This window comes from Haliotis rubra, unplaced genomic scaffold (assembly GCF_003918875.1).
Source record: "Haliotis rubra isolate DU_JTF1 unplaced genomic scaffold, ASM391887v1 Scf1618, whole genome shotgun sequence".
Taxonomy (NCBI): domain Eukaryota; kingdom Metazoa; phylum Mollusca; class Gastropoda; order Lepetellida; family Haliotidae; genus Haliotis; species Haliotis rubra.
Window position 1 is genome coordinate 903 of NW_025765579.1, and position 72089 is coordinate 72991.

The 72089-nt window shown below is 38.5% G+C and overlaps 4 protein-coding genes and 1 long non-coding RNA gene across 5 annotated transcripts; 3 read left to right on the top strand and 2 right to left on the bottom strand.

The window, feature by feature from the left end:
- Nucleotides 1-1715: 1715 nt before the first annotated feature.
- On the top strand, nucleotides 1716-3984 carry LOC124271611. Its single transcript, XM_046706765.1, has 4 exons — nucleotides 1716-1790; nucleotides 2328-2491; nucleotides 2754-2995; nucleotides 3365-3984. The coding sequence occupies exons 3-4, from the start codon at nucleotides 2773-2775 to the stop codon at nucleotides 3982-3984; spliced, it is 843 nt and encodes a 280-aa protein (XP_046562721.1). The 5' UTR covers nucleotides 1716-1790; nucleotides 2328-2491; nucleotides 2754-2772.
- Nucleotides 3985-18661: 14677 nt separating this feature from the next.
- Nucleotides 18662-26982, top strand: LOC124271614 (cysteine-rich venom protein Mr30-like). The gene is made up of 10 exons (XM_046706766.1): nucleotides 18662-18722; nucleotides 20638-20672; nucleotides 21436-21600; nucleotides 21694-21784; nucleotides 22360-22508; nucleotides 23480-23563; nucleotides 23752-23774; nucleotides 24243-24331; nucleotides 24672-24770; nucleotides 26963-26982. The coding sequence occupies exons 1-10, from the start codon at nucleotides 18662-18664 to the stop codon at nucleotides 26980-26982; spliced, it is 816 nt and encodes a 271-aa protein (XP_046562722.1).
- Nucleotides 26983-27288: 306 nt separating this feature from the next.
- LOC124271613 lies at nucleotides 27289-28140 on the top strand. Its single transcript, XR_006897093.1, has 2 exons — nucleotides 27289-27390; nucleotides 27970-28140. It is a non-coding gene; the product is annotated as an uncharacterized LOC124271613 (long non-coding RNA).
- A 5597-nt stretch (nucleotides 28141-33737) lies between these two features.
- Nucleotides 33738-35117, bottom strand: LOC124271615. Its single transcript, XM_046706767.1, has 2 exons — nucleotides 34239-35117; nucleotides 33738-34082 (listed from the first exon to the last, which is right to left on the bottom strand). The coding sequence occupies exons 1-2, from the start codon at nucleotides 34257-34259 to the stop codon at nucleotides 33738-33740; spliced, it is 366 nt and encodes a 121-aa protein (XP_046562723.1). The 5' UTR covers nucleotides 34260-35117.
- On the bottom strand, nucleotides 34273-35302 carry LOC124271616 (zinc finger BED domain-containing protein 4-like). Its single transcript, XM_046706768.1, has 2 exons — nucleotides 34499-35302; nucleotides 34273-34335 (listed from the first exon to the last, which is right to left on the bottom strand). The coding sequence occupies exons 1-2, from the start codon at nucleotides 35300-35302 to the stop codon at nucleotides 34273-34275; spliced, it is 867 nt and encodes a 288-aa protein (XP_046562724.1).
- Between the last annotated feature and the right edge of the window lie 36787 nt (nucleotides 35303-72089).

Sequence of the window (72089 nt, forward strand, 5' to 3'; positions counted from 1 at the left end):
GAATAATATTTCACAACACCGAATATTTTTGCTTGGGATAAGAATTTTGTTTGTTTATGATTATGTAGCTATTTCTTTTCATACGTATGCATGCAATGAAAGATGCAAAAGATAGCTTTTTATATATATGGAAATTATATATTAGACTCTGGATGTAAGATTTGTCCGAATTAATAACACATGAGATGGTTTTTCAACAATTTTCCTATAAATGTAGTTAGAGTTTGATATCCTGTCATCACAATATTATTTAATCGAATATGAATTGATTATATTATCAGAAACAATGCTGAAAATTATAAAAATGTTTCCAACAAACCGGCGCACCTGAAAGCCACATTAATATGCATCATTCTTTTGTCTATAAAACGACACAAAATTATGCAATGAACAAAGACATTCAGCTTTAAATATGTGTGCATATAAATTTTTACCATATATAAATCATTTTTCATTAATATTATCAGTTTACATATAAGGTTGAATTAAATCTCCGTTCATTAACCTGTTCATATGAAATTGCAATATTAGTCCAAATAAATTGAATATTATACATCATAGGAACTACAGTAGTTGCAGTTATGGCTACGTTTTGATCTTCTAACACTTGTGTAAAGGTTTAGAATATGGTGTATTGCACTAAATATCGAATTTCTTATGTAAATATGATTCAAACAATCAAAACTTTCAAAGAATAAAACACCGTAAACCCTATATGCACGCATGATATGATATTGAACAAGGCTAAATGTAGATACTGAAGTCAGTTTCATGAAAAAGTATCTGAACTATACCCAAAATATACACCATAATATACTGACCCAGGTGTAATCGGAAAAGATTCTAGGCGATTGTGTTTACTCTTTTTCAACCGACCTTCACCCTCAAAGAAATTACAACAATGTTGACGTATGACATCACTACCATGACCGATTTCTCACATTAAAATGGCGGCTTTGCTGACAAAAGGTACACAGGATTTTGCGAGGACCCTTCCATTGATTCAGGGATCGTTTGTACATAAATACGACATGTAAGTAATCAGAATGATTCTGACGATCTGTTGTTATTGTTATATGTTTTTATCGTTTTCACTATAAGTAAGAGAAAAGCCAGAAATGCAGATAATTACTGTTGTCGTTCCTCGTGATTTTGCGTCAGTCATGGCGTCACGCTGCACGGAAACTTTGACAATTTCTTATGAATTATCAAATCATTGCATTGTATCCATTTATAATTTCCTTGCTTTAAGTTACGATACTCTTTCCGCGCATATTCCAAAGGTATTGAGCCACTGCAAGCAATGAATAGACGGATGAATGTTGAAAAATTTCAGAAAATGCTACGCAGTGTAAAAATCGGAATTTGTCTTTGTTTTACATTTTCAGACATAGCGCAGTCTTTCAATCATAGCGTTCGTTTTCACACCCAATATGTTTCGTCCTCATTTTATCTAGACAGTTGGTACCCAGGTGAGCAAAGACCAGTTGCAATTCGATTCTAAAAATGTATGGGGAATTCAGTGATGCATTTTTCGAAGCTGAATATGAAATACACGTGATGTAATAGGCGTCTCAATAGGCTGTATTCACGCCCGCCATGTTTTCAACTCAGAACGAGGCTTGGTGCACAAACAATGGCGGCCCTGCATTGCTGTGTACCGATGTGCACTAATGATTCTCGTTATGACACTGAGGGACAGCTGTCATTTTCACAGAATCCCTGCTGAAAAGAACTTAAGAAAAGAATGGCTTGTTAAGATAAGAAGAGATGTCGGACCATATTTCAAGGTAAATATCAATTCTTTCAACATGTGCGATTGTTTCCGAGCAGCTAAAATACTCTTTTACTCACTTTGCAATACTTTTATCCCAAAGTAATATTTTTATGAATATGAGATACCCAATTCGGAATATCGGCTCTATTGGAAATGCGTTGAAAGGGCGACCAGCCTTGCAGTTTTAGAGAATTAAACACAATTAAGGACAAATTATAGGGTTACAAGTCGAACATGATTGTAGCATATGTGTGTACACAGTAATATTTAATAAAAATAATCAAGTTAGTGTTTACAACAACCACTAAGGAATGGTTTTGTAGCTGCTCAATGACCCAGAAAGTAATCCCAGCCAATATTGGAGAAGAATTCTCCTCCACCTCAAGCTCTTTGTGTTACATGATAATAACAGTTTATGCCATCTTCAGTACATCAAAGATTGGGTTTAACATTAGTGACGGTAGTGATCACACACATAATTTTATCATTACAAGTAATCTGATTATAAGACAATGCATATAATAGATCTATACACCTATCATATTTTCAGCTTTCTGACAAAACAAGGGTCTGCTCATCTCATTTCAAGGCAGGTGATATTCGTCGTACTTTAATAGGAAAGAGAACGCTACTACCAGGATCAGTTCCTAGCCTCTTTCCATGGACACAGAGATCCCCATCAAAACGGATAGGTCCACAAAGAAGATCATTGAAGTTAGTATTGGCTTGTGATTGCTTTTCTTTGGGATTATTGTGCAATGTAATCACTATTTTGAGACAGCAATTTTATGATACATATACATGCTTTTTCTTGAGACTTTGGTAGAAAATTCACATTATGTAATTCTAATAATGAAACAACTGACCCTAAGAGTAAAGTATACAAATAATTGATAAACAATTTCTTTTTCTCAAAATATGCACAGAATTTTCCAGTGACAGATGGTGACTTTATATTGTTTAAAATTTGTTTCAGGAAGATTGATCCTGAGCCAATGGAAATTCAGGTTGCTGGAGAAATGCCATGTTCACATGATGAAGTACCCTTAGCTTCCATGGATCATGACTACACCATAACCCCTCAGCCAATTGATGAACAACTTGCAGCTGCACATGCAGAATTGAAAGTACTTAAGCAGCAACTACTTGAGACAAGTCAAAAGCTGTTTTTCTTGGAGCGTTTCAGCAATGATCCTCAGAATATTAATTTCTACACAGGTATCACACACTTTCATTGTATCACCTATAATTCTTGCACAGACTCTTACCTAAAGCCATTTCTGGTGTCCCCCGCCGTGATGTTGCTGGAATATTGCTAAAAGCTGTGTAAAACCAAACTCAGTCAGGTCTTATCTGTAGCCACCATTTTTCATATATTTTGTATTTAATAATGTGAACACATTTTTAATAATTTATTGTATATTGCATAATTGCATTTTACATGTAAAAACCCTGGGACAACCAACGGTTAACTGATCACGGAGTAGGCTGAACAGTGTTGGATTAACAAGCTATTGAAGTATATTTCAATCTTCAAAAAAATTCAAAAAATATAATAATTAATATATATTATCTTTCCTCACACAGGTTTTAAAGACTATGCAACTCTCAAGAGTGTCTTCGTAGCCCTACAGCCCACAGCTACTACCATGATTAGGTGGACGCAGATGCAGAGACATTCATCAAACATGGATAAATTGAAAACAAGTGCATTCCATAACGAATCACTGCCCTTGATAGATCAGTTTTTTATGTTTTTATGTAGAGTGCATCAAGGACTACTTGAACGTGATCTGGCAGTTAGGTTCAATGTGTCTCAATCATCAGTCAGTAGGATATTAATCACTTGGGCCAACTACCTGTATGTGATGCTAGGAAGTATCAAGATTTGGCCAACTCGTTCAATAATTGACAGTAACATGCCAAGAGATTTCAAACTTTGGTATCCCAAGACACGGGTCATCATAGATTGTACAGAGGTGAAGGTGCAGACTCCTAGTTCCAGAGTATTGAACTCAGAGGTTTATTCCTCGTACAAGAGCCACACAACGTTTAAGGGTCTGATAGGTATTACACCCTGTGGAGTTTTATCGTTTGTTAGTACTTTATATACCGGTGCAATTTCTGATAAGGAAATCACAAGTAGATGTGGCATTGTGGATCTTCTGGAGCCAGGTGATGAGGTAATGGCTGATAAAGGATTTTGATACAGGATTTATTGAGAAAAAACAAGCAAGTTTAGTGATCCCCCATTTCTTTGACCATAAAGGACAGTTCAGTGGAGAAGAGGTGTCAGAAACCCAAGAAATTGCACGTTTAAGAATCCATGTGGAAAGAGCAATCAGGCGTATAAAAGAATATCATATATTTGATGGAGTTGTTCCTCTCACCCTAGCATCATCAATCAATCAGATATGGACAGTTTGTTCAATTCTTACAAATTTTCGAGGACCATTATTTTAAGTGAAATTGTAACTGTTGAGTATGGTAAATTTTCTAATTATGAACATGATGATACATGATGCATGGCAACGTACATGTTTTCGCCAGCTCCTAATGACTCTGTGGATATTAATAGTAAGGATGTAGTATCAAATCATTTGAATTGTGATAAAAATAAACGTCTGAGAACAATTTTGTGAAAGAACTGGTATGAGGGTAAATGTACAAAATACTAAAATCATGGTGCTTCGAAGAGGTGGTCCTTTAAATAACTTATGAGAATTGGTATTTTAAAGGCCAAAAAATTGATGTTGTTAACAACTATAGATACCTTGGGGTGGTTTTCACACCAACCTTGTCATGGTCAAAAGAACAAAGCTGTTCAGCAGCCCAGGCATACAAGGCTCTGATGTCCTTATTTAGCTATCAGAGAAAATATGGTTTTGTTTCTTGTACTGATGCCTTTACAATATCTCATAAAATGCTTGTTCCAATTTTTTGTTATGGAGCTGACTTTTGGGGTACACACTATTGTAAAACCATCGAAAGAGTACACACCAGTTTTTGTAAGAGGATATTAAGGCTACATAAGAATATGTGTGATGTTATGGCACTTGGTGAATGTGGTAGAGTACCACTCCAATGCAATTATATGTTAAAACCAACAAAGTATTGGTGTAGAATAATCCAATTAGATGACCTTATCAGTCTTATTTAATGCTGAAGAATCTAGATGATGTGGGTAGAAAGACCTGGGCGTCTCATGTGAGAAATTTCAGTTTGGCTTTGGAGTACTTTGGACATGACACTGGTAATATTGAAATGTTTACTGCTCTTTTTAAACAAAGATTATTTGATTCCTTGAGTCAAGTGTGGCACTCTATAACTTCACAGTCGAGTAAGTGCCAAACGTATTGTCAATTTAAAACAATGTTACATGTTGAATCTTGTATCTCAAGAGGCATCTAAGAACAGTTATTTGTAAATTCAGGTGCAACAATTTCAGGTTAGCAATCTAAACAGGAAGGCAGTGCATTAACACACTTTTCATAATATTGTAATATGGGCCTTGGCCTAAATACATGAATAAAATTGTCTGTCTGTCTTATTATGAACCTTGTTGGATTTCTGGGAAGTGTCTTCAGACACTAAGCAAGAATATGACCTCGATAACCCCTTGCTTGTTGAAAAGGCGACTAAACTGGGGATCTTTTGCTTTCACTTTCTTTTCATGTCTCTTCTCTCTGTGTACACCAAATGTTGATAGAGCTGAAAATTGCTGAAAGTCATGTAACAATTTCACTCCCAAACTCAGTCTAATCCTGAAACCTTTGTGCAGTGTACTTTTGTGCAGCTCGGAGACGGGAGCCTCAGTGACAATGTAGGTGAAACATTGCTGAAAGTCATCTCACATTACTCACCTGTATTTCTCAAGTATACTTATATGTATAAATATATTTTGCCCCCAAAATAAAACAGAATTAACTTACATAAATCAGACATACAATGACTTCCACTTTGTGTTGTGGGTTTTGGTGCTCCGACCCTCTAAAGACATGTAAATGATGAGAGACAACTGTTCATTGAATTGGTAGTTAAATTGTTTATTAAATAACTGTAACACACTCTAATAAATCTGCATACTTACAAATGAAGTTGTGTTTTTCATAAATAACATGTATTAACCCACCACATTATCCATGTAGTATTAAGGTAAGCATGTGAATTCTAGATGCATACTACTCTCAAAGCCCAGACTGTGTCATACCTGAAGACATTAAATAACTGTATCACACTCAAAAGATTTGCATACATACATATGAAGTTGTGTTTTCCATAAGTAAGATTATATGTTAACCCACCACATTATCCATGTAGTATTAAGTTAGGCATGTGAATTCTAGATGCATTCTACTCTCAAATCCCCAGACTGTGTCATACCTGAAGACAAAAACAGGGATTTACAGGACGATTGACAATTGACGCGACAAAATTTATTAGCTCGTCCACAGGGATGCAGAAAAAGCCCAAATACTTTTGGTAAAAATTCTAATCAAGTGGCAGTAAGTTATCCCTGAGTTTGCTACTAGCTGGGTTATGGTATTATTTGCAATTTAATTACTGTAACAATGTGATGATCATGATACATATTAGTATTAATACTGTTATTGTATGGTGTAAGTGTTTGGGAGCCCCATTTTGTTGGCCATGACCCCTGAAAATTAAGAGTATGAGTCCCAGGTACCATCAAATACCCAACTTCATGTACATCCCTGTGTAAAAAGTTGGTATTCCTTCTGCTTTTCAGCTAGATGGTCAGCACTAAGGGGATAAGAGTAGGGACTGCTTGACTCGGAGGCAGTATAATGTGTCGGAGTAGTTGTGAGAAGCTGAAATATCGCTGATGCGACTTTAAGTACCAAAACAGAGCAAAACAACTCAAAGCAAGACCTGAGTGGCCTATAAGATGAGATGTTGGTGTGACTTGTAATATTATAGTGGTTACATAACCACTAAATCCAAAATTGCGGAATGAAAAGTATTGCTAAAAGTGTAATCAATTCCAATTTTGACAGTATATTGCAATATGAAGTCATTTTCATTAAAATGTGCAAAAACATCAAAATATTTGTTATATTTTTCAACATCATTCCTTGTTTAGTGAGAAACCATTTCTCCAACATTGCTAAACTGAGAGTATCTCCACATCATCATACTATTTTATTCCTTGACTAGCGATTTCTAGACATCTAACATCATTAGCATGTCTACATATCTATTTAATATTAGACAGTTTAGTACAGACTGCAGGCAAAAAATACTCAAAATAAAATTTATCAAGCAAACACTTCATGTCTTGCCATTTTTCATCATCAAATACCACACGTTCCAAATGGAAATCCTCCTCACATTTCACAAAAATCACACCAGGTCATTCCAGTTAGACCCATTTGTCCTATCACCTGATAATAATATTTATGACTTTTTTCAGTTTGAAAGTGCCATCTCGAATGTCTTTTTCTAAGAAAGTCACAAGCCGAGAAGTTTTTTTGCTTGGACACTTGATTTCCAATAATCCATGATTAGGGTCTGAAGTGGGGTCATAAACCATGCGGTCTGGAGAAGTGCCAAGGTGAGGACAACTTGGATTTACAACAAATCCACTCAAGTACACATTGTTGCTGGTAATTTCAGAATACAATTTTGCTGCCTTAGGTTCCTCCTCTGTCCCAAACTTCATAGCTGCTGTCTGGATTGGTTTCAAATTTAGCATACGATCAGCCAGTTTCTCATAATCATTCTTTCTAACACACACATCTTTAAACACAGATGAAGTAATTCTGTGTTTCCTCACGTCATGCCATGTTCTGTTAAAACTTTGTTCTCGTGTAAGACTTTCAAGTTCTAAACAAAAGGATCTGTCCATGTAAAGACCATGAAAAACATTGTAGCCTGAATAAGTGAGACAGGTTGAATATAGGGAAACTTGTTGAGGCAATATGAAATCGGGAAATGTCATTTGGTCCAAGTGGTTGATGATATCTGAGGTCAACTTGACTGGTTTTGTTGGTATGAGAGCACAGATCCTTGAGGTACTGGACCAAATTCGAATCAGTCACGATGCATTCTTGGTATGAATGGATGACTTTCAATATCTGTGCACTACTGTTTACTGATGAAAGCTGATTAACCAAGTCATTACAAAATTCTTGGTGAGGTATGGGTGTCACAGGACAGTATACCTTTGGTATTACACCTTCTGTTACCTTTTTTCTTCCTCTTCCTTGTTTTTCATTTCACTACTTGTTTTAACTTTATTTACAGTTAGTGAATCCACAGCTTGTGGGGTTAGACCATCAGTCCTTAGTGGTATTTGCCAGGCCTGAGGCAATGAAGTTCTGCTTTGCACAGGTGGAACTGCTCTAAGTCCAAGCTTTTGAAAAATGGGAAATAGAAAATAGCAGACCTTAAGCAGTGAGAGCACTGTCCCCTTCCCGCCTTGTAATCACATATTGCTCCTGTGACCTGTATTTCTGATGCAGATTCAGGAAGTGTCAGAGAAATCTGAAAGTAAAAATATGGATGAATATAAATATTCAGAATTGAAAGGAAAGAAAATTGGTCACAACGAGTTACATCACATTTTTATCAGAAGAATCCAGTTTATTGCATTATTAATTATACATTTTAAAGTTTCATTAATAACTGATGAGCAAAATGTTTCTTAAGTGCTATATTGACATAGAAGAAAACAAAGGAAAATAAAATCCCACCCACCCCCTAGCCTGTTTTGTTTAAAGTGATGTGAAACAAGACATTATTTTGTTATGGCCTAGCCCTAATGGTATATAAACGATCACAATATCATCAAGTATTAAGCAGGATCTGCGGAACGGTAAATAATGGTCTATACATCAGGGCTCTAGATAAGGGCCGTATCGGCGTATGTACGGATAGAAAATATGCACGATACGGTAGGGAAACAATTTAGAAAACGTAGCAGATACGCACCACAGCAGGTCTTAAAATCATTTACAGACGTATTTTTCTGAAATTGTTTTATTGTTTACTGACCTGTTTACACAAGAGCAGCAATGTTGTGGTGCATATATAAAACAAAACACAAGATTACTGATACGCCATTATTTTCCATTCAGTACTCTAAATGTACTCCAGTACTCCTATACTGAAAAAATAAGGAGTACGTACCCTGATGTTGAAAAATTATCTGGAGCCCTGATACATGCATTAATGATAATAAAGAAATAACTGTTGACGTCTTGGCCATTTTTTGTGGACGCTCTGGTCAGTAGCCGTTTTGTAAATAACCCAACACAAACTATTAAACCGAAAAATTGACAATGCATGAATAACAACAAGCATACAAAAAGCATTCATGCCAACAAGAACATGAAGAACTTAAACTCGTATCCAAACCATTAGCTTGTATGGCGGATCATTTTTCTTCACGGAGGGGAAGCTTTTCCCCCTTATTTGACATTGATTGCTCATGGAGTCAAATTTAGCTGCAAAAAATGTAAAATCTTGCAAAAGCTTTTATTATAGTACATTATTAATTACAAGACATACCAGAGAAAATATAGATAACCCAGATCTGTCCTAAATGTAACCAAGCTGACTACACCATGCACACTGGCCAGCATACCAAACTACTGCTCGAAAACTGGACTATCTACTTAAGAAAAAGAACATTTTTTTACTTACCTTCTATGTCGTGAATGTAGCCCTCCACAAATAACCCATATCCTTTTTTCTGCTTCCGTCTGGGTATCCTACATGTATTATTAGCCCACCGATCAATAAATTCTTGGGAAATAACTGGAACACTTTCGAGATTCTTCGACCAAGCCATCCTCACTGCTTGCGGACCAAGCCCTCGTTTTCAGTTTCAAAATGGCCGCGGCGTGAATTTAGAGTATAGGCTACTACATGCAGTGCCGGTTCTAATGGACGGATATACGTTAAGGTCATTTGCACCAAGTTAAAATGTATAGAGGTTAGGATTTCGACAGGGACCATTTGTTTCCATAGAACTGTAAACAAACATGAAAACGACTACAAATAAGGAAGCACATCCTGCTTTGCCAGCCGTGCCATGGTTTCCGTCGGTGATAAAAAGAAGTGCATGTTGTCTTTGTTTCGACCCCGAGTTTTAACTGGCAAACTGGTGAACGTAAGTAGTTGCTAGCAAAGTCCATTCATCTGATATGGGCACTGTCTGCTGGTCTGTAACTCGTGGTGTACATTTATAGGTTGTCGGTAGCTGCACTAATTGCTGCGGAAAGATAAGCTACGCAATTCGGCTGGGTAAAATCTGGCTGCTAAACGCTCGCTAATAGTCTGACAAGAGTGGTCTCCCCTTTGTGCATCGGCCCGACCAAGCTGGATAAGAGAGACCGGTCCATCCATTCCTTCAAATACACTTAAAGCTCATTAAATTCCGCTTGCGCGATCAGTTTGTTAATTTTGTGCACGATTCAATCAAGAAATTAAACCCGGCTACATAATATTCCATCCATATTCCCGCTCATCTGAATGCCAAGGCAAGGCGTCTAATTGTAAGGCAAAGAGCGTGATAACCTGCAGTTGCTTGTAATGACCGACCTGTTCTGACAGGTGGTAGTGGTAGCAGTAGTAGTGGTGGTAGTAGCAGTAGTAGTAATGGTAGTGGTAGTAGTGGTGGTAGTTTGTAGTAGGGGCAGCAGTAAAAGTAAAAGTAATTGTAGTAGCAATCATTGTCATCATCATCACAATAAATAGTGCATGTTTGAATCATGTTTGTGTTCCGTCCAGCATACAGCTACACACAATATTAATTTCCATTCGTGACATAAAAGTAACGTGCTCCTTCTGTACTCGCTTTATGTTTCAGATGATACGTGTCCAACTAAAACGTGTGAAAACCATTCTGTTGCTAAGAGCCAACTACACTCACTCACTTTGAAGTCATGGCGATTTCCGTGTCTAAAATATCAAGGGGAGTCTAGACCTAGTCAAAATGGCTGTATTTGTGGGTTTGGTTAACGTTTCTCAAACACCACTATGTTTTCTTCATCCAATATTGTAGCCTATATCTATCAGGGTTGGTTGGTTGTTTAACGCCGCACTCAGCAGTATTCCAGCTATATGGCGGCGGTCTATAAATAATCGAGTCTGGACCAGATAATCCAGTGATCAACATCATGAGCATCGATCTACGCATTTGGGATACGATGACATGTGTCAACCAAGTCAGCGAGCCTGACCACCCGATCCCGTTACTCGCCTCTTACGACAAGAATGAGTTGCTGAAGAACACTTCTAACCCGGATCTTCACGGGTATATCTATCAGGAACGTAATGAGCACCATAAATGTCCCAACATCATGCAAGACCCGAAAGTATACGTCTATTACCTGGGTTGAAAATGACCACTAGACGAGGAGCACAAGCCCTCTTTTCAGTCTTAGAATATGTCCAAATATCTAAAGACGAGGTGGGGTGGTAGGGTAGCCTTGTGGTCAAAGCGTTCGTTCATCCTGCGGAAGGGACGGGTTCGATTCCCCATTTCTGGTGTCCCCCGCCGTGATACAGCTGGAATATTGCTACAAGCGGCGTAAAATCCGACTCACTCACTAAAGACGAGGTGACGCTTTAACAGCCACAAAGAGTGAAGGGAGACCACTCTCGATCATTATCACCTGTGCTTGAAACTTAAAGTACGTGAAGCCATCGTAAAATGTCTAGACTTCCGACATCAGGTTTGTAGCTACAGCTGCACACGACTATAGACTCCGTCATTTCCATCACAGAGAACTTGTTAAACACTCGGCTAGAAGACAGCAACACAGAGGGATAGAGCAAACGACCCCTCAATATCTTCATTTGTTAATTAGTTTACTCTTTTAGCAACTTGAAGTTGTATAACGATAAAACAGGCTTGGTTCAATTGCCTCTCCTGCCGTGTTACTGTCCCCTAGTTCTTAGTAGATTCAAAGAAGGAAGGAAAACAGACTCATGTGTATACCATTCACTAATATTTATTATATATCAAGAAATAGAATGGCATGTGCTTAAAGAAAGTATCCGAATCGGGGCCAAAAGGGAAGAATGGTCCTCTCATTAGAAGAGAAATAAACTAAGAAATGTCAGCCAAAGGGTATGCCAAAAGATGCTTGATCGAAAGGGTGTGTCCAAAACAAAGCCCAAAAATGTAGCCAAAACAGACCAAAGAGGGGCAGATGGGATAACAGGGGATTATACAGGCAGCCAAACGTGTCAGCCAACATGAAAACATGTACATCAGAACAGGCAAGCAAATCACATGTACATCACAGATACAGAAGAATATCACCCGCTCTCTCTCTCTCTCTCTCTCTCTCTCTCTTCAAACATAGAGAGCGCATTCTGTCACATTTACACATTATCATGCATCAAGCACTCTCGCACACATACACCCCTACATCCGATCAAACTTCATAAACACTTCACACACCTACATATTCACTGCCACACGCACACACACTAACTAACACGCAAGCACGCTCACACACACACACCACACCACACACACACACACACACACTGGACGAGGAATCTACGAGAATACTCTACTAAAGAAGGCAGCCAATCTCCTCAGCGCCTTCCTCACGGGGTGAATATCCTCCACAAAACAAGATTAAGGCATGATCCGAAGACATGACTTTTTGCAACGAAGACATGACAGTGAATCAGAAAATACATTTAATTGTTTAGGAAAGACTACTACTGAATGTACTCGAAGGCTGAGTATTGAGTTAATTCCTGTAATCGGAAGAGATTTTCTGTTTACGGTGACACTACACATTGCCACCATCCTTGAACACGTCATCCAAAATGGGACGATGAGAATCATGTTTGTTTTTCACCAGTCTTTCTGTTAAAATATTTAGTCATTAATTTGTGGTGTAATACTATTGACAACCATGATTTTACTTTACTGATGTACTTTACTTTACAAAATACCAGTGTATAAATTATAGCTCGTCCCACCATTCTTGACGGTCTATTTTTGTAAAGGACGTCTATTTAAATAAGAAAGGCCGTCTTTGGGCGGGGGGATATATTTGAAAAGCAAGAATCAATATCCCCCACCACAGTGTGGGGTCACTTTTCGCTATTTCTGACGAGGCTACGTAGACCTCTTGCTGGTAGAACAACCAGGTGAGTGAAATTGAAATTTCACTGCACAGTGCCATTGTCTAATGGCGGTAAACTAAAATGTTACGAACATTTCTCGGCTTGCCGCCGGAAAAAAAACCCGACCACAACAGTAGCACAATCACGTAAAACAAGAAATCTCTGACGAAACCAAAATGAAAAGGAAAATTGTCTCTTAGCGAGACGAGTTCGGGAAGTGTATAATTACTGACGGCAATAATGGGAAGGTTTTTTGCCGGGTTTGTCGGTTTTCCATATTCACCCTCTCTCGTGTCAAAATGCGATGTCTAATTGGAAATGTGGAGAGAATATACTGACGGAACTGAATAATTTTGTCCAAGGTTATAACCGCTCCTTGCGGGTGGGTGATACGACACATCCCCGACCCACAGCAGCTGTACTTTGCCTGCATCTGAAAAGGATTTGCATAGGAAATTAGCAAAACGAAATAAACCATAAAAAAGGCAATCAAACATCCTACCCATACTGAGCAGTGAAACATATTGTCCCAAGACAATGCACTATGTAAGTCCAACAGCAAATCTGGGGTATCAGCGGTAACAACATGTCATTCCTCAACAGCTCCCTTCTCATACCCTGCAGAACATGGTGGGGTGTTCACAATGCAAAGGGTTCCCCTAAGTTACGTTGCTGATGAAGGGTTCTAACAATACATATATAACTGCGTATAGACGCAGAACACAACCCCTAAAGTGGTTATTTCCAATTTTAAAACAGATAATTCAAAAAATCATTTTGACTCGTCTGGTCGTCTGGGCTTTCGTAGTTGGGGAGTAGAAGTGAAGCAAATGATTACTGAAAGTGTGCATGCTGTTTGTGTTTTTGGATATGTGTATGGTTCTCTTGGGTCATGGTGCCACTTGTGTTTCTTGCAGGCATTAAACAGATTCCCCATGGAAGTCCTTTGGGTGGAGTCGGAGTGGGCTTGGAGGTCGGAAGAAATACGGTTTCTACCGTGTAGATCACGTGATGCTCTGACCTTTTCCTTCCACCTGAAACATAAAAGTTTTAGTGCTTAGAGTATAAAATGTTCTTAAACTATTTTTGTGTGTTAATATACATATAAATGTACACGTTTTGACTGTGTTCGTTACTTTTTCTCCTTCCATAAAGCTCACCATGTCCAATTATTTGTGCCATAGTCCACTTGGCGCTTCATGCACTTTCATATGCTACCAACCCTGCAAACAAGGGCATGCTACTCGTCATGCCATAGGACTTGCGATTCTATCTTCTGAATATTTTAATGCCCTTCATTATAGATAACAACACATGAAGCTTGAATCTAGCGTTGGGGAGTATTTAGAGTCTCGGCCATATGTAGAAAACGTTAAGATTAAGTTAAGGGGACGGGACTAGGGTTAGCAGCCTCTCAAATTTTGTAGTTTTCTCATTTAACATCGTAGATGACACAATCAAACAAGCATCAAATAACCAGTACACTTTAGCAATTGTCAGCTGTAAAAAGAGAACTATTACAACCTCAAAATGTCTCTGGTTCCATTATTTGAAGAAGTCAATTCCATCGCTGAGGCCAAGTTTATCCAAATTGGGGACAAACGTATAGAGATCGAGATTTCCTTGGGGATGATATGAAAATGATTCAGTTAGTTCTAGGCTTAGGGGTTCGACGTGACATCTATGCTTGTCCACTGTGTAAAGTGCACAAGGACGACCGACACAACATGACGCATGACTGGTTGTACTATTCTACCTAGCCTATGTGCAGGACAATTGAGGAGATAAGATCTCACGCAGATAAGCTCCAGTTTGGTGTTCAACATACTGCACTGGTGGAAATAGGTATCGACAATCTTGTCCTGGACGAGCTACATCTATTGATGAGAATCACGGACGTTCTGGAAAGAATGATTATTCAGGATGGGGAAGCAAGGGATAAAGAGTTAACCAAGTTGGCTTTAACGTCGTAAAGGTAAGGCAAGGGCTTGTAACCTAGATATTTGGATGGGATAGTTGGAAAGCATCAGAAGCTGTGGGGTGTCGTTGTAATGTGTGGGAAGATAGGGACGGGAAAGGACTAAAATGGACAAGTCTTTCAGGGGACAGCAAGAAGAGTATTTTGAATCAACTGTCTGACAAACTTCACAGTCGACTGACACCAGACGCGGAGATGGACTTATTAACGTTTGGACAGGGCTTTGGGACATCTACAAGTTGGTAGTTAGCGGGGAGAGCAAACAGCGCACGACAAGTTATACCACATGGCGAGGGAGTGGATACAGCTGATTCTTAGAATAGGAGAGAAAAGGAAGGGATGCTTGTCTAAGAACATCACGCCCTACATGCACTGTTTAGTGTACCATGTTCCTGTGTTTATGTCGAGGCACGGGAACATTGGTAGGTGTAGTGGACAGGCTCCAGACAAAATGAATGATGACATTAAACGGATTTATCTGCAGAAAACACAAAGGTGAGATGGTCCCTTGAGACTATGACTGTAAGAAAGCGTGTGGAAAGTCAATCACACTTGGCACGATCAAAACGACCCTACACTAAACATAAGCTTAAGTACTGGGAATCTTGGATACACGAGGCCAGAAGCGCAAAAAGGGCCAGTATACAATGTGACATCAGCAATATGGTCCCCAGTACCAAATCACTTTTAGATGACCTGAGTGTGTCTGACTTGAGAGACAAACTTGTCTCACTCGGAGTACACACTAAAGTGTCCTCTCGGGAGAAACTGGTTGACACGATCAGTTCAGTTACACATTCATAATCTGCTGCCCTGATATGGCTAGAATGCTTACCCAAACCTGTACATTCAGTTCAAAGTTCATTGATTAGTTACAACTTTTCTGAAATGTATTGTGTATAATGCAGTGCCATGTGATTCTGATTTGTGAGTGCTTATGTTGTAAATACATCTCTTGGAATACAATGTTTATTTTGTTAAAATTGTGACTCGCAATGGAATAAAGGGAAGTAAAGGGATATAACTCCACACAACACATACGTCTTGTACCTATGGTTAATAAACATTAAAAATTAACTATGAAGGTGTTTTATATCACTACTGAAAATTTGCATATGCATTGAAAATATATTGATTGTGGTGATATTGCTGAAACAGTTTTCCTGTCTACTTTAACAAACGGCTAATCGATCACTGAAGTGTTTTCACTGAAGATGGGGAATTACGTTTGTATCTAGAAGCAATCGCGGGACACATTTTCAAAGTAGTTGTAACGGTCTTCCTAATGCTATTAACTTACATAACCATAAAGACATAATTTCCAATAATATGAATCCAGAGGGACATATTCTGAATCCTTGAACCTAACTGGCGTAGACAAGTTTAAAGCTACAGGTCCTCTTTATCTATCACCATTTTACAGTTGGGTGATTTCAGGCGTGGTGTGATACCCTTGACACAGATTCTTGGGTATGCAAAGACTGCATCAGGATAGAGTGTATTTAACTAATACTGTTTCGATGCGAACACTGTGTTTCAAAGAAAAACATGTTTCCCACTACAGTACTAACACAACAATAGACATTATTTAGACAAGGAAACTTTTTCCAAATTTGAAAACACTGTGACCAATACTTTTCAAGTTACTGGTTGAACCAATGATTCTTGGTTGAGATTTTTAAATTCCTGCACTTCTTGAAAAAATAATTAAATGAAAGATACCATAATCAAAATTTGCACTGCACCTCTGCTTAAAGCAAAGAAGGTGGTCCTCAGATTTGAAAGTTTGTTGTTTAACGCCACATTCGGCAATATTCCACCTATATTTGTAAATAATCGAATCTAAACAAGACAATCCAGTGATCAACAGTATGGGTATCGATCTACGCAATTAAGATACGATGATGTGTCAACCAAGTCAGCGAGCCTGACCACCCGATCCCGTTAGTCGCCTCTTACCACAAGCATGGGTTGCTGAAGATCCACAACAAAAACTTAAAATCGAACCGAACTACAGCTCTTAGACTAAGATTTAGAAGCTGTTTACCAAAACTGAAAACCTTTCGAGTTATTGGTTGAACACACTGTTCTAAGTACAAGTTTATAAATTGCTGTAATTCTTGAAAATAAATCTGAATTAAAATTCTTATGTGCACTACACCAGACGATCCAGTGATGAACATGATCTGAGCAGTGGGCATACGCTTTCACGTATCTGTTAGCCAACTGACAGGTTGGAGTTGAGGTTTCAATTTCCGGCATTTTTATTACACTCTTCGCTGATAATACTTTCTTCTTCCCTTAATGTCGTCCATCCACTGACTTCAACTTCCTTTGTCACATAATCGCCATACGCGTATCATTGGGCAACAACATGCCACGTAAAAGAATAGCTGCCATCAACCACTGTTCCGTAACAGGGACAATACGATCACGGGATACCTCATAGCCAACGATGGAGGTGAGGTGAGGTGAGGTGAGGTGAGGTGAGGTGAAATTGGGTTTAACGTCGCGCTGGAGAATATTTCGCTCATATGACGACATGCATGCGTGTGTATGTGTATGTTCGGCTGCTTGTACTAGCCCAGACTGAAGCTGGTTTTATAGTGCTAGCCCACTGAGATACCATGCTGCAGTGGAGCATGAATACCCCACTCAGACACATTATACTGACTCCGAGCCGACCAGTCCTTGTTGTACCCATTAATGCCGAGCGCCAGGCAGGGACCAACAAGTACCATATTTTAACGTCTTTTGGTATGACGCGGTCGGGGATCGAACCCGCGACCTTCCGCTCTCCGGGCGGACGCTCTAACCATTAGCCCACGGAGGCGGTCCAACGATGGAGATGAGCCAGATACTCATCACTCTGGACTGACTGACTGAGATTTGGTTTTACGCCGCAGCAATATTGAAACATGACACGGCGGGGACACCAGAAATGGGCTTCACATTGTACAATATGGGGATTGACTCCGATCTTCCGCTCTCAGGCGGACGTTGTAACCATTAATGCACGGAGGCGGCCAGGCGATGGGACCAACAAGTATCATCATCTGGACTAACGACTGAGTTTGGTTTTACGCGGTCGGGGATCGATATTCCCGCAACTTCACGGCGGGGGGACTCCGGTCGTCACGCTCTACCAATGTGGGGATTCGAACACGGTCTTCGGTGTGAAGAGCCAACGCTTTAACCGTTAGGCTACCCCACCGATACTCATCACTCTGGATGTATTAGCGGGTGGTGAGTTACCAAATTCTTTTGCTAATATTAATGGTGCTGCAAGACATGAATCTCTCAGAGTAAGCCGACCGATCGCTCATTCGGAATTTGAAACAGTTTGAAGCGCGTCTGCTTTCTTCCGAAATGGCGGAAGCAATCGATAATATATTTTCTGTTTCAAGAAATAATATTTATCGTTACAAAGAAACAGCATTTAGCTCACCCAGTGAGTCTATTATTTTATAAATGATAATTGGAATCAAACTTTATAAATATTTCTTCAAATATTATTAATATTAACACCAACGCACACTGTAATCCAACCTCCACATTGATACTTCTGTATTGCATATATCGATATATACTGAAAACGATCGAAGTCGGACTGAATACGTTTAACCAATCGTACTTGATCATATTGACAAATACATATCTCATATAGGTTTCGACACCTGGTGATCACTGTGTTATGAATCAACATACTGATACCACGTGTATCATACTGTATTAAAGGAGTTAAGCCACAGCCACTGTTGGCGTGGTGTGTCCGGAACACGAGGATGAGAGTCATGAGGAACGCTGTGTTTCTGATGCTGGTGGTAGCTGTTCTCAACATGGAGGGTGAGTGAGAGAATGGTATACTAGTGCTAGCACTGCATGGAAACTTGTCTGATGTAAGACGGTTGTCTCGAATCTCAAATAAAATATTATTATTGCGATGAGGAGAGTTTACCCCTACGAAGGCACTAACATACAAGAATGAATTAACGTGTCATAGAAGATAAAGATGCAAGTGTACCACTTTGATGACATCCACCAATTCTAAACCTGATCTTCACGGGTAGTAGTAGTAGTAGTAGTAGTAGTAGTAGCAGCAGCAGTTCTAAACCTGATCTTCAGGGGTAGTAGTAGTAGCAGTAGTAGAAGTAGTAATAGTAGTAATAGTAGTAGTAGTAGCAGTAGTTGTAGCAGCAGCAATAGTTAAAAGTCGTAAGGATAAACTTGCTCTGTTCAAAGTTACGCAGCATTGAACAAAACACGAAGTAATTCGAGTAAAGAACCGTTAAGACCGTTTGGTCTGTAAGCATTATACAGACTGCGTTAAGTTAGCGTTTACATATGGTAGTGTTAAAGAAAAACATGACATTTGCATAAAACAAAATACGATTAAAACCGTAGAAATCCCTTAAAAGTGAAATTTAAAGATGGACAAATATTGATTTTCCATCGATGTATTGGAAGAATCAGACGGCAAGACATTTTTCCTTGTGTAAGATTTAATATTTCTACATGGAACTTTTTTGAGAAATAATATGAGGCCGTTTGCAATTTACTCAAATAGAATCTAGGCGCTACTCTATTTCCAAGTCAAGGTCAGTCTTTTAATTAGTACTGTCTGTGAAACCGATATTTTGTCTATATATAATCATGGCGAGGAGCTGTTCTTGGTTGGCATCTGTGACGGTTCTATGTGACATTGACTGGAACAGCTTGCGTGGTAGTGTTTCAGTCATAGATTATAAGATAAGTCTTTATTGTCAAAAAGGAAATTTCTATTGCACAGTTTCAGTTCTCCATTCATGAAAAATAGCATAAATATTTTGAATAAATAGGGTTAAAGTACATGAGCGTTAACTGTATTGATTTGACGTCTCTGAGAGGCATTTAAGTGAGTGAGTGAGTTAAAATTTTACGTCACATCAAGAATATTTCAGCCATATCGTGACGACAAAACGTCATATACATGCACTTAGAATAAATACATGTATTGTATACTTTTAAAAATCTGTCAGCGAAGGACAGTATTACAATCAGAATATCACAAATTAATTAAAACTTAGATCGCCAGCAACTGAAGGTAGATCACCATAATAGTGAGTGAGGTTAGTTTTACGCCGCACACAGGACTATTCCAGATATAAGGCGGTGGTCTCTAAATAATCGAGTCTGGACCAGAAAATCCAGTGATCAACAGCATGAGCATCGATCTACGCAATTGGGAACCGATGACGTGTCAACCACGTCAGCGAGCCTGACCACCCGATCCCGTTAGTCGCCTTTTACGACAAGCAAGGGTTGCTGAAGATCAATATTCTAACCCGGATCTTCACGGGTCAGATCAGCATAATGGGGACTTACAGTACTTTTGCTACCTGCATGGAACCGAGCTGGATTTACAACATCCCTTCAGCTGTTGGCAAATTTTGAGCAATTTAGCCATAACTTAAAAATACAAACATTCTACGATTATAACTCTGGCAATGATCATTGCCATATAACTATGGCAACATACATTGAAAATGACGTGGTCTTAAGTACTCTCTTCGGAGGATAGAGGCTTGCATTTAAGAGTCATTTAGGAGTATTAAAAAAGAATACGATATGTGGATGAAAAAAATCTCTACTGCAGTTAGAAGTGACTTTGGTGTAGTTTCTTAAACGGTTAACATTAATGGTGTCGCTTCTAATTGTAAAAATGTATTTGTGGAAAAGCAATACACCTAAAATTGTGCGTTTTGTGTTTTTTTCGCTGCAGGGTCTCTCGCGAGGCATACCTTCATCGTTCAGTCGGTACGTGTCAAAAGGGAAGATGACATGAGGATTAGTGAGTGAGTTATTATTTAACGTCACATCGGCAATATTTCAGCCATATCGACATGAGGATTAACTCACGTATAATGTCATCGTGCTAATGTAGCAAGATGCATGCATGTATGTGCGTGTGCGTGTGCCAGCGTGTGCCTGTTGATGTTTGTACCTCTATGTCGAAGGGCAACACTCATTTGTCTGTTTGCCGCCACACTATATGATTGCGGTCTGTAAATAAATGGCACCAGAAAATCCAATGAGATACGTCATGAGAATCTTTCTCATATAATCCAATTATATACGTCATGACAATCGATCTCATATCAATCTTAGACAATCCAGTGATATGCGTCATGACAATCGATCTCATATATTCTAGTGATATACGTCATGAGGATGGATCTCAGACAATCCAATTATATACGTCATGAAAATCGATCTTACACAATCCAGCCACATATGTGACGAGAATCGAATATATTAATAAGCGTACTATATACTCATGGAAACAAATAAAGGAACACATGAAAAGGACATGTGTTCCTTTATACTTTTCACCCACAGTGCAATACAAAGCAGCCGAAGAAACCTGGAAAAGAATATAGGATTACTTTTGCTTTCATGTGTTCCCTTATTTGTTTCCATGAGTATATTTACAAATAACATAGATATGAATAAACTGGTTCTATTTAGAGAAAAGTTCAACCTCCTTTCACCCCATCCCATTTATCAATGTCTCTCCTAGGGATGTGACCCTGCCTACCTCGCCAGACACGCCCACTACACCCTGTGTCTGGTGGACATAGGGACGGAAGCCCCACTGTCCGCTGCGGACAAACAAGCCATAGTGGACAGGCATAACACCTACAGAAGTCACGTCTCACCAACTGCCACCAATCTGGTCAAACTGGTTGGTAATTTTTTTTAAATGTTTTAATTTAAGTCTTTTATTTCCCATTTGTATGTATACAAAATATAGATGACAATGTTGGTGATGCTGCAGGTCTGGGACGACGAGCTGGCGGTGTATGCTGGGAAGTGGGCCCGTCAGTGTTATGCAGGCCATGACCACTACTCTGCAAGATCAGTCCCAAGTATGTCCATTGCCAAAAGTCTTTGCTTGTCTATGTGTCCTTTCTCAAACCATTTTGAGGAACCTTGCACTTGGCGACCTGCGTTTTTACTAACAAATAACATATACTGGACAAAAATAGTTAGGGATATATGTAAATTTTGAAATTATGAATAATGATCTTATTATTCACTGACACACTGATAAAATATCAATCATTAAAATTATTTGGTCCAGTATATGTTATATCTGGGATCACAAACTAATACTTTTGTTAAATTGAGCCCTATCCGGGATTCGAAAAAACACTCTCAGAGTCCGGCACCTAATCTCCAGTACACAAAATCAGCCATCTAACCCACTCAGCCATCGCGGCTTGGCATTGGGTATTCACGAGAAAATATGCTTCAGACTGTATTAAAAATAACTTGTCACTTGTCTGCCACAAGAATATTTTGTTGCAAGATGTATTTCTTTTAAAAATGACTCAATTTTGTAACAATTTTTACCGAGAATATGAAAAGCTGGGTAACTTAACAGGCCGCTGTAGTGGAAAACGCTTTGTAAACACGCTTACTCAGCAGTTGTGATTCCCAGGTATGCCTGGGGTGGTGATTGGTCAGAACATAGCTGCCGGGTACAGGTCAGTGATGGAGGGGGTGGACGGGTGGCATTCGGAGGTGGACTTCTTCAAACACGGCGTCGGACCGACTGAACCCGGAAAGATAGTTGGTCACTACACCCAGGTAACGCGGACAGATTCCACTGATACAGACTAACTTAACCTGGCTGTCCCTTTCTCTGCACTCGTCCCTCGTAACAAATAGTGAACTGTGTCAATATTTTAATGATAGATTGTTAAACAACTTTTTTATTATTAAGAAATATATTCTGCAAAAAACTCTCGGAGTTGGTCTGATGTTTTGATTATGATCAGCGTTTCATTGAGTATTATATGTTTATTAGTTTTCGAGTTACATTTCAATTGATCGGTCCGCTTTGGAGCCAAACGGACTAGAGTCGTAATGTGAACATGAGCATCGAGGCAATTTCACCCAGTGATAATCTCCCCAACTTTTCATACTTCAACATGTTGTTATTAGATAACCCATTCCGGACAACCTGTCTCATGTGCAGTTGTTATTTTTGACCAGTCGCCTTACATATATATTCTGTACAATATTCATTAGTCAGTCTTGCTTGACAACATCATCAGGATTTCTACCGAAACGTCGCTTTTACAGTAAAATGTAGACACTGTCGTCCATAAATTGTGGACCCGTGAAGATCCGGGGTAGAATAGGTCTTCAGCAGCCCATGCTTGCCACAAAAGGCGACTATGCTTATCGTAAGAGGCGACTAACGGGTGGTCAGGCTCGCTGACTTGGTTGACACATGTCATCGGTTCCCAATTGCGCAGATCGATGTTCATGCTGTTGATCACTGGATTGTCTGGTCCAGACTCAATTATTTACAGACCGCCGCCATATAGCTGGAATATTGCTGATTGCGGTGTAAAACTAAACTCACTCACTCATTCCCATAAATTGTGTCCACTTTTTGTATATTTGGTCATTAATTGGATTAAATTTTTATGTTCATTCTGAAAATGTTTCACATTTCACATAGGACATATTTTTATATGTTCAGGTTGTAGGGTAAAGTGATTCTGAAAATGGTATAAATTTACACCTAGCACATATTTTTATATGTGCAGGTTGTAGGGTACAGAGCCATCCGGGTCGGGTGTGGAGAAGCCATCTGTCCCACCAAGTATGGCCGTTACCAGGTTTGCAACTATGCCATGGGGTAAGTAGTCTCAGGTTCGGGAATACGCGGCGCGACAAGAAGGCTTGGTGTCCATCAAAGTAGTAGTGGTGGTAGTTTGGGCAGTGGAAACATCTTAGTCATCGTGGAAAGTGAAGTCCTCAAAGGAGCAGTAGAAATCGTAGTTGTAGGAGATGGAGTGAAATGTCATTGTGAAAGAAGTACCAACAGAATATGGTGAACAGGTAATACGCGGCCCTACAAGGTTGGGTTGACGTTGGCTACAGAAGTCGTAGTCGTGGTAAGCAGAAACATCTCAGTCGTAGTTGACCTAGAAATCATCGAAGGAGCAGTTGAAGTCGTAGTTGTAGGAGATGTAGCTTTTTGTCGTTGTCATTGTCAAAAAAGGTATCAACAGTATGAGTTGAAAAATTAAACAAATATTCAACAGTGACATTGTGGCCCTGCTAGTCGAATGAAGCGAAGACACCAGAAATGGGCTTCACACATTGTGCCCATGTCAGCAATCGAACCCGGGTCTTTGGCGTGACTAGCAAACGCTTTAACCACTAGGCTACCGCACCACTCGTCTAGGACCTGCACCATTTACAGCTTTACTCTTACTATGCTGAAGTACTAAGATATCGCTTAATACTAGCTTGGACTATAAAATAACTCACTTGTTCTAAAATAACCAATTCTTGCCCTTGCAGACAGATGTCCTCTGACATTAAATCTCCATTCGAGAAAGGTGCCTCCTGCAGTAAATGTCCCGCGGGCAAGTGCTCCGATAACCTTTGTGGTGAGTATTCGAATTTAACTTGGATTTGTACAAATATTTCTAATGAAAGAAGCTTAATAATCCAACAGGCATTTGCATTTAAACGTTACGTTGAGTGAGCTTGTATGGTTTTACGCCGCTTTTAGCAATGTTCCCGTACAGCGGCGGACACCAGAAAAGGCCTTCGCATTTTGTATCCATGTTGGAATCGAACCCGGGCCTTCGGCGTGACGAGATACCCCACCGACCCAAACGCTACGTCGACGGCTGGTTTCAAGCTAATTGAAAATCTAACGTTTAGGTAAAGTTTTCAAATGTTCACATTTTATTTGCCCTGTGTTTAGCAGTTCCGATTTTATAGACTGTGGAGACAAACTATGCCTGAATGGCGGCTCTCTAGACACAAGCACGTGCTCGTGCATGTGTACGGGAACCTGGACTGGAGACACGTGCAGTAAAGGTACGTGACAATCAGTCCAAAGATTTGATGACGTATGTATCCGTCCGCACATACTACATTGAGATGTCAACATGAACGTCCTTTAGTCTGTCATGTTCCTTTCCTTAGCTGAACTAAAAAACAGTTCACTATAGCTAAATGAAAGTTCTAAATATATCACTAGTGAAATGGTGCTTTTGTCTTTTGGAATAATTTTTGGATGGTACCAAATGGGACATAAAGATGTTTGCATTTTCAAAGCAATCTGAGAAAGAAAATCCCACAGCTAGTAACCAATGGTTGTTACACCATTAACACTCCATTGATACTATTACTTTATTAAGATTTCTGGCCCGAATTAGTACGCAAATTATCACCAAGTCTATGCGACAAATAAAGATTGCAATCAAGACCTCTAAATACTAGGGCTGTAACGATGCATCGAACTATCGATGAATTGCAATTGTTGAGTGTGCGAATGCAATTAATCGAAGGAAGAAACGAGAAACTATCGATGCATCGATAGTATGGGCGACTATCGATAGTTGAGTAATTGACTTCCGTTGATTAATGCGCAGCGCAAAATACAGGAAGTACCAGATTCGTTCACTTTGATTTAGAGTTATCCGCCCCTGTTACTTCTAAAATAAACTTGAACTGGGTTTCAAGTTTCTTGTCAGTTATTAAAAGAGACTGAAACTACTTCAGCTTGTTTTTATTTCATACAAACTATACATTCATTTGGGAAATGACTTCAAAATGAGACAATTCATGGAGAAAAACAACTATTTCAATAGTTGGTCGTAATAGACTATAGGTATCGCAATAGATGTTGCAATAGCCAATCGCTATCGCAATAGTTGTTTTACCCTCAATAGTCACCCCTACTAAATACCACTTGATATGTTCTTATACTTGCGCCATATTATCCACATTTGTCATACTGTTTTATATACCAGCCATAGTTAAAGGCACAATGTCACACCACTCTGAGTGAGTGAGTGAGTTAAACTTTATAGTCACATTTGCAATATTTCAGCCATATCGTGCTTTTCAAAGTTATACATTCATAAAAAACGCAAATAAATTATAAAAACCTGTACACGAAGGACAGGAAACCAAATAGAATATCACTGTATCAAGAATTAAAACTAACATCTCTCTTTAAAATTGGATATCAAATTTGGACAATACAGTATAAAAATGGGCTATAGATCGCCAACAACTGAAGGTAGATCACCATACTAGGAACCATCTAGGAAATCCTAGCTGGATTTACACCATACACATCAATACAATGTTAGCGATTGTAGACAAATTTAGCAATAATTTAAAATGACATATATCCTACAATTTAATAATGTGGTAGGTTTAAATTTACCTTGGACGTTTTGGGACTTACGTATCTTCTCAGGAGGACAATAATTTTACAGTACTTTAACCCCCTTTGAGGATACAGCCACTAAAAATCTCAGTTACTAATCTAAACCAATCATAAAAGTGTATCTTTTTACAAAACATCTTAATCAAAATTTGTCAGTCAATTCTATTTCTTTTAGATATTCAATATCACATTTCTCTAAAATACATAATGCATTTCTCTCAATAACACTAACTAACAGCCCTCAGGGAAGCTATCATATTATTTATATTTAAAAAAAATACGTATTTAGATTACAATATTAAATTAAAAAGTTTGAATAAATTAATGCAACGTTGTATTAAATCGACTCTCGATTTACCGGCCGAACATTATTTCAATCTAACCCCATAGAGTTATGTCCCTTAAAGCGCTCTTTACGAATATCATATAACCTCACTTGTGATTAAAATAAGTTCGGCAAACACCGACAACACCGCCTGAGACAGTTTTCGATGTACGGAGCAATCGTTTACATTCCATATATGGCAAGTGTTATCTGTTTGGAAGCTGTTCGCCTCGAAGTTTCAATTATTGACTTCAGGCAAGTCGTAAGGGATAATAAGTGTTTTATTGCATCAATAGGAAGCTAAAGTGAGTGCATATGCCCCAAATAAATATAGACCAAAATATTGTGGAAAATGTGTGACATTGTGCCTTTAAGAACCATGACACAGTTTAAATGGATAACCCACACAGTTTATACTGAGATGTTTGTTTGAACCCGCTAATTGCGTAGATTGATGCTCATGCTGTTGATTACTGTTGAACCAACGACCTTCTACTTTTCCAGGCAGTCACATTATCCACTAGAACATGGAGGTTTTGATTTGTATTGTAGGAATAGTTCCATAATGGCCTCAAACTCCTAAGTGCCATTCTAAGGACCAATACCTTCATATTGATAGATATGTATTCCATTTATTAAACTTTGGTGGAAAACAGACAAAAGCTTAGATACCTTGGTACGATTTTATTAGCTTCTTTCAAACCATTTTACGTTTGATTTAAGAAAGTGTGCCTTTAATGTATTTGATTGCACTATTATGTTAAAAATGCACTCGGACTCACGGACTCTGGTTTCCAAACACGCAAATACATTAAGTCGAATATATTTTCAGATTGTACAGGCATCGTGTGCCTCAACGGAGGAACGCTGGATGGAAACACCTGCTCCTGCACGTGCACCGACACATGGGAAGGTGTTACGTGCAGTCAAAAGTATGTTGAAAACAAAATAAGAACTCATCCATCAAACAGTAACAATACTTAACTCACTACATGAAAACAAAAACATACCATTAGTTTTATATATTCCTGACGCATTGACCCTTGAAGATTAACTGAATACTTTAGTTAAAGTAGTTTATTAGCATATCAGTAATACTTTTTACAAGGATCACTACTTATATTTCACACCGCCTCCGTGGTGTAGTGGTCAGAGCGTCCGCAAGGGAGAGAGGGTTCGAAGGTCGCGGGTTCGACCCCCGACCGCGTCATACCAAAAAGACGTTTAAATATGGTACTTGTTGGTCCCTGCCTGGCGCTCGGCATTAATGGGTACAACAGGGACTGGTCGACTCGGAGTCAGTATAATGTGTCTGAGTAGGGTATTCATGATTCACTGCGGCATGGTATCTCAGTGGGCTAGCACTATAAAACCAGCTTCAGTCTGGGCTAGTACAAGCATCCGCACATACACATACACACGCACACGCATGCACGTCGTCATATGAGCGACATATTCTTAAGCACGACGTTAAACCCAATTGAACCACCACCACCACTTATATTTCACAGAAAAATGCCGAGAGGACATGAGACGGTGCAGCACGGTACTGCCGGAATGGTGTGATTATTACCCCATGGTCAGCGCCTACTGCCCCAGAAGATGCGGACTTTGCTGACAGCTGGAAGATGTTCTCAAACGTGCCTGTGTGACGACAAATTAAACCAGATGCAAAAAATATATTCAATATTGTATTATTTTTTAGTCTGAATTAGTTTGGTTTGTTTGTTGTTTAACGCCGCGCTCCGGAGGAAATAAATTCATTCATTCATTCACAAACTGACGGCACCTATGTGAAGAGTGAGTGAGTTTAATTTAATTTCATATATTGGCTCCCTGACATATCTCACGATTGCATGAGCCCCGATCTTAACCCTTTGGAGCATATCTGGGACATGATTGGTCGTTGTGTGCAACAAAGGGATCCTCCTGTACAGAACGTGGCCCAACTGTAAGCTGCTTGACACGAGGAATGGCGTAGACTGGACCTTCACACGATCAGTCAGTGAGTGAGTGAGTTTAGTTTTATGCCACACTCAGCAATATTCCAGCTGTATGGCGGCGGTCTGTAAATAATCGAGTGTAGACCAGACAATCCAGTGATCAACAGCATGCGTATTAATCTACACAATTGGGATACGATGACATGTGCAACCACGTCAGCGAGTCTGACCATCCGATCTCGTTAGTCGCCTCTTATGACAAGCATGGGTTACTGAAGATCAATTCTAACCCTGATCTTCACGGGTTGCAGAAGTGGGACACCCAATAAAACCCTATATTGGTTACACCTACTTGGGTTGTCAGTCCAGATTTGAAGACGCCATTTTAAGACGATGCTGGATTGGCCATTTCCGATATAGGCGTAAATACCTGTTAAACGGTGAGGATCCTCCGTTCTGTATCCTTAGTGATGGAAGAATCACAAAGAAGCATGTCCTGCTTCACTGTGTTGATTTTTCCATCACAAGTTATAATCATTTCAATGTAAAAAACTGTTAAGGATCTTTTTACTAATGTTAATTTTCATTTAATTATTGATTGTTGTTGTTTGTTTGTTGAGTTGTTTGAAATTTTTTGATATCATTTGTAGAAAGACGTGTGTAATATTAAAATTTGTAGCATAAATTCATAACTGATATCGTTAGTGGCTGTAGCCTCAAAGAGGTTAAAGTATTGTACAATCATGGTCCTCCTGAGAGGGTAAGTCCCGAAACCTTAAAATAAGATTTAGAAATACAACTTTCTTTAATTTCTGGCTGGAGTTGTGAACAATCGCTATCATATGAAGGGATGGTGTAAATCCAGCTTGATCCATGCAGGTAGCAAAAGTACTGTACGTCCCCATGGTCCCTAGTATAATGATCTGCCTTCAGTTGTTGACCATCTTTTGCCCTTTTTTATGCCCCCGCCATATAGGGTTACCCTCGGTGTCCGTCCGTCCGTACGAAACAGGGAATGTATTCTATCCACTTCTCCACCATAACCGCTCTGTGGAATTCAATGAACTTATACATGGGCTTTCTTGGGACTCTAATGGTGTGCATCTCATATTTTTGTTGTTGTTGTTGTTGTTGTTATAAGTTTAGAGACATTTGAACTTAGGTACATTTTTCTGAATTTCTCTATGATGATAGTGTAATAGGGGATAAAGTCTATCCACTTCTCCACAAAAACTGCTCAACAGAATTGAATGAACTTCTACATGTCTTTCGTAGGGACTCTAAAGGTGTGCATTTCATAATGTGTTATGCAATTTCTTAGTTTGGCACTTTTACAGATGTTTGAACTTAGTTGAATTTTGTTCTATTCAGCCAGTGTTCGTTCCATCCAACAGGGGGTGTACGTTATCCACTTCTCCTCAAAAATTACTTTATGGAATTCATTTAGATTACACATGTGCTTTATAGGGACTCTAAAGGCGTACATCTCATATTTTGATTTTGTATTTTATTTATTTTTCCAATTTTAATGCCGGTTGAACTTAGATAAATTTTGTTGAATTTCTCTCTGAATATAGTGTTGTAGGGGGTGAAGTCTATCCACTTCTCCACAAAAGCTGCTCAACAGAATTGATTGAGCTTCTACGTGTGTTTCATTGGAACTCTAAAGGTGTGCATCTCATACCTTGTTCATCCAATTTCTTAATTTTGCCACTTCTACAGATGTTTGAACTTTGTTGAATTTGGTTCTATTCATCCAGTTCGTCCCATACAACAGGGGGGGTGTATGTTATCCACTTCTCCTCAAAAACTACTTTATGGAATTCTTTTAGATTACACATGTGCTTTATAGGGACTCTAAAGGTGTGCATCTCATATTTTGATTTTGTATTTATTTATTTTTCCAATTTTAATGCCGTTTAAACTTGCATAAATTTTGTTGAATTTCTCTCTGAATATAGTGTTATAGGGGATGAAGTCTATCAACTTCTTCACAAAAGCTGCTCAACAGAATTGGCCTTCATTGTGTGTTTCATTGGGACTAGAAAGGTGTGCGTCTCATACCTTGTTCATCCAGTTTCTTAATTTTGTCACTTCTACAGATGTTTGAACTTGAATTGGTTCTATTCATCCAGTTCGTCCCATACATCAGGGGGTGTACTTTATCCACTTCTCCTCAAAAACCACTGCACAAAACTCATGTTTAATGTTGTTTGTATTTAAATGTTCAATTCAGGGATATCAAATGTTTTGTAATCTTATTTCACATGAACGTTTTGTATCAAATGAAGAAAACCATTCTAATGATATACTTAATTATAGGCAATATATAAAGTATGTTTGTTTTTTGTAAGGACAGATTTTGTGACGGCAGTGACAATTTTCTAGTTTAAAATTGTTTGTATATAAATTTTCTTTTGACGCAGAATGAAAGATGTTGGTAATGGATATGAACTTGGTTTGTTTCCAAAATTGTCATCAGGGGATAGTCAACGCCATTTCGAATTCTCTGTGCCGAATGAAAACTGGAATGTGTTTCTTGCCCAACTTGAACAAATTAAGAACTTACGAAAACAGATACCAGACACAGGTTATGCCTTGCAAAGTAACAGTAAACATGCCTGAACTATAGCATGCTTAATTACTATTGAAAGAGTACTATCAAGCAACTGGGACAAAATAAATGTAGTTTCATGTGTACGTTTGATATCTAGCGTGAGTGGATCTTGTATTTTCATTCAAGCTTAGTATGAAACTATTTGTTCAAGGTTTCACACACAGTGTTTCAGATTTACAGTTTCATGTTTAAGGAGTGAGTGAGTGAGTTATTATTTAACGTCACATCGGCAATATTTCAGCCATATCATGTTTAAGGATGATATGCAGCATCAATTTAATCCATGTGGACAAAGGAATATAATGACATGTACTTTCTATCCAGGGAATAATTTTTTTTCAAACAGTTGTTTTGTTGTAATATTTTACCTAAAACACATATGAGGTTAAGCAGCAACCATAAAATGCAAAAAGATATAATTGTCGGAGATCACTGCTGATAAAATGTCACTACTGTAACATGCAGTCTTTACCTGTTTATTACATGACGGGGAGATCTAAGTAAATCTTTTGCCTATTACACATTCTTCAAAAATTCTGAAATTTCTGACTGACAAATTTCATTAAATCAGTTTTTAAAGTTAACAAAACTGACTATTATTAACAATGTCACAACCGTTATTGTGTCACTACGGTGACAATTATTGCCAATGTCCATGCCACAGTCAATGCAATAACATTATCATTTAGTTAAAATTGATTTATCTGTTTATATCTGGAATTTTAGTGCAAGTCTGTTTGTTAGTTTAGCTTCAAGTAAGCATAATATAATTCATATTCTTATTTTGATTTTTTTGCTACATATTACTTTATATTTGCACATCAAAAATGAAAGGAAGTTTTTGGCTTGTGTGCCCATTTTAAGCAATAAATATACAATTTCAAAACTCATTAGCCATGTTATATAATTGTAAAACTATATAGTTTAACATATATGTACTTAAGTGATTCAGCTTTGGATTTTTTTCGTTTCACTATGACGTTACAAATTTCGTAACGGTAGTGACGCAATTTCATGAATGTTTTTATTAATAGGCTAAAATATGATACATGAAATGTCGTTAAGCTTGTATAATTTATGTATTGTATATTCTGAATACTACAAACGTAATCAACAACATTAGAAGGTAAAGCAAGCAAACAAAATTTTCAATTATTGCCTACATGCACAAATTTTAAGAATGATTCATATATATCGTTTAAGTTCGTTTTTTATTAATACAAAGCTTTGGTAGTCGCGATATGGCTGAAATATTGCCGATGTGACTTCAAATTTTAACTCACTAACTCTGGGTCAGACAATACAGTGATTGACTTCCTGAACATCTACCTTCAGAACGACTGGGTTGCTGAAGACCAACAATTCTAATCCGGATCTTCACGATGTCATATACAAGGATGACGAGTATGTGCGAGTTATCCGTCCTTTCAAGCCCTCCACCATGAGCAGCAACATCGCCAGTTGAGTCTACCTCAAATACAGTCTTATCTTACATACATATGATGCCCGATTCATGAATAGCGTATATGTGCGCGTCATACGCCCCTTCAAGCCCACCCACCCTGAGCACTTCCAGCTGAATCTGGGTGAGTGTTCCCAAGGAGCAGTGCCTCTAACACTCAAGTATGAGATGTAGGAACTGTCATAGTTGCATCCATAGATGGCCTTATGTGAACCGTGCATGTGCGAGGTTACCTCTAAGTGGTCCTTCTCTTGGAAACAGAAGTACAGCAACTGAGTGACATCAATAAGAACGAAACTGGGACGATCACCTCAAAAGGTGAATGGAATTTTATCTTATACATATATAACACTCCTTCTGGAAGAACACTTCGTATTGCTTGAAACTGATTTGTGCAACAATGGGGGTAAAACATATATATTCTAAGACGTTGATATTCATCAAATGACCGTCTCTCGGCAGCTGCGAAGGTTATAGACCTAGATAAGGTGTATGCATTTTACTGTATATTATGCTGCATTATTACCCATAAGGGCTAGGGTACACAGGTGATTATTTTAGTGATAATCGCACATGTGCTTTGTAGTGATTCTCAACGTTGATTGGTCAGCTAAGCAGAGAAGAAATATGATTGGTTGACGGAACTACTTTTCATGATCCAAGTTCATTGACAACTTTTACCCTTTCATTGATAATTAGAACGTGCTGTACTCACACATTCCGAGATTTAAAAATGAAACCATAAAGGTTAAAGAATATGAATACTTTTCTTATTAGACATTATTATTTTGCAATAAAATTGCATTATATAAATGGTAGTCGTTTTATAATAAATAACCTTAAAAAATCCCAAGAAACAATCGTTTGCATTGTTTGTAAACAAACATTGCCGCCATTAGTCTAAACCGATCAATGTCAATGACCTAGTTAAAGTTGACGGTGATCTAATGGGAAGAGTGATAAGAATTTTACAGGCCTTGAATTTCTACAACCTGTTTGTTGTTAAAACTGAATCAGCAAGATACCGACTAAAGGTGTTACCTGAAAGTGTGACAAGTGAGTCTGCCACGGCGTCCATGGCATCGAACACGAAAACAGTTTCTTTCTTACCGGAATCAGTGCTAAATGATCTTCAAGATGAATGTTTGATCCATGTATTCCTAATCAATCCGAGAGGTTTGTTCCAGTGTCCGATGCAGAGACTTGACACATTGACTCGGATTCCACTAGAGTTATCCTTCTTGGAACTGCTGTACTCTACTGGGACAAATGACGTGACTGTAATACGCCTTCCACAGAACAAAATGTTGGATATTTATGGTCATGCACATGCCACCACTTGAGTGGATTGGTGTTCACATCTGCACATTCTTCTCCAGTGTAGTCTTTTAGTTCATTATGTATCATCTCCTTCTTGGTCAGTGTGGCAGGTACATGAGAAACAACAAAGACATCACCAAATAATGAAGACAATGCCGTCTTCTTAGGTGGGTTGACTACTTCCTCCTTCACAGCTGTGGGCACCTGTACTGGTACATCTGGTAGTGGTGGATCTCTCCGAGCATCTGGACCTGAACATGGTTCAGATTTAACGATACAATACTGAAACAGGAAACAGGTCATATACAGTACACATCTAATCAGCAACCCATTGGTTTGTTTTGGTAACTGTAACAGGAGACACAAAAGCAATATATTATTTTCGTTTTAAATGGACCAATGTTATGTTTTTCTATTATTTAAGATTTCAGGTGTTACCTCAAGGGAGCTGTCATTCATTGCTTCAGCCAAGTCACAAAGAGATTCTTGGACCTCCAGCTTCTCTTGTTGGCTGAGGAAGGGCAGAGCTTTGAACCTGGGATAACAAACGATGCTTGTAGCAGTACTTTTTTTATCTCCACATCTGTGTACCTTTTTGCAAGACTGTTCAGAATAGCAGCTTTCATCTGAGAGACAGGTTTAACATCCTCAACATTTGGGGCCATAGCTTGTGATAGGTTCTGAAGAAGTGGCCTCACCATTGATAGAGTTGGTATGTTTGATTCACAGAGAATGGTAGTGATTGTTTTCAGCGGGCCCAGGACTTTGATGAAATGTTCAGCAAGAGTGATGTCATCTGAGCTCAGTGTGTCCAGGTCCTTTTCCCTTTTAATATTTGGTGACATAAGTGCTGCCATCACAGCTGGCTGCTGCTCCAAGTATCGTTCAATCATGTCATAGGCGCTGTTCCATCTTGTTTTCACTTTGTTGATGAGAAGATGGTTAGGAAGTTGAAGTAGCTTTTGTTTCAGCTCCAACTGGTAATTTGCTGTGCTGCTCTTATGAAAGAAAGTAACAATTCTCCTGACTCTTCCAAGAAGACATTGAACTTCATTTATATGAAGAGCTTGTTGGGCTGCAAGATTGATGATATGTGCAAAGCATCGGATATGGGGTGTCATCTCTGCAATGTCGACTGCAAGGCATACATTTGCTGCGCTGTCTGATGTAATAGGCTGCTGTCCATGTGGACGTTTCAACTCCCAGTCATCTATGGCTTGTTTCAAGACATCAGCAATGTTAACACCTGTGTGTGAGTCAAACATTTGTCGTGTTTGAAGAACTTTGTTTTTAAGCTCCCACTCTTCATCTATGAAATGAGCTGTGATGGTGATGTAGCTCTGGGTTGCCCGTGACGTCCAGCCATCAGTGGTGAGTGCGACTGAGTGAGATGCCTTGAGACCTGCCTTCACTTCTTTTACTTTCTCATAGAGATCAGGAATAACTTTTCTGCTGAGTGTGGCTCGTGATGGCAAGGTATATTTTGGTTCAAGACAGTTCATCGGTTTCTTGAATCCTTGACTTTCAACAATGGAATAAGGCCTCAATACATATACAACGCTATATACAACGCAAGATTGCGGGTGATGAGTTGAGCCCTTGAACTGCCAGGTGCTAGTTTTGTTTGAAAGGCGCTTTGTATGCTAAGCTGGCCCATGGAAGTTGTATTTACAGATCCATTTACATATACCAAATTCATGGTGCTTGACAAAGACGTTTTGTCTCCCTGGTTACTAGTTTCTATGGCATGTTTCCTTCTAAGATGTATTGCCATATTTGATGTGTTCTTGCAGGTATAGCTGAAAAAAACATACTGATTTTTTTCAAAGTGTCCTCATTGAATTAAACATATTCCCTACAAGCAGTTGTTGAATTGCTGAAGAATGTGTCATATTTTGCTCTGAGAAACATTTTAAATATATATTGAATATATTTATAACACAATTATGCATTCAAGTATACAGCTTTCTACTAATGAAAAATACATAAAATTAATATTCGATACCTCCACATCTAGTTACTGCAAGTATGTATTTTTGACATAATATTCTACAGTCATTCGCCAAGTTAGATCAGTATCTTCTTAGTTACGTGTCAAAATTTTAAATTCTCATTATATAGCAGTTTACAAACTTTATACATACTTGATTGTGTGTTCACAATACGGCAGATAGTCTCATTTTCCAAAGTCCTTCCTTCAATTTTCCGAAAGTCCTTCCTTCAATTTTCCGAAATCCAAAGTATTTCCAAACTGCGCTCTTGAATTTGGCAGGTGGATTAACAATTACTGTTTTATGGTTATCCTCAATCAGTGCTGTAATAAAATAACTTTTAAAACTGCTGTTCCATCTGTGATGTAACAAGATTTTGTGTTTGAATTATATTAGCTAATTATAACGTCACTTAGAATCTATTATGACCAGAGTATATTATTTCTATTAATCTATTATTTCCACTAATATATATATACATATTTCTATATAGTTATTAGAATCACTTATGTATCAAATATATATGTGTATACATTTATTCTCATAATTATTATATAATTGACCATTATAAAAAACAACATTAATGTAAGTGATTTCACGTGTTGTTTTGTTTGTTTGTTTTTTTAAAAATGTTTTATTCCATTTCAAGTCTCACATAAAATACATATGGCAAAGTGAGTGAGTGAGTGAGTTAATATTTATCGTCACATCGGCAATATTTCAGCCATATCGTGACGAGAACATTTTATAATTATATTAAAGATGAATAAAGTTAGAAATTAAAAAACCTGTTGACGAAGAACAGTAAAACTACTAGTGTATCACAGATATCCATTTAAAACTAGCAATTAAATCTAAAATATTGGAACTAGAAAGGACAAGACAATACAATATAAAAACAGGCTGTAGATTGCTAACTACTGAAGGTAGATCACCATACTAGGGACCATGGGGACTTACAGTACATTTGCTTCCTGCATGGACCCTAGCTGGATTTACACCATCCCTTCAGCCGTCAGCAAGTTTAGACAAATTAGCCATAAGTTAAAATAACACAGATTCTACGATTAAAACTAATGGTAAGTTTAAATTTAGCTTGGAATGATTTGGGACTTACGTACCCCCACAGGAGGACAATAATTTTACAATGCTTCAACCCCCTGTGAGGATACAGCCACTAACAATCTCAGCTGCTCAACTAAACTACCAATTTTAAAATATTTATCTATTTACAATTCATTCAACAAATCTAATTCTTTTAAAAATGCAATAACTAAATGAGAACTGATATTATTAAAAAGATCCTTCATCGTTCGTGATTTGAAATAGTTATCCCTTGTGATGGAATATTCAATACAGTCAAGCAGGACATGCTTGACTGTGATTCTCTCATCACAAGGGATACAAAACGGAGGATCTTCACCTTTCAATAGGTACTCATGAGTATACCTTGTATGGCCAATACGACATCGTCGTATGATGACCTCTTCAAATCTGGACTGACAACCAAAGTAGGTGTAACCAATGTAGGGTTTTATTGCATGTAATTTATTGATACCTACCTGGGCGTCCCACTTCTTTTGCATCAGATCACGGATATAAGATCTTATAGCAGCTTTGTAATCAGAGTATGGGATCAGAAGTGGTGTCACAGATTTTGTTGAGTGCTGCCTTTGCAGCAATATCAGCCATTGTGTTCCCAGAAATGCCAACGTGGCTGGGTAACCAACAAAAGACGATGTCGCATTGGCCAGTAGCAAGTTCATTGTACAATTCAATAATTTCTAATAAAAGTGGATGTTTGCAAGAAAGATTTTTAATAGCCTGAAGACACGAAAGAGAATCTGAAAAGATGATATATTGTTTATATTTACGGTGTTTATTGATATATTTAAGAGCTGTTAGTATTGCGTTTGCTTCTGCTGTGAAAATTGAACTGTCATTGGGTAATCTGGAAGAGATTGTTTTGGACCCAATGACAGTGGCACAAGCAACCGCGCCACCATCCTTGGACCCATCTGTGAATAAGGATTTATATGTATTATATTTACTTTTTAATTGATTATATTCTTGTTTATATAATAAGTCATTAGTTTCTGATTTTTTAAATTTAGTGAGTGTTAGGTCGACTTGTGGCCTAACCAATTGCCAAGGAGGAGAAGAAAGAAGACGGGAAGGAGCTATATTTTCCAGCTCAATGCCGGCAGCAGACAGGAATGGCTTAATTCTGTGCCCAAGAGGCGGAACAAGAGAAGGTTTTTTGTTGTATAAATCCTCATAGAGGGGATTGAAAACACAGCTAAATGCAGGGTTAGATTCGCTAGAATATAGTTTAGTAATGTATTGTAAAGACAATTTTATACGACGTTGTGTAAGAGAAGGCTCATCTGCTTCAACATATAGACTATCAACTGGAGAAGTTCTAAATGATCCAAGACAGAGTCTTAGACCTTGGTGGTGAACAGAATCAAGTAGTTTAAGGTTGCTGTTACAGGCTCCGCCATATACGATCGAACCATAATCAAGTTTAGATCGTACCAATGATCGGTATAAGTGAAGGAGGGTAGTTTGATCCCCTCCCCACTTTGAGTTAGAAACAACTTTCAACAAATCGAGTGCCTTCAGGCATTTGGCTTTAAGTGATTTAATATGCGGCAAAAAGGTTAAATGGGAGTCGAAAATTAGACCTAAGAATTTGGCCTCCTTAACAACTTTGATGGGAGTGCCATTTAAAGATAATTCTGGATCTTTATGCGGCTTATATTTTCTACAAAAGTGTAGACAATTAGTTTTGGACTTGGAAAATTTAAAGCCGTTTTCAAGACACCATTTATTTATTTTATTTAAACACAACTGCAATTGCCGTTCAATAGTATGCATATTTTTACCACGACAAGAAATATTAAAATCATCCACCAAAAGTGATCCATCAATTGAATCGTTTAAACCGTTGGATAAACTGTTTATCTTGATACTAAACAAGGTGACAGACAAAATACTGGCGGCTTGTCGGATGTGAAGAGGCAGTGAGTTCCAGAAAAGGGGAGCTGTGTAAGAGAACTGTCTATGTCCATATGACTTTAATCTGACCTTGGGGACATTCAACTGACAATTAGAACTTGATCTTAAAAGCCGTGGTGGGACATATTCACTGAGGAGATCTTTCAGATAGATTGGAGCTTTGTCATGGAGGCACTTGAAAGCGAGAGTGAGGATTTTATATTCTATTCTCTGTTTCGTGGGCAGCCAATGTAAGCGTATCAGCAATGGTGTAATGTGACTGCGCTTGTTGACTCGGCAAATCAATCGCGCCGCAGAGTTCTGAATCCTCTGGAGCTTGGACAATAGATCTTGGCGGATATTTACAAGAAGACTGCAGCAATAATCCAAACGTGAGAGAACAAGTGAACGAACTAGGTGGTGAGCTGCATCAAATGTCAGAATATCACGAATGGAAGCAATATTTCTGAGATGAAAATAGCATGACTTACAAACAGAGTTTACGTGTGTTTCCATGGATAAATTTGAGTCTAGAAAACACCAAGGTCTTTCACGGAATCACTGAAAGGAACTTTCTCATTACCCACTACCAACGAAGACACATCCACCTTAGCAGTGCTACTGGGTGATCCACACAGCAAAACCTCGGTCTTACTGTCATTTAATCTCAGCTTCCTTTGTATCATCCATGCTTTGGAGTCAAGGATACAGTCTTCGATTATAGACATATCGGCTGGAAGTGAGTCCGGTTTAGTGGAACGCAACAGCTGGGTGTCATCAGCATATGACTCGTACATCACAACATGATGCCGAATGATATTGCCGAGATTCTTCATATAGAGTGAAAAGAGAATGGGCCCAAGAACGGAACCTTGTGGCACTCCGTATGTAAGCTGATGCGTACACGATTTCACGTCTTGAATGACCACAGATTGTGTCCTATTATTGAGGTATGAGACAAACCATCCAAGAGCTGTGCCATGAATACCAAATTCTGTTTTCAGACACTCAGTTAGTTGAACATGGTCAATGGTATCAAAAGCCGCTGATAAATCAAGCAGCGTTAGAACTGTAACATAGCCCGCATCAGCTGCAGCAAGAAGTCTCTCCATCACATGCAGAAGTACGGTCTCTGTGGAATGATCGGAGCGATATGCAGACTGATGCACGTCATAGAGATCATTCAAGGTCAAGTGATCAACAAGGCGTACCTTGATTGCCTTCTCAAGCAATTTTGATATGAAGGATAAATTAGAGACAGGCCTATAGTTCGATAGTGTGTCAGCGTCTAAGCCAGGCTTTTTTCAGGAGTGGCTTAACAACAGCGACCTTCAGACACTTGGGGACACATCCGGAAGATAAACTGCTGTTTATTATCCGTGTGATCACTGGAAGCAAAACATCAATGAACTCAAGAACAAATCGTGTTGGTGCTGGATCCAACATACAAAATGTTGGTCTTGCTGATGTTAAAAGCTTTAGGACCTCTGCTTCTGAAAATGGTGCAAAAGCACTGATGAAGTGTACTTGACCCAATGGCGTTGGTTCATGATGCGTTACAGGTATATCCAATGAATCAAGTTCATTTCGAATCTTGCAGATTTTGTCAACAAAAAAGCTATTGAAGTTATCCACAAGTTCCCCCAGATCAGACGTCTGTGGGAGAGCAGAATCCTTAGCCTTGCCAACTAAGCGGTTTAGGAGCAGATACATCTCTCTGCTGGATCTTACTGACTGTAGAGCTGATAGAGTGTATGCAGACTTTGCCCACCGTACTGCCCTAGTTACACAGTTTCTAGCGGCAGTGAACATTTGACGATACACTTCTAAACCCGACTGTCTCCATCTCCGTTCTATGACACGACGCTCTCTTTTAAAGAAGCGATCTCTTCATTAAACCATGGTAACGACGAACGGTCGGGAATATTCTTCTCTTTAAAGGGTGCATGCCTATCAAGGAGATGGGATAGGGTGTCATTATACAATTCACATAAAGTTTCCGGATCATCAGTTTGGCTCGTGAAAAGTAGTGAGTTTAGTAAATCTGATCTAAAGTCCTCCCTATCAATTTTCTTAATATTGCGAGATTTGACAGTTTTAACAGACTTTGGCGGTTTCACTAAAGATAGGATACAGGTGATAACGTGGTGATCAGACATCTGGGAGTCCAACACAGATACATCATCCAAAATATCCCGGTCCTGTCGAGTAACAACCCAGTCAAGGGTATGTCCTGATCTATGGGTAGAAGAAGCCACATTCTGCACAAGCTCATGAGATTCCAGGAGCTTAATCCACTTTTCGTGACGGCATCCTGTGGATTATCCCAATGAATGTTGAAATCTCCCAGAACTAATATGTTTTTCTGTGTGAGATTTGACAGAAGCAATGAGAAATCTTCAATGAAATCCTGTTGAGTAGAACCATTACGTTTGGATACAGGTGGACGATAGATGCACACACATCTCACATGAACGTTCCCATTGTACTGCACAAAGCTCAGCTGTTCGAAGCTTTTATAAGATATCTTATTGAAGCACAGTTTGAGGTTCAAATGCTCCTTAAATATCACAGCCACACCCCCACCCCTGCCAGAGAGACGTGGTTCGTGACGAAACGAATATGCCGGTGGCGTCATATCAGCAATGATGGCATCATCACCTTGTGAGTGCAGCCAAGTTTCCGTAATAAGGAATACATCAACATCATTGTCCATGATATAGTCAACAACTTCTGCTGTTTTGTTTCTAGCAGACTGTGCATTCCACAGACATACTTTGATATATCGACCTTTAATGTGATCTGACTTAACTTCGTTATTCATTGGAGTGGAGAATGGTCTGCGTGGTTTATCATCGCTACGGTGTTTACGATTTCGTAGGCCCCTCCTAGTCCGTTTCTTAGAACATATACCAAAAGATCGAAGTTGCATAAAAGTGTTCGTAGGGATAAGATTGTCTTTGCTATTAAGTAACAACAGCTCGCTAGTTGAGTAGGTCCTCATTGTCACTGAGAGCAAGCTAATTGGCTGTCTATTGTCCGTCTCTGGCCATGGGTCTATACTCGTTACACCCCAAGCTGATGTTAGCTTGTCACTGAATGTGCTATATTGCAAATATAGCAATATGAACATCACAAAGTCCTCCAAATATCTCATCTTCCTTGTGGAATCATTTCAGAGAAATCACAGATATGTATCCAGGAAGTATGTGGTATCCAGTTTGCTAAAAATCAGCAAAGTTCAGACTGCAGTAGTATGATAAATAGGCAAAAACCAGGAGAGCTTTTCAAGCGTGCTGCCTCTCGACGCACAGCATTCAGCTCCAGAAGCAGTATCGTGAGCCTGATCAAGAGCAGTATGAAGCTCATGTATCGAATAGGTTTGATTGTAGTCTTCCCCGTTATCTGAATTGAAATTAATAGCTTTCTTTTCTTGCTGTTTTTGATATTTTTGGAATTCAGGTACATAATTTGCTGAGGAAGAATGTTTGGCCAACGTCTCACCAAGTTTATTTGCAATATCTGATTTACTAGTCAATAATGTCTTCCCATCTTTTAGATGGTGGATGCTAGATTTAGAGCCCTTACCCTTGATTTTCTGGATCATATTCCACACCTTTGATATAGGTGTGCGCGAATTAATTTTTGATATATAGTTTCGCCAAGATTGACGTTTACTTTGCTTGAAAGTACGTCGTGCTTTGGCGTTTAAAATTTTAAATTTGTCCAAATTGTGGACCATAGGATGGCCACGGAAATAGTGCTCGGCTTTCTTCCGTGCCTTCCTAGCCTGTTTGCTGTCATTGGTAAACCATGGTTTTCGTACGTGAGGAATCGCAAAGGACTTTGGGATACACACGTCAGCTATGTTATTTATTTCATCTGAAAAACATTTTATGGCATCAGGAATGTCATTAAAAAGTTCAGGTTTCAGATTGTCAGCACAGAGAGCTTCATATAAAGGCCAGTTAGCCTTTTTAAAATTCCATCTTGACGATGGAGGAACATCAGATGGATTCACAGGTGTCAGTATTGTTGGGAAATGGTCACTTCCACAAAGGTCGTCGTGGACTGACCATTCTTACTCACTCAAGAGGTTGGAGTCAGTAATAGATAAATCAAGAGCTGAATATGTTCCTGTGCCAGGATGTAAATAAGTATTGTCACCATCATTATAAATGCATAAGTCATTATTTGAAATGAAATCCTCCAGTAATTTACCCTTGGCGTTTGTATTAATTCCACCCCAGAGTGGGTTGTGGCCATTTAAATCGCCCATGATTAAACAGGGTTTAGGCAGTTGGTCATAGAGAACTTGCAGATCCGTAAGGTGAACAGTTGATGAAGGCGGGATGTACAAAGAACACAAAGTAAAAGCAACCTGTAATGTAAGTCGAACTGCAACGAGTTGAAGATTTGTTTTAAGTGGAACAGGGCTATGGATAACATTGTTTTTCACCAGGATTGATGCTCCACCAGAAGCTCTATCACCAGGAGGAGAAAAATAATGATACGCATTAAACTGACGTAGATCAAAGTTATCTGTTTGTTTCAGATACGTTTCTTGTATGCAAAATGCTGATGGGTTAAAATCTTGGACCAATAACTGTAAATCGGTTATATTAGACCGAAGTCCTCTACAATTCCATTGTATTATAGGTGAAGGTATCATTTCTTCGGAGGATGAACGGGAGATCTACCCCTCACCTTCCTTGAGGGTGACAAGCTATGTGTCCTACCATGGCTATGGTCGGACACATCCATGTCCTCAAGAGATCCAAACTTGTTAAATAGTTGGACCTGATTGTTCGACCCCTTAGAGGTTCTGTCACTTGGATTCTTTTTGGAAGTGTCATTTTTAGGTTTTGATTTATTTTTCACATTTTGTTTCACATTTGTGTCTGATTTCGATGTTTGTTTCTGAGAAGCAGATGTAACTTTCTCAGAAGATGCCTGGGATTGAATAACACTTATGGATGAAGGCAAGGTTTGTGAACAGGATGTGACTTGCGAGGGTTTGGACTGAATCTCTGCAGACAATAAGGTAGGAGCAGAAGTCCTAGCCCACGTGTAATCTGTCTGGCAACCTACTGAAGAACAGGAAACATGTTTTGGTTTGGAGGCCTGAATAGAAGCTGATACGGTGGTGGCATAGGTCGGGCCTGACTGTTCTTGAGCAAGAACAATCTTTTTTGCTTCTAAAAATGAAATATTTCTTTCATGTTTCACTTTTGAAATTGTTGATTGCAATTTCCATGTAGGACATTCCTTAGATGAGGAAGGGTGACTGCCAGAGCAGTTGACGCAGACGGGAGGTTTGTCACAGAGACTACTATCTGCACACGTTCCAGCACAACGCTGGCAAGCAGCGGGGTTGCGGCAGGACTTTGATCCATGTCCATACCTTTGACAGGTATAGCATCTCAAAGGATTAGGAATAAATGTTTCAACCCTCAAGCTGCAGTAACCTGCTTTCAACGAATCTGGATGGCCTGGTAAACAAAATGTGAATAAATATGTATTTGTTTTGAGGGTTTCTTTATTCTTTTTAACAGTGAATCTTTTGACATCAGTAACTCCCTGGGAGCGTAGTTCTGTCACGATGTCAATTTCATCCATATCAGAGAGGCACCGTCCAATATCACGGACGATGCCTTTGCTGCTATTTAATGTCCTGTGAGGGGACACCTCCACAGGAACATTCGCTAATGATTTGGTTTTGAGAAGAATCTGGGACTGTACCTGTTTTTTTACAGTCAATGAGTAAAGAACCAGATCGCAGCTTTTTTATTTCTGTTACTGTACCAGCCAAACCTTCAATGCCTTTTGCGACAGCAAAAGGATTCAACTTGACAGTTCCACCATCAGGTGCACACATGACAAGGAAACGAGGCCAATTGTCAGGGCTGGTCAGAGTTGCAAGACCCTCATCCTCTGAGGAAAACGAATCGTCAGATTCGTGGGAACGTTTTTTAAGTGGGGGTGCCATGATAGTAATAAATATGATTCACCCTCCTAGCTCCCCACCCACCATGGAGTGTCAACAAGGACGATGCCTCATGTCTGTGGATCTCCAGCAGACGACACCAAGGATACTAGGAGGGTATACTCAAGCAGAAAAAATCTTGAAAAGATAAATCCCACCAGATTGGCCCATGAGCCATCGCCTTCTGGGCATTTAGACTCTAGGCAAATTGAACAAGACATATTTCGAAATGAAGTGATCTTTTATAAACTAATAGAGCCGAGACCTAAAGTCCACCATATAGTTTAAAAATATAATTTGTGCAAATACAAGTAATGCACAGGGCTCGACATGACCAGCCGATTGGTTGAACCGGGCCCATTCAACCACCCGTCTAGGTGAAGTAAGGGCCGAAGTGGTGTGTTGGGCAAAGGAACACTGTTCCTGGAACCAGTGCCCTCAACCACCAGACTCCCGTCCTCCACCGACACAGGGGCGCAACCCACGGCAAACGGGTTGGTGGACCAAATATGCCCCCGGGTCCACAACGGGGGGTTGAAGGGCGCTTAGCGTGACCCAGCACCCACCACGAGGAGGTGGCCCTTCATGGGTGCCCATATGGCAAAGAGGACAACAACCAAATATATATGTATATAGCTTCAGTGATGTTTTGCAAGGTTCTATATGACATAAAAGACAGTATTGCAAACATATACACACACGCTCACACATACATATATACATATACATACATATGCACATACATACACGCATGTATACATATATATAGATATAACATCATGAGGTTACAACAATTATATAGATACATAAGATGTCATTAAAGTTTCTGTGGAGGGAATATGAAATTGGAGGGGTAAGGTTGAATAGTATGGTTGTAGTGAGTAGGGTCTGGAGGTATATAAATGTTTCCATTTCCTTATAAAGGAATCTAAGCTATTGTTTTTCCTAGCTATATATTTTTCAGTTGTATATATATCTTTTAATAACTTAAGAAATCCCTCAAGGGAAAGTGTTGTTTTATACTTGAAACATAAATGAATCTTTTGGCAAGAAGTATATTATGGTTTAGTTTTTTATTGTTTGAGAACATTCCAAACATGATAGTGAATTTTGTAAATGTGACATCACACTGGAGGTGGGCATTTAGAAATTGTTCTACTTTTCGCCAAAAGTTTTTAACTAAATCACAGTAAAAAAATACATGCAATATGTCTTCTGAGGTATTTTTACAAAAAGTACAAGTATCATTATCAACTAGCTTCATCTTCAATAGTTCTTTCTTTGTATAGATTATTCTGTAAATAAATCTGTACTGAAAATCTAACAGCTTACAATCATTTGTGCATTTCCTGTAATATCTGAATACATTACTCCACATTATATCCCGCTGAAAGACAGTTTTCCAATACTCTAGTACTTTAGGGGTATTGTTGTTCTTAATCAATTTATCATAGAATATCCTTGAACCTTTAATATTTGAGATCATATCTAGGTAAACTCTATTAATGTTTAATTGATTTAAGCAGAGAGTTCTGTTTCCTACAAGTTGTCTCCAGTTCATTGGAATGTTATTTAACAAATGATGATAGTCTAGGAAGGTCCCGCTTATTTTGTACCTCTGTTTTACATCTTCAAAACTGAGAAATCCATTTTCATTACAAATATCGCTGACATAATGTATACCGCACTTAAACCAATTTCTTATCATGTATGAAGATTTAAAGAAATGGTTTAACGAGAGTGGCTGAGCTAAGATTTGGTCTAAGTCATCGCTGTCAAAGGTGTGTTTTTATAAAATATTCTCCATGCAGATAAAACATCTCTCCAATAGGGATTATCTTTGCTAGATAAGCAATCAATAGCATTAGAACCTAGAAAGTACAGTTGACTTAAGGGAAAAATGCTATTAAAATTTGAAGTTTTCTTTAAGTGACATTTCAGTGATGATAATTTCGAAGCGTTAATGAAACATTCAATATCAATCATTCTGAGGCCTCCATCTTCGTAAGTTCTACTGATATTAGACCTTTTAATCTTATCATTTTTATTATTCCATATGAATCTATAGATTATTTTATTGAGTTCATCGATGAATGTTTTTGGCGGGTTAGGAAGTGCTGAGAAAATATGTACTAGAGTAGAAATTGCTAGAGTTTTGATAACAGTGATTTTCCCGATTAGAGTCAGGTTTCTTCTTCGCCAACTAGCAAGTAATCTATTAATATGTTCTAGGCGTTTTCTGGTGTTAATTACCCAAAGGTCTTTAAGAGAAGCATTAAGTGTTATTCCTAAGATTTCAAAGTCTCCACTGTGCCAGTCAAGATAGGAGTCATTGGCTAAAGTTATATTACTACCTGTCATTGAGCCTATCCAGATAGCTTTTGTCTTGTTTATGTTCATTTTGAGTCCAGACATTTGATAGAATTTATTCAGTGTTTCAATTGCAACACTGAGACTTGTTTCAGATCCATCTAGAAATAGCTGTGTATCGTCCGCATATTGTCCGAGTTTCTGTTCTGTATCATTAAGTGTTATACCCTTTATATTAGGATTCGACCTTATCATAATACCTTATATTTCAACGGCAAGGATAAATAAATACGGTGAGACTGGATCTCCCTGTCTACACCCTCGTTCCTGGTGGAAAAAGGAAGAGATGTGCCCGTTTTGTATCACAGCTGCTGTATTATTACCGGTTAGAATTTGAATCCATTTGATAATATTGGGCCCAAACCCAAACGCTTTCATTACCTGTATTATAAATGTTTTGGAGATAGTGTCAAAGGCTTTTTCAAAATCTATTAGTAATAATAGGCCGGGTTTATTTAACCTTCTTGTTTCAAAGACAATATCATATAGAAGTCTTATATTTTCACTCATACATCTCCCTGGTATAAAATCTGTTTGATTTTCATGTACAATTGTATCTAATATTGATTTAAACCTGTTTGCAATACATGTGCTTATTATTTTGTAAAGGGAATTTAGTAATGAAATAGGTCGCCAGTTCTTTAGGAATTTTCTGTCTCTATTTGGTTTAGGTAAACAAGTAATAATTCCCCTGTTCATTGTAATAGTTAATTCATTATTTGTAAAAGTTTCTTTTATAAATCTATAAACCCAAGGGCTTAAATCTTTCCAAAAGAACTTAAAGAATTCAATGGGGTAGCCATCAATTCCTGGGCTTTTATCATTCTTCATGGATAAAACAGCCTTATTTATTTCTTCTAAGCTAATTTCTTTTTCCAAATCCTCAAATTCTTTTTTAGTTATCTTTGGAGTGTTTATAGAACTTAAATCAATGTCATTTTGATCCTCATGTTGGTGAATATTTTACGGAAGCGCTGGAGGGACCTCATGAAATAAAAATTATCTTGAGCGCTCAAGTTGATTATCTTGAGCGCACAAGTTAGTATCTTGAGCGCACAAGTTAATATCTTGAGCACACAAGTTACTTATCTTGAGCGCTCAAGTTAATATCTTGAGCGCTCAAGATAGCACAATAGTTAACAACAGTTAGTATCTCAAGTTATCTTGAGCTCAAGATATTAAGTTAGTTATCTTGAGCGCACAAGTTCAAGTTATCTTGAGCGCACAAGTTACTTATCTTGAGCGCACAGTTATCTTAATATCTTGTTAGCACACAAGTTACTTATCTTGAGCGCACAAGTTAGTTATCTTGAGCGCACAAGTTAGTACCTTGAGCGCACAAGTTAATATCTTGAGCGTTCAAGTTAGTATCTTGAGCGCACAAGTTAATATCTTGAGCGCATAAGTTAATATCTTGAGCGCATAAGTTAATATCTTGAGCGCTCAACTTCGCGTTTAGCATCTAATGGCATTAATGGAACGCACATTTGCTTGACTGCTGGCTAAAATGTACGGAAGTACGGAAGCGCTGAAGGGACCTCATGAAATATAATTTATTTTGAGCGCACAAGTTAGTATATTGAGCGCACAAGTTAGTATCTTGAGCGCACAAGTTAGTATCTTGAGCGCACAAGTTAATATCTTGAGCGCACAAGTTAGTTATCTTGAGTGCACAGGTTAATATATTGAGCGCTCAAGTTAGTATCTTGAGCACACAAGTTAGTTATCTTGAGTGCACAAGTTAGTATCTTGAGCGCACAAGTTAGTATCTTGAGCGCACACGTTAGTATGTTGAGCGCTCAACTTAGTATATATTGAGATACACTGCTTCATAAGCAGTTCATGTGGAAGCAAGGAGGAGCGGAAACGCGAACTGATTCATGCTTATTTCAGTCTTTGGGTTCCAATACAAACACATAACACATTTTCTTGTCAAAACTCAGGGTATAGTATAGTACGCCACTTGAAGCGTATTCTGAGGTGTATGTCCCTCTCTCGTACCAGATACCAGATTTGCTGATGTTACAGTGAGTGAGTGAATACGGTTTACACCGCTTTTAGCAATATTCCAGCAATATCACGGTGGGGAACACGAGAAATGGGCTGCACACATTGTACCCAGGTTGGGGAATCGAACCCAGGCGTGACGAGCGGACGCTTTAACCACGAGGCTACCCCACCGCCGCGCTGATGTTACATACTTTATTGCGGACGACTTCGACGATCTGAACAAAGACATGGTTATCGTTGATGCATCAAAAATGTATTCAATGCGGTTTAATCGTGAAACAGGATACTGTACGGTCGTTGTTGGACCCGAATGGTGTTGAATTTCGCTCAGGACACTGTCTTCATCGACGTCTTTATTCTTCAACTTCCTGTGTTGTTAAAACATGTTAAATAAACTACAACACACATATGTATACATAAGGGATTGATACGGAAGAAGTGAAACGGGGAACACGGTATTTTAGTAAGAAATAAACTCGGTATATATGCTATACGTGCACATACTAATGGATCAAATAAATCAGGCGGGTTTCAAATGATATTGTACAGAGTTAAACTGCCATTGTACCCACGTTAGGAAACATTACTGATACATGCAAACCAAGACTACAGACTATAGTTCCCTGAAAGTGGTCGACTTTACTTCCAATACATCAGACATTAGTTTTATAATTAAGATAATTAAGTATAACACTCAATGTTTACATTTTTCATGGTCATGTAATAATATATATACATAATAAAGCCGTAGCAAAAAACAAGTTATCCAAGTGTTCATAATTCTATGTACCAATATAAGAAGTAAGTAAAACCACTATTCATCCCTGCAATAAACTCCTACTCATGTTTATGTTTTAATTCTTATTATGACATCACACACATACCTAGGCCTGCTTTATGTAATAAAGCAAAAAAGTGGTAAAATCAGATACAAAGAATAGTATTGACAAGCATAAAGACGATGAACGTTTACATGATAAACATTATCAATGTTCATGATACATTTGCATACTTTTACATAGTCTCATCATAAACACCTATAGTTAACTCCGACTTTGCATCGTTTGAAATCTTCCAAAACGGATATAAGTTTGTACATTTTAGCCAGCAGTCAAGCAAATGTGCGTTCCATTAATGCCATTAGATGCTAAACACGGAGTTGAGCGCTCAAGATATTAACTTGTGCGCTCAAGATATTAACTTGTGCGCTCAAGATACTAACTTGTGCGCTCAAGATGTTAACTTGTGCGCTCAAGATACTAACTTGTGCGCTCAAGATATTAACTTGAGCGCTCAAGATACTAACTTGTGCGCTCAAGATACTAACTTGTGCGCTCAAGATATTAACTTGTGCGCTCAAGATACTAACTTGTGCGCTCAAGATAACTAACTTGTGCACTCAAGATAAGTAACTTGTGCGCTCAAGATATTAACTTGTGCGCTCAAGATACTAACTTGTGCGCTCAAGATATTAACTTGTGCGCTCAAGATACTAACTGTGCGCTCAAGATTGTGCGCTCAAGATAACTTAACTTGTGCGCTCAAGATAAGTAACTTGTGCGCTCAAGATATTAACTTGTGCGCTCAAGATACTAACTTGTGCGCTCAAGATAACTAACTTGTGCGCTCAAGATATTAACTTGAGCGCTCAAGATATTAACTTGTGCGCTCAAGATACTAACTTGTGCGCTCAAGATAACTAACTTGAGCGCTCAAGATATTAACTTGTGCGCTCAAGATCATTTTTATTTTATGAGGTCCCTTCAGCGCTTCCGTACATGTGGTTCAATTCAAAGCTAAAAAAAATTACAAAGAACATTGATTAAGCTAAACCCCAAACTAGCGGTCTCTCTTTCGCTCTCTCTTGCCCTGTCTTGAGAGTTATCTCCCTTAGACCTTGACACATTTTGACGAAAGCAGATGTGAAAAGGAATTGCGAGTAATTGAATGGTGCAATAATGGGTCAGTGCTGGAGCAGAAGTAGTAGGGAAGACACGGAGAGAATAGAGGAGAGGATGCAGAGATGTGAGGACAGACTTGACACCCATTCTCGAGACATAAGAACTCTTTTTAGTCAAATCGAGTGTCCGAGACACTGTAGTTACGAGTTTCGTATGAACCGCGTTGAGGGTGACATTCGGAGACTGAAGACGCGTCCACCACCTCCCCTGCCTCCGAGGAGAGTCGTGGTAGCTGACGCAAGCATCGACAGCGTCGATGATGCCATATTGTCTCGATGCAGTGGATCTAGCCCTACCACACCAACATACATGGCGCCTCATCCGTCACCGATAACATCATCCGCAAACGACAATGAGGATTACATTCCTATGAAATAATGTCCTGTTGTTTTTGGATCTTCCGACATGGGTACCGAGAATGTGAAAGTAGTGAATATGCAAGAGTTCTTAAGCGAAACTCATCCCCAGCGGTTTCCTTGTAACCTACGAGGAACTAGTCAACACAACCAGAGAATAGAGTGCTGGTGGGGGATGCTTAGACGCCAAACTATTCAGTTTTGGATGTCATTATTTCATGACATAAAATCAGATGGTTACTTTTCAGGAGATTTGTTGGACAAGAGTCTGATACAATTTTGCTTCCTGCATCTTATTAAGGTAATATCAGGAATCCTTGTAGTTAAGTGGATATGTTTCAAGTAAACATTTTACGTTTAAAGCCATATCAAAGACCCCGGTATATATGGCTCTAGACCAGAACAGACATACTTTTATTTTACTTTGTTCTGTAAACTGTCAAGTGAAGGTCCTATTGCATGGATATTGAATGTATGCATCCATTAAATGTTGTATCTGCGTTTTTGTATCTGGTATTGTATATGTTATATCGTTTCTATATGTCTATGTTTCCATGTGCTATCTAATGTTTCATCCGTATGACGTGTGTACATAAGCGTATTACGGGCACATTTCAAATAATTGTGTTTATCATCTGTGCGAATGAAACTATCATCTACGTACATGTGGCGAAAACTATATAAAGAATTCTCAATTTCAAAGTCATAAAGATAATTATGTTGCCCTTTCAAATGCGATATATATTCTACGTACTAGTATATGATTTTACGATCTACCTATTTTAGAACTTAGATGATAGTTCCATCACATAAATGACATATTTATCTTCATTGACTCGTCTACGCACAAAATACAAATATGTTTCAACGTGGTTGTAATAGGATTCCGTATAAGGAAGGATAACAATATATGGCTTCCGTATATGCATGATGCTTATTTTTTTCTGTTCTTACATTTTTCCTTTGGGTATATTATACAGGAAGATCTAGTGGACACACATAAGGTTTGGAATGCCCATCGCATACGACCAACAATGCATTCTGCTGGCGGTCGACCTTCAATGATGTTTTCTCTTCCAGAAGTTTATGATACAAGGGATTACCGATGTCAGATAGACCGTCAGCGACTCGATGTCTGTGCGACCGAATGCACATTTATGGATGATGTACCACCTTGTGACGAAGATGTTAATATGCTTTGCAAAATGTATATGGAGGACAACGACCTGGAGCTCCCCACTGACGCATTCACTGCTTCCAATATGTACTTGAAGCTGAGGGAACACATACTCAGAGAACTGTGATGTGATGAAACTCCTGCAATCTGTGTCACTTCAGGACTCCAGGCATTGGAGTCACTGCATTAACTGTAATAATGTAGGCACTCCAATAACATGTACAAAGAATAAGAAACCAAAAGTGAATTGAACATCCATTTATTTTTTAGCAATAGCGAATTTTCAGTTCTAGACCTGTTTTACATTTACATGCAGTATACAATACACAAAGCCCCTTATTGTTTACTGTTTAGTTAGACGCAATCTGCTGTAATTATTAAATGATTAAATCCAGACATTAACTTTTTATCAAAGGTATAAATCATCAGTAATGATAATAGTTGTGTCGTTTTGCCAAGAAACACAATTATTTTTCACGAAAAAATGTTTTCAAGTCAACAAAAGAACGGACAAACAATCCTTGAAAGCAAGTGAACGTAGCACTCGAAAAGGGAAAAGGTGAAGTAAGTGAAATATGAAACTGTTGAAAACAAGACACTGGTGGATAGCAGAACATGGAACCCCAAACAAACCGTATACCAGTGTTCAAATGATACTACTTATTAAAGGATAACATTTCAGCATTTTCTCGAAAACTTTTCAAGGCAGCTGACATAGGTATAGTGTGCTAGGGATACAACTATCAGAAAACATGAGCTTTCTAGACAATGTCCATAATCCAGACCCCACTTGACAGCAGATTGTTGAATTCTAACCGGAAAGATGGATATCTCTCATATTCTGATGGAAGTTTCAAAACGTGGCCGCAAGTGTGTGCAATAGGAGATCTCTGAAGTCCAGATGCTTTGAAGAAGATCACCTCGATTACTTTGGGTGCTTGCAACATCAGATCTGAACCTGTGGTGAACCTGAGAAAATGCTTCAGTGTAGTTGCACTAGTTTCACGTACAAACCGTCGCAGGTAGTTCATGGTTTCCCTTTCAGAATCCGACATGACCTCAGGTGCTTTCAAGAGTTTACTCACCTTTCGATTTGTGGGCTCCAAATCGTCATACAACTTATGCAAGTCTTCTGGGCTCAGAACCTTTGCAAGGTCTCTTAAGACCTGAGACCAACTGTCTATAATGTAAGCAGGTGTCTGGACCAACTCCTTGTGGGCTACCTCATGTACGAGTTTTTTAAGATTTTCTTTTGTGGGATACACTCTGCATTTATGATCATCAAGAATGTCAACAAGATCTTCCAAGTCATCCGGAAACTTGTCCATGGCCTGCTGCAGTGTTGTTTTACCATCTGTCGATAGTGTGTCAAGAAAGGAGCTGATGAGATCTGATGCATAATCGCCAAACATTGCTAATTCAACAACAATTGGTGCTAACACGATTGGAAAGTAGCTTGCTTGGATCCATCCTTTGTAGATGATGCGTCCAACGGACATCCACTCTTCCTGTTGGAAGTCATGGCGAATAGTCGGGATCTTCTTTTCATTTCCTTCACAGGAAGACTCGTAAAATTCATTCCAGAACTGTGTGAGACAATCCCTGAACACACCATCGCCATGGCCATGTTCCTCTGTTCCATTAGGAAGTACCATCGTGCAGGCAATTTCTGTTGAGACAAGTGTTGGATCCTTGAAATAGTGCACCATTTCTTGTAGGCAATTTCCTCTGTGTATCGTAAGAGTAGCATATGGCAGAGTGGCATCCAAGTCAATATCTGATTCTCCTGAAACTAGTTGGACTTGCGTCTCGGGATCAGTAACAGTTATGTTCTTTAGATGTACTCTGATGCGAGGTAGCCATGTTGGGCAGATCTTGAAGCTCTCCATCATCTTGGTCTGGTGCTGTAGATGTCTTGGGTTGGGAAATGGTTATCGCGGATACATCTGACACCTTTTCGTCATCTTGAAGCTTTTCAGTAGAAGTAGATGCATTTGGAGTTGACATGACAATACTGGATGCATCCGGTAACTCTCCATCATCTGACATTTTCTCAGGCGATTCTTTGATCTTAGTGCTCATGTAGCATCTAAGCATTCTCATTTTCGTCTGTTCGTACATAGAAGCCACTGTGGTGTTACGATCAATTAGTTCCAGTTTGAAATCTCTCATTTCAAAGCAAAGTCGTCGATATGACCTCTACTCGATCTACTGTCTGGGAAAAACAGCTGTTTTCCTTGGGAAAGAATTTCTCCTATGGAAATAGTTTTTCAACTTTGAGATGCCTGATGCCACCTCCTGTTTTGGCCCGTACCTGTTTGTATTGGTGTGTTGATGCGTCAAAGTTTAACCATCCTAGTTCTATACGTCTGCTACTTTTGCTTGCATTCTTATTTCCGGACCACTTTGTTGATGTCGACGGTCCATCTTCGTCACTGTTTGGCGGTGAAGGTCTATGCATTTTGGCCCTAAGGTTCCTGAGGTGTTCTTTCCTTTTTGTTTTCTCGGAAGATCGTTCTCCAAGTCTACGAGAGAAGTTCTTCGCAGCAAGCCTATCCCCGTAAAGTGGCAAATATTCAGATAATTCCTGGTCCTCAAGCAGAAGAAGCACATCACAGTCAATCTGAAAAGAAGTTCATTTTCAGTGAACACACAGGGGAGAACAAACTTATCAAGACTAACAAAAGACTGTTATCATCGACATGTGTGCCCTTATGAGTGTTACGATGGGAGAGTACGATGGTCGGCAATTGATAATGCGATCTCAGTTTGGGGAAAAGGCGAGATCATATTAATTCGGTTAAATTTCATTGGGAATTTGCAGGAGGAGATTGTAGCATTGCGAAACTAATAAAAACAGGAATGTCTTGTCAGTACTCGAATATACTCGAAAATACTTGAGCAACTGTGAAATATAGACACTATAAGCTAGAGCTGCATGAATGTTACTGGACATCTATGGGAAATTGAAATCACCCCTATGGTCATGTTTACCCTTTGCATATTTAGTCAATGTTCAAAGGGAAGCAACTCCTACTTTGAAAACTTCGTAAGGATAAATGAGTGAGTTATGTTTTACGCCACACTCAGCAATATTCCAGCTATATGGCGGCGGTCTGTAAATAATCGAGTCTGGACCAGACAAGCCAGAGATCAACAACATGAGAATCGATCTACGCAATTGGGAACCGATGACATGTGCCAACCATGTCAGCGAGCCTGACCATCCAATCCCGTTAGCTGCCTCTTACGACAAGCATGGGTTGCTGAAGATCAATTTTAACTCGGATCTTTACGGATTCGTAAGGATAAAACACTTACAGCAAAAATGTTATAATGTTGTTAAAACATTTTAAATAAACTACAACACACACACGTATACATTATGTGTTCCAGAAAATAGCACTGCTCTTGGACGTTTGATAAAATAATTGCAAAGAAAATAACAACTTTCAGCGCTCCATTTCTCCAAAACGTATCCAAACATTGATTAGCATGCTTTCTACAGATGTATTGGCCTGAAAATGACTTATCTCACAATGTTCTAAATTTTCCATACCACGATTGACAGTAATTACGTTTGGGGGTGATCTCCCTTTTACTTTGGCAGATATCGCCATAATGTTGACATTAGAATCTTAGTTGCTTTAGGGGTTATTATTGATGAAAGTATCAGCGAAATCGCATAAGGCGTTTAGGTCGAAGTAGTACAAAGAAAATTTGGTTCAAATAATGATAATAACCAAGATATAGCATTAGGTCTTACAACTCTTTATCTAAACAAGACCTAATAATTAAGTACATTTGATTTTGATGTTTGGAGTGAAATTACACAATATTTATCTTCCAACCAATACAGCTACAAATATAAATGAAATTCTTTCTACTTCACTGGAGGAGATAGACAGAGTAGACAATCATGTTATTACCTCAGTGAAGATATGTTTTTTAGTTCAATTGGAAACTAGGCTTTTCTCTGTTCGAAGTATAGCAATGCATGTTATTCACGTCTAATATAAACATGTGTATATGGGATTGAAACGGAGGAAGTAAAACGGGGAACATGGTATTTTAGTAAGAAATAAAGTCGGTATATGTGATATACGTGCACATACTAATGGGTCGAGTTAATCCGACCGGTTTTAAATGACATTGTACAGTATTAAACTTCCATCGTATCCACTTCAGGAAATAGTTACTGATGCATGCAAACCAAAACTAGTTCCCTGAAGGTGGTCAGCTTTACTTCAATACATCAGACATCGGTTTTATAATTAAGTATAACACTCATTGTTTACATTTCATGGTCATGTAATACTATATACACAAAATAAAGCCGTAGCACAAACCAAAGTTATCCAATTTTACGTTAGTGTTCATAACACTTTCTACCAATATTAGAAGTCAGTAAAACCACTCTAGATACCTGCAATAAACTCCTACTCATATTTATGATTTAATTATTATTATGAAATTACACATGCCTGGGCCTGCTTTATGTAATGAAGCAAAACGTAGCAAAATCAGTTACAAAGAATAGTATTGACAAGCACAAAGACGATGAACATTTGCATAAATATTATCAATGTTCATGATAAATTTGACTACGTTTACATAGTCACATCATAAGCACGTAGTCAACTCCGACTTTGCACGGTTTAAAATGTTAGGAACATGTTTTACATACCTTATCATTTTTCATTCGTTCGGTGTCTTCTTTTGGTATACCCCGGTCTTCTAGAAAGGATATAAGTTTGTCCATTTCGACCAGCACTCAAGGAAATATGCGTTCCAGTAAGACGCTAAACACGAAGTTGAGCGCTCAAGATATTAACTTGTGCGCTCAAGATATTAACTTGTGGGCTCAAGATATTAACTTGTGCGTTCAAGATATTAACTTGTGCGCTCAAGATATTAACTTGTGCGCTCAAGATACTAACTTGTGCGCTCAAGATATTAACTTGAGCGCTCAAGATACTAACTTGTGCGCTCAACATACTAACTTGTGCGCTCAAGATAACTAACTTGTGCGCTCAAGATAAGTAACTTGTGCGCTCAAGATATTAACTTGAGCGCTCAAGATAACTAAATTGTGCGCTCAAGATATTAACTTGTGCGCTCAAGATACTAACTTGTGCGCTCAAGATAACTAACTTGAGCGCTCAAGATATTAACTTGTGCGCTCAACATACTAACTTGTGCGCTCAAGATATTAACTTGTGCGCTCAAGATAACTAACTTGAGCGCTCAAGATATTAACTTGTGCGCTCAAGATAATTTTTATTTTATGAGGTCCCTTCAGCGCTTCCGTAAAAATGTACAAACTTATATCCTTTTTGGAAGATTTCAAACAATGCAAAGTCGAAGTTAACTATAGTTGTTTATGATGAGACTATGTAAAAGAGACTATGCAATTGTATCATGAACATTGATAATGTTTATCATGTAAACGTTCATCGTCTTTATGCTTGTCAATACTATTCTTTGTATCTGATTTTACCACTTTTTGCTTTATTACATAAAGCAAGCCTAGGTATGTGTGATGTCATAATAAGAATTAAAACATAAACATGAGTAGGAGTTTATTGCAGGGATGAATAGTGGTTTTACTTACTTCTTATATTGGTACATAGTATTATGAACACTAGCGTAAAGCTTGGATAACTTGTTTTTTGCTACGGCTCTATTATGTATATATAGTATTACATGACCATGAAAAATGTAAACATTGAGTGTTATACTTAATTATGTTAATTATAAAACTAATGTCTGATGTATTGGAGTAAAGTCGACCACTTTCAGGGAACTATAGTCTGTAGTCTTGGTTTGCATGTATCAGTAATGTTTCCTAACGTGAGTACAATGGCAGTTTAACTCTGTACAATATCATATAAAACCCGCCTGGTTTATTTGATCCATTAGTATGTGCACGTATAGCATATATACCGACTTTATTTCTTACTAAAATACCGTTTTCCCCGTTTCACTTCTTCCGTATCAATCCCTTATGTATACGCATGTGTGTTGTAGTTTATTTAACATGTTTTAACAACACAGGAAGTTGAAGAATAAATACGTCGATGAAGACAGTGTCCTGAGCGAAATTCAACACCATTCGGGTCCAACAACGACCCTACAGTATCCTGTTTCACGATTAAACCGCATAGGGTACATATTTGATGCATCAACGATAACCATGTCTTTGTTCAGATCGTCGTTGTCCGCAATAAAGTATGTAACATCAGCGGGGCGGTGGGGTAGCCTCGTGGTTAAAGCGTCCGATCGTCACGCCTGGGTTCGATTCCCCACATGGGTACAATGTGTGCAGTCCATTTCTCGTGTTCCCCACCGTGATATTGCTTGAATATTGCCAAAAGCGGTGTAAACCGTACTCACTCACTGTAACATCAGCAAATCTGGTATCTGGTGCGAAAGAGGGACATACACCTCAGAATACGCTTCGAGTGGCGTACTATACTATACCATGATTTTTGACAAGATGTGTTATGTGTTTGTATTGGAACCCAAGACTGAAATAAGCATGAATCAGATCGCGTTTCCACTCCTCCTTGCTTCCACATGAACTGCTTATGGAGCAGTGTATCTCAATATACTAAGTTTAGCGCTCAAGATACTAACTTGTGCGCACAATATATTAACTTGTGCACTCAAGATAACTAACTTGTGCGCTCAAGATATTAACTTGTGCGCTCAAGAGAACTAACTTGAGCGCTCAAGATATTAACTTGTGCGCTCAAGATAACTAACTTGTGCGCTCAAGATATTAACTTGTGCGCTCAAGATATTAACTTGTGCGCTCAAGATAACTAACTTGTGCGCTCAAGATATTAACTTGTGCGCTCAAGATACTAACTTGAGCGCTCAAGATATTAACTTGTGCACTCAAGATAACTAACTTGTGCGCTCAAGATATTAACTTGTGCGCTCAAGATAACTAACTTGTGCGCTCAAGATATTAACTTGTGCGTTCAAGATAATTTTTATTTCATGAGGTCCCTTCAGCGCTTCCGTAATATCTCTATACAAATTACAGTAAAATTGTTTCAGTTCGTCTAAAATACCGCTACCATAAGTTATCAGATAGCCATTATCTTTCATAACACTTCCTATAAGCTTACTGGTAAAATTTCTGTTTTCCAGATGACAAAAATAGCTGGTGGGTTTTTCTCCTTCTTCATACCATTTTGTTCTTTTTAGAAATTGAGTTCTTCTTACATCTTCCTCATTAATATGCTCCAAAAGTGTTTTCTTCGTAGCTAATTCTGCTAAATATTCTTCATTTAGATTGTTAAAGTCGCTTCTTATATTTTCTTCAAGAATTTGTATTGATTCTTCAAGATCCTTTCTGTTTTTTTCTCTATTTTTCTTAATGTATGTAGAAAATGAAATTGTTTTTCCTCTCAAATTCATTAAGAAAGTTTCTAGAAATAAAGATTAAGATATAATCAATTCCCGCGTTCCGTCTTTTATAACGTTGTTCGATTCGTCTTCATTGTCAATATTTTTTGCATATTCGAGTAGAGTATCATGTAATATATTTTGACAATTTTTATATATTCTTCGTTGTGTAAGAGTGAGGTGGTAAATTTCCAATAACCACGGCCTCTTTCATTACTTAATTTATTTGAAAGTGATAGTATAATGCGGGAATGGTCTGACTTATAGCCTGGGACAATATCAGTTTCATAAGATATATTGAATAAGTCCTGAGAGACTAGGAAAAAATCAAGTCTTGCTTGCTGCTTAGGGTTTCTCTTCCACCATGTTAATTTCTTGCATCTACTGTTTTGTTCTCTACAAATGTCTAACAGATCTAATTCTTCAATCTTTTCCAGAACAGTATTTCTTGCATTGGGATTGTTTATGTTCTTGTAGTTTTCAAGATCCACCGAAAGATTAAGCACCAGATTTCAATCACCACATATAATAATTGATTCATTTCCAAATTCCATGATATCATCAAATAATTTAGTATAGAATTTAGGTTCATCCTTATTTGGGCCATACAGGTTAGTTAGGGTAATATTCAGTCCATCCATTGTTATGTCAGTTATTATGAAATTGCCATTTTCATCAATAAGGGATTTATTAACCTTGATTTCAATGTTGTTATTAAACAGAATTGCTACACCTCTTGAGTTAGTTTTAAATGGGGCGATAATACAGTTTAACCCCCATTCATTTTTCATAATATCTCTATCTTTTTCTGAAATATGTATATCTTGGAGGCAGATATTTGAGTATTTCTTTCTTTTCCATATTCTCATAATCTCTTGCCTTTTATTTCTTTCTGCTAACCCTCTGCAATTAGCTGATACTATTTTTATCCTATCCAGGTCCATTGTAGTTGTAATTATTGCAGTTGTTGTCCTTAATGGCATTATTTACATTAGAAATGGTGTTTATGTGTGATTCCACGTTTTAATTAGAGGGCATGCAAATAACAAGTCAGATCACGCCTACTACTAAGAGCTATAAATAGATGCAATCTGACAGCTCCGTCTTCGCTAGTAAACAAGCAGTGTCTGTGAAGAAATCTACGCTCATAATACGTTACTATTCATATTTGTAGGTACATTGTATGTAAATACTCATGACTGCATTAGTAGTTGTAAGAAAATACTTACCAGTGTTATATAATATTGTTGTGAAAAATCGATCGGTACGGTTGAGTAGAGTTGACCTTTATGAAAATGCTCGACTGGGGCAAAGACAGCAACCGCGGGAAAAACTGCCGCCGAACGATTGGCTGAGGCATCACGGGAAAATTCCTATTATGGCAATGATTTAGCATATACATATTCAGAGCCCGATAAATTTAGTATCAGGGAAACCAGGAAGTATCCAGATGCTTTACGTTTGTTCAGATTTGATAACATATTCATTTCTATTTTATGTGTATTGCTTCATGTTTAACAGAAGCAAACACAGAGTGCACTACTGCTTAGGCAGAAACATCCCCGTGGTATTTATTGTAAATGCAACTCGATCGTCGTGGCAGTGCCGCTTATAGCCTTTTTTTGGTTGACAGTGCCGTACGCGGCCTTGGCAAAGTGACATAACTTTGCGCTACTTCAAGGCTTGTACATGTCCCACTCTTCCATATCTCACGGTGAAATGGAACATAAAGGTTCAAGCAAAACACGCCCCCTTTAAAAATCGTGAATATTCGTAAGTATTCGATTCTGGTGACAGCGAATAACGAATTGTATTCGTGAACGGCTACGGTTCGATTCACCGAATATGCGAGTGAATCGTAGTAGACACACATGTCCGTCGTGAATGAACGATGTTCCGACGCACTGACTTGAGCAAATAACGTTTTAGCTGTTATTAAGATAAATGATATAGCATTTAAAAGATCATTTATCTCATATTAACAAATGTTAATAAATTATTCCATGAAAAAGATATTTGTGTTGTATTTTAAAGCGATTTTACGAGGTACTATTTTCCACAGCCCAGTTATGATATTACCGCTGGAGAAGTTAGGTTTAATACGCGCATGAATACGAATCAGCTGTTTGAGGTCACAAGTCCTGTCTCCGGGTGGTTTTTATTTCGTGGTTCTTCTTTTTGAATGACATTATATATGTAATAAATAGAATAACCAACTCGATCGGCACGGCACTGTGAACATTTTTTTCAACTCGGGCATATTTCCCGTAATCACTCGTACTTCGTTGGTTGTTCTCTAATTATTTTGTCAATGAGGCGAGATTCTAATAAATAATCATGCAGTCTGTCTGTATGTGCGCGTCATCAGCCCCTTCAAGCCCACCAATCCTGAGCACCTCCAGCTGAATCTGGGTGAGTGTCCCCCAGGAGCAGTGTCTGTAACACTCATGTATGGAATGTAGGAGCGGCCATAGTTGACCATGTAAGCATGCTACATGTACGAGGTTAAGTCTTAGTGGTCCTTCTGTGTGCATGCCGTAGGTATGGTTCTCTTTGGTAATGGTGCCACTTTGGTTATGTTACAAGCATGCACATTAAACAGACATTCCCCTGGACGTGCGAGGAATGTCCTTTGGGTGGAACCGGAGTGGGCTTGGAAGTCGGAGGATTTGCGGTTCCATGTGGATCATGTGCTTCTCCATGGAAACTGTTTTCCTTTGTTAAACATAATACTTTAAGTGAATAGCTTTAAAAAAATTGTACAATGTATAGATACATATTAATTTATGTGAACGCATCGTTACTTTATTTACTAACGTAGAACTCATAAAGACAATCGGGATACACCAGGAGAGAGTATTTGACTAGTCATGTTTCGATGGAAACACTGTTCAAATATATCTCAAAGAAAATGTTTCCCACTGCATTACTCTCGCAATGATAAATATTATTTAGACAATGAAGCCGTTTTCCATATTTGAAAATATTTTGACTGTTACATTTCAAGTTATAAGTTTAAATTAATTTAAACATAACCTTTCCGTAATTGCTGGATATATCGCTTTCGTATTTTAACCTCTCATATCAAATAAGTTATTGATTTTACCTGCCACACACGACTTTATGAGAAAAATAGCCTATCGAGTCAGCCATATTTGGCCTTCACCTTCAATAGGCTCGCACCAACGACAAGCTGCACTCTGATTGGCTGAGCAAGGTCGACAACTCTCTTCCTTACATGTAGCCTAATGGCGTCTCAGTTCTCGATGTCTCAACAACTTCTACTGACCGATAAACAGAAAGAGGCGCTGCATAGTGTTAAAGCCGGACACAATATTGCGATGTTGTGACAGGTAAAACGTACGTCGTGAATTTCATAAAGAATGAGCTGCCTCGAGATGGTTTACAAGTTTCATTGACTTGCACTACAGGCATTGCAAACTTCAAGGTATTGTTCAGCCAAGTCATTGCTCTCTCACATTTACACTTTGGTTTATTAATCTAATGTTAATTTATCAAAATAAAGTTCGGAATGCTCTCCTTCGTTACCAGTATAATTGATAAGTTATTTCCCGTAGTAACCATGGTAATGAAATGTATTTAGCTGACACTATTTATATTACTTTACACGTGAAAATAACTTATTTTAACTAATTTAATAACTAATTTTAACTTGAAAGGGTAAAGCTTATACAATTTTTTCAACACAATTTGTTTTATATACAGTTAAGTGTCAACATCACCTGATATCTTGCTCTGTAGCTGTTCAAACACAAATATTTTCAAGATTCACTTTGACCTTGACATGAATGTCATGGTGTATGAAACATGCAAAAATAGTAATAAAGAAATTGCTTATCAAAAAACATTCAAGAGAAGTTTTGAAAGTCTATGAAGGACTTCCAGTGAACCGTTCTTGCTGAACAATGTTAACATGCTGAGATCTTCAGTGTCGGAGTATGCCGTGACCTTGAAAAGCACGTGAAGGTCACCAAAATCGACTTTGGCCCTGCGCCTTCCCTAGATGAAGCTTGGTGGCAAATAAAATCCAGTGAATGGTTCTTTGAGGTATCTCGCTGACAAGCTTAACATGCAGGATAACATACTGAAATCTTCAGTCTCGCTGTGACCTTGAGAATTATGTGAAGGTCACAAAAATCGACTGGGCCTACCTTAGATGAAGCTTGGTGTTGAATATGAAGAAAATCCAGTGAACGGTTCTTGAGATATGTCACTGACATGGGTAAAACGTTAAAAAGTGACCTTGAAATGAAGGTCAAGGTCACCAAACCTGACTGGGACCTTTTGCATACTGTAATGAAGCTAGATACAAATTTAAACAAAAACGATAACTACATTCCTGTTTGATTCCACTGGTACTTTATATCAACGAAACACTCGCATATTGTATTGCTGTTTTGGTTTTTACTTATTCATTTTAAGGAATTAAACGTCTTTGATACAACTAAAAGGAGAAAACATATATTTGTTAAAGACATATTCTAACGTAATTACTACCAGCTGTTCAGCTTATATTTCCAATTATATTTCTAAATAGGGTTTAATAGTCATAAATGGGATTTGTTTTATTGAATATGCAAATAAGAGCTGTAAAAATTCAGCTAAATTAAATCCCAAACCAGATACTCAAAAATGATTTTAAAATATTTCTCACACTGAACATTCGTGTAACCTTGCTGTCATACCCCAAGTGGAATTTTAAATGAATTCGCTGAAAATACATGAATGACCAAAAAGAAGTCAGACTAAAATATTCCGAGAGATGTCAAATATATGCCCAATGTAAAGATTAAAGTTGATTAGTTACTTACAGATATAATATAATTGTTTAGAAACTAGTAGCGATATATAATTACATTTCCTAAAACTGTTGGTAGCGCACGTACAATCTCTATAACAAGCCCGCAAGATCGTCAGAAATACACTCAGTTGGACCCATGACAGCCTTTATTTAAACGAACGCACGTGCGTGGATTTGAATCCCTCACCTTCCATGGCAATATCTTTACTAAAAAGTACACATGAGCCAAAACAATAATGTTACCTACATTCCTTGTGCTTTAAATATGATGATACATATTTTTCAAGATTTTTTAAGTAATGATATAATGTCATAAACGATTTAAGTATTCGGGATTTTTATTATCAAAGCACAGCCTTCATCACCCGTGTTCTGATTGGTTTGTCCATATTTTCGCACATAACAAGCATTGGGAAGGGGACGAGTCTTCTTGGAGGTTACGGAAAGGGGCTGTGTATTCCAGAATTCGCCCAGAAACGAGATGAGGTGTTTTAGAACGTGATATATCCTTTTACTTATTCAGATGTGGTTGCCTATCAGTGAACGAGTGTTGGACCTAGGACGTATTATTTTCAGCAATACGAGCCCCTGTGGCGCGGATCGCTTGAGTTACTCGCCCTAATGAAGAAGGTCATCGATGATATACCGATACATTTTACGACTGATAACTTTGAAGATGCAGAGCAGGCTGATAAACACTGCGTCTTGACCTGCCTTTCAAGGAGAAGGAGCACGCACGCGTAAGAAAGTATGTAGAGACGATCGTCAACAGGTATTCGGACGACTTTCGTGCATCCGGATGTCATGCGCAACAGCTAAACTAGTGTTTGTTATCCCCGTTTAGCGCTTTCAAATTAAGTCTCGCACTCAGATGTGTAACTGACAACGGGAAACATGTTCCTGACCTAGATTTTCACGCAAGCATAACCTATTAGTGGTTGGTGTGGGGACAGCAATTGTGATCAGAGGACTAGCAGCGTATGATATTTGGTATTTTGGCTTCCACCGTGCCCGAGCACAATTTACATAATCATCACAATGCGTCGATAACTCATAAATTGGAATAAATCTGGTCAATTTTGGGGGTGTTGGGAGCAAATAACTCAGGTTAATTATCTGATGGCAAGCCGTTTTCACATTTATTAAAAAAATAATAATTGAAGATATCTTAAATTAATTTCTGATATCCAAAATAGAATAAGTGATATTCTGATATTACGCCGCACTCAGCAATATTCCAGCTGTGTTACCCATATGGTGGAACATAAGTCATGTCATATTTTTAATATGTGTACTTGTGTACATATCACTTCACGTGGCTGATCTTGTCACTGAATGGTTGAATTCGACCATGACCTCATTACATGACAAATGGGAACTACTTTTTTCATTCATAAAAATTACTACGTCCGTTCTGAATTTGTAGAATTCATTCATGTCTAAGCTGCCGTAGATGATCCGAGACACTTCATCTCAACTATTGATTGACCGAGCTCATAACCACTTGTTTGAACATCCAGTCGAATTATCCGCCGCCACTGCTCTCGTGCCCGCTCGCCAACCATATCATGTTTCGCTTGATGCGTCTCAGTCGAACACGCTTGCACAATCAGTGACATCAATTAACAACACAAATATGTCTCTCTTCTGATTCGCCGGCAAGAAAATGTCATAGAATCCAACGAATTGATGATGAGGATTAAAATTTTAATGTCTCTGTCAAATTTTATAATTTCATCTAGTTTGACATGTCGATCCCACTTCGCCTCACAGCTGAAATTCAGATCGGTTTGGTAAAAAAGCCCGCCTCACCACTTGTCGTTTTGTTATCCTTACCCCTGTTTTTGATTGACATAAGTTTCAATGGTTGATTTGATGGTTATTGTGAATATTGTTTATGAATGATAATAGAATATAATTCTGATCGTGAATTTGTCGTTTTGCAATTATTTTTCCTTTAAAAAAGGGTTCATCTAACGCACTACATTTATTGATATACAGATCGAGCTGACCCAATTTCGTATCTCACTGAGCCCGAGTGTGGGAAAATACCTGCTATTGTTTGTGCTGAAAACATCTTATTTTATTCCTGGATAATTAAGAGATTATTACACAAGCCAGTCTGCCGTACGACTTCTACAAAACGAGTGTGAAATGTTGTATTGCCTGAGCGAAAGTAGTATTCCAGCAAGTCTATAATACGTCCGCAGTCTGTAAATAATCGAGTTTGGACCAGATAATCCAGTGATCAACATCATGAACGTCAATCTACGCAATTAGACAAGCTTCGGTTGGTGAACACCAATTCTAATCCGAAATCTTAAGAATACCCATAGTCCTCGCTTAAAGGTTTCCTCATGAGCCATGTAGTTAGGAGAACACTCCAAATTCGTGAAGAAATCTTTAAACTAGATAAAAAGTGAAAGTGATCGTTATGTGAAGACTGAGAGTAACTCTCAACTCATAGGAAATTGAAACTGCGATATGTCGTTACCTTGAACTCCTTTTAGTATTTCGAGCACTCTTCTCGTTTGGAGGCTGCACTATTTACCACTTGTCTTTCATGTATTGTATGTAAACAAACATACATACAACTGACATCAACAATGCTTCGCGCGATGAAGTCTTCACAAAATGTTCCAATGAATGCAAACCAAATTGGTCATCTATACAGTGCTCTTGGACAAGTTATTGATAAGCGGAAGGCATTTGTCAGGGGCCCGATTAGACCGAATGAAGATGGAAGCATTATGGGTGGTGGCAGGAGATATCAATGCAGCTCTTCCTAACTTTGGTCAACGGAGGATTTTGAACAGTGATGGTACAACATTCAGTCTATCAACAATTAACACAAAGTTTTAGGATTGACTCCTCTCAATTACATTTCACTATTTACGTTTACGTAGTAAAGCCAGTTAGTGACTGGGACGAAAAACCATGTCTACATTTGTGGCGAAAGGACGGTGAAACGAACAGCCTCCGCCTTAGGGACCGTTCATAATTTATGGCTAGGGCGGGTGATGATGATTTTAAGTGTGTGTGGGGGTGTCCCATTTTGTTCTGGGGAGCTAGGGGGGTCATCAATTTTGTACATAAAAATATGTTTAATATTATGCTTAGAAATTATGGCGGGTGTCATTGTTTTGTACATGACATGGGGAACGGTCCCTTATTTGCCCAACCCCTTATTTAGTACATATATTAGAGTGAGTGAGTGGTGGGTCATTCACATTGTACATGCTTCTCCCTAAAAATCAGCATCACGACACACACACACAGATAATCACAGACCAGCCAGCGAACAAAGCTAAAATATTCCAATTATGAACGGTCCCTTATTTGCCCACTGAAGGTTATCTTTAATGATATGGGGTTGCATGTGTATTCGTGGTATGGACACCTTAGATGCTGTGGGAGGTAACATTAATGCTGAAAAGTACATGAGTGAGTGAGTATAGTTTTACGCCGCACTCAGCAATAATCCATCTATATGGACCAGACAATCTAGGGATCAACAGCACATGAACATCGATCTACGCAATTGGGATGCGATGACATGTGTCAACCCAGTCAGCGAGCTTTCAAGACCACCCGATCCCATTAGTCGCCTCTTAAAATTACGACAAGCATGGGTTACTGAAGATTAATTCTAACCCGGATCTTCACGGGTCAAAAAGTCCATGAATATAGTAGATGACAAATTGTGACCGGTTATTGCTTGGCATTTTCTACAGGGATGACAATGCCCCGGTACATCGAGCCCACATGTCGAAAAAAAACGATGTAAAAAACACAGACTGGCCAGCACAATCAACATAATATTGAAAATATCTGACTCACGATAAAGCGAGACCTCCAAACCATCGTTCACAGAATTTCAAACCGCGAAATACTACGTCCCTTGCAAAACGTTGTCAACATGGAGACACTTGATTGATTGTACCACACACTTCGAGACAGAAGCAATCAGAATGAAGGGCCATCTGCCAAAATATTAGGTATGTCGTTTATTTTTTGTTGAGAAAACGCCTCTGTTGGGAAACGCATAAAATGTAAACAAACGTCCTCCATGTTGAAAGTGACAAATATCGTCTCGCGATTGTATTAGTTACTCATCGTATACCCGTTGCGTACAGCGATGATGTTAATAATGTTGATAACTGGATATCAGGTTCCCGACTCGATTATTTACAGACAGGCTTGTTTGCCACATATGTCATAGCATGGGCGGATCCAGGAATTTTGAAAGAGGGGGTGGGTGGGTCAGGGAGTTCGAACCCCTGAACCCCCCCGTGGCTCCGCCAACGCAACAAAAACCTTCAATGTGGTCTTAAGTCATTTTCAAAAGGGGGTTGAACCGACCCCCCTGGATCCGCCCATGGTCATAGAATGCCATTTGCGTAGATCGATGGTCATGTTAATCACTTGGTTGTCTGGTCCAGAAAAATTAAAAACTTTTCAAAATCGGACTATTTCGCATTGTAACTGACCTTTCGCATTTTTATCCAACAATAGGAGCTTGAGGGGGGCATATGGCCTCTACAGAGAGAGTAAGGAGTCCGAGCGGGAAACTGAACATCAGCTCCAGCCTTTGGTGTTTACATTTCACAACTTTTGAGGTACAATCGAGCGTGCTCTTTTTATCAGGATTTCAAACAGCGCCATACCACTGTTGCTCAGAAGTTGTTCGACCGAGGTTACAACATTCAAAGCCTCAGTAAAGCTTTCAAAAGGTTTTATGGTACAGATGTGGAGAAAATGTTCAAATTTGATGCATCAGTGACAAAAATGATGTCCGATGCAATTCCCTATTTTGACTTATATGTTCCCGAATTATTTCAGGTGAACAAATAATTAGACTTAGCATACGCTTATGACGGGTGCCACCGGTGGACTGGAAACGCTCACCTTTTCACGAACACCTGGTCTCCTCATTATGTCGTAGTGATTCATAAACACATGCTCTGTTATCGTATGGTATGGTATGGTGACAATCACTGGATTGCCTGGTTCAGATCCGATTTACCAGGAATGTTAATACGGTATATGTCATTGTTACGTTTGTGACTGTCCTATCAAACGTTATTGTTAAACTTTTATGTGTGAACGAACAGTGTTTTCTCGTTTTCACTTTTTAACTTGATATTTTTGCAAATCTAGGCACGTTAGATGATGATGATATGGTTTCAGTTTTTCTGAGGACAGATGTACTGGTCAGAATTTTATGCTATTTATTAATATATGGGAAATGTAATGTCATCCTGCTCATTATCAGGAAAATGAAATTCTCCCTGATGTATGATAGTCTCTCAATTTAAATGCGTTATGCCAACGATGACGAATGTTATGTTATCATTATCCTGAATACTTTGATGACGAATGTTAACAAAAAAAAGTATTCAGGATATTGGTAATGTAACAGTTTCCTTGATATATGTTTGCAGGAAATAAATTCATTCATTCATTCACAAATTGATGGCACCAATGTGAAGGTGCATCCATGTTTGTTTGTTTTTTTAGGTGCATCCATGTTGATAGTTGGTGATGACATCTTTGTTAGCCGTAACGTCACGTTTTGTTTATGAAGACACTCTATTGCTTCTCTACGTACAATGGTGAGATTTGGATATATAAGGCTTCATCACTTTCATTTGTGAAAACGTATAGCACTCTCTTGAGGAATGAACATACTTTTTGCTCATTTCTTTAAGGCACATCCGTGGAATATTCTGGATGCATCAAGCACATACATATACTACCATGTTAAGAGTGAGAGTGTATGAATCAGAATTTGAAGTCGCATTGATGACGGTGTGTCGGTCAAATTGACATCAGTCATAGTTTAGCAACGCCGTTATACACAGATTATAGCAACGTAATTCTCATGATGATCACATTGACAATGTGAAACCGGTTAGAATTGAAGAAATATCCGTAGCAAGGATCTTCAGACTTTGGTTTCTTGTGTGTAGGTCACTTGGAGCATGAGCTCATAGTCATTGTTATCATAATTATCTGGTTCAAGAACTGGAGATGCCGACCCCCAAAAGTACAGAAAAGAAGCAATTTGAAAAAGATCTCCTGAAGAGTCTGACATCAATTAGTGACAAACTGACGCATATATTGCCACTATGATGAACACTTCAAACGGTGACCTCGCACGGGACAGGGGCAGTTCCATAACATCTGCATCAGAGGTCAAGGCGCTCTTAAAAAAAAAGTGGAAAACTTACAGAAATCCATAAAGATCAAGGGCGAAATTTTGAATCAGGGCTCTTTTTGAATTAGAAATTTTGAATCAGAGGTTTGCAGGACATTTGACATCGATAACACAAGAACCACACTCCATTCAACCCAAGGTGGTTAATATCTTTGCCAGGTATCTATCTGCATCACGTGTCAACAAAGGGACTGGGACAAGAAACTACCATTTGCACTAATGGCTTACCACAGCGCCGCCCAGAAATCTACAGACCCTAAGCAAGATAATGTTTGGAAAAGAGCTGTCTATGCCTGTTGATGTGATGATACAAAATTCTGTTCATGAAAGTCAAGTTGAAGACTATCCCAAGAAAGTAAAACAAAATCTTTTAGCTGATGGGATCAGGCTAGCATCAACTTCAAAGATGCCGGTCAAAGACAAAAGATACGTGCGCATACACGAGAACAGCAAGTCGATGTCATCACAGCTCTGACGAAAAAGTCTTTTAACATCTAACTTGGCAAGTACGGTTGTCGAAAAAATATTGATATATACATACGGATATGCAGATGAAGCTGTTTTAAAGTTTCTAATGAAAATGCCTCGCAAGTCCAAGGAAAAAGCGTAAGATAATGCGACCAAGTCCAAGAGGTGCCAACTGCCAGACGACGTCATGAATACGCATTGTGACGTCATCTTAACCCCCTTGATGCCACATAGAAATAACCCGTGTGTTGTCGCTGTGCCGAGTTTATTTGAGCGAGACGTTATGAAAACTGCATACTTTCGTCTAAAAATGTACGTAAAACAGCATCGGCGTTACTCACAATGTTCAAAATCCACACTGTAAAAAGTTCAATCATTTCCCGTTATGTCTATGTAAATATTTTATGCCATTGGCTTCATTATGTGTAAGAAATAGCTCCTCAAACATGAAGAACATGTGATTTTTACAGAATTTCCACGGCTGCCATTTTTGTGCATCGGGTCATTCG

Excerpts from the sequence above, each read along its gene's own strand:
- LOC124271611 (XM_046706765.1), top strand. The coding sequence starts at position 2,773 with ATGGAAATTCAGGTTGCTGGAGAAATGCCATGTTCACATGATGAAGTA. Across the intron at positions 2,996-3,364 it reads GAATATTAATTTCTACACAG|GTTTTAAAGACTATGCAACT; the intron begins GTATCACACACT and ends TTCCTCACACAG.
- LOC124271614 (XM_046706766.1), top strand. The coding sequence starts at position 18,662 with ATGAGAGTCATGAGGAACGCTGTGTTTCTGATGCTGGTGGTAGCTGTT. Across the intron at positions 23,775-24,242 it reads CAACAGAATATGGTGAACAG|ACAGATGTCCTCTGACATTA; the intron begins GTAATACGCGGC and ends TTGCCCTTGCAG. Across the intron at positions 24,771-26,962 it reads TGGAGACACGTGCAGTAAAG|GCAGTCACATTATCCACTAG; the intron begins GTACGTGACAAT and ends CTACTTTTCCAG.
- LOC124271615 (XM_046706767.1), bottom strand. The coding sequence starts at position 34,259 with ATGAATGACAGCTCCCTTGAG. Across the intron at positions 34,083-34,238 it reads TGAATGACAGCTCCCTTGAG|TATTGTATCGTTAAATCTGA; the intron begins GTAACACCTGAA and ends TTCCTGTTTCAG.
- LOC124271616 (XM_046706768.1), bottom strand. The coding sequence starts at position 35,302 with ATGAACTGTCTTGAACCAAAATATACCTTGCCATCACGAGCCACACTC. Across the intron at positions 34,336-34,498 it reads ACATACCAACTCTATCAATG|GTTCAAAGCTCTGCCCTTCC; the intron begins GTGAGGCCACTT and ends TTGTTATCCCAG.